This window comes from Sceloporus occidentalis, unplaced genomic scaffold (genome assembly GCF_023333645.1).
Source record: "Sceloporus occidentalis isolate IW3139 unplaced genomic scaffold, rSceOcc1.0.p SCAF_106, whole genome shotgun sequence".
NCBI classification, from domain to species: domain Eukaryota; kingdom Metazoa; phylum Chordata; class Lepidosauria; order Squamata; family Phrynosomatidae; genus Sceloporus; species Sceloporus occidentalis.
Window position 1 is genome coordinate 1,012,875 of NW_028317086.1, and position 72,089 is coordinate 1,084,963.

A 72,089-nucleotide genomic window follows, 5' to 3' on the forward strand; every position below is an offset into this window, starting at 1 on the left:
TACTTCCTTTTAATCGCCTGCCGGGACTGTTTTATTACGCACTTCTAGCATTAAAAAAGAGGTGGCTTTCAAAAAAAGCGAGCTTAGTTTTATGATCCATACGTCTACGGATCAGCAGATGGGATGTGGCGGAGTACAAGAAACAAAATAAACGTAACCAGCAGAATGGTGTTTTGCAGCCATAAAATTAAGAAAACTTACAACCAATATACTGCAGCGGATTTGCTACTTGAATGTTGTCCATTCGGTATTAAGGCTTCAAATCTTTCATTCCATGTTTTGTAATTTGAAAATCATGAGTTTAAGCACCACGATAAAAAATAAAAAAAGGGCCAGCCATAATAACGGCTGCAGTATCTTCTCCCTAGACTACTAAATACATTTAAGCGGTGAACATTAGTTACGTATATGCATAATGTAAACACAAAAAGAAACAGCCTATTGTTGCAAAAAAAGGCTAAGCGATTAGAGATAAACTGAATTAAAACACGAATACTTTGGCTTTGGTTAAAAGTAAAATGAAAAACTAATTTGAGCGTGTCTTGGGTGCCTTGTTTGCCTGCGTAACTGGTTTGTACCCAAAGCCACCCTGCGATACTTCTCACAGATTACTAAAGTTGTTGAGAACACAATTGGTTAAACAAGCTTCAGGCTTACTGCGACTGCATTAAACAATCATGTTGAACACGGTGTAAGCCTTGTTGAGTAGGCAGCAATTATAGAAGTGCTCTGGTGGTGGTAAGGGCTGGTCCTGCCTCTGAAGAGGGGCCGACGATTGCCCTGCCATTTAGAAGGCGGTTACCTGCCTGCTGGAAGGGCAGCCATTGGTCCTGCAGGTAAATGGAATGGGGCACGAGCAGCAGAGGTCTCGGAAAGTCTCTCAAATGCCGTCATACATTTGTGTCCTGTAGAAGAGGCTCCTTGCCATCGCCTGGGGCCGGTGGGCTGTGTGAGTGACTGTGTCCCGTGCCGTGCTTTTTCCAGTTGCTGTTCCGAACGCTCAGATTGGTGTGTTCTGGAATAAACAAAGCTACAAGGAGAGCCAGCAGCACAGAGCAGGCTCCGAACAGGAAAGGAGGTCCAGGGATGATAGAGTTCTGCAAAGAGAGGCAGACAGGCAATAAACGCAGTGATCCATCAGAAAAAGCTTCATGGATCTGTAACCTCTGCAAATCCTACATACTTACACACTAAATTGTGTTTGTATACTCTGACAATCTACATAATCCCTCCTCATATATCCCCCATTGATAATTTGCTGAATGTTATGAAGCAGGCATTAGCTGCTAAATGTGGTCTCCATAACCAGTTACACTGTGCAGGCTACAGGTAGATTTAATAAATGGTGGCTAGTCCACTTAGCATCACTACATATTGATACCTCTTGGGAATGCGGTGTCACCTTCTCCTTTGTTTCTGTAATTGGGATTTCATTCAGTTCCACGTGAAAGATATAAAATATAAATCCATACAGAGCCGGACCCAGCCCATTACACAGGCCACGGATTCCTGTGATCATGCCCTGCCCGACACCTGCAAACACATAAGTTATTAGGATCACACTGTCAGCAAACGGCATAAAACCTCATGAACTGCCTTTGACAACTCTGAATAGCTTCCCATTTATACTTTATTTGTATGCATTGTACGGAAGTCTCTTCAATAACACCATGAATGGAATCATAACACAATGGCTCAAGATTGATTTGCTTCAACTCAATTCTGTTGGGAGCCTCTTTGAAATGGAAACAGAGTGACATTGTGTCATCAAACACATTTATTGCATACCTTGCTGATCAGCGTCTGCCGTCCGAGAAACCAAAGCACTCACGGCAGGGAAGGTGATGCTTGACATGGCAGCAACGGCTCCTGCTGCCCACATCATCCTGTCCACGGGAAGAAAGCAGACGGTCAATAACGACACACAGCGGGACGGCAAGAAAAATAAGAGGGCTATCTCGCTAGGTTAATATTTCAAGGCTAGTAGCATGCCTTGTTTTTTTCTTGGGGGAGTACAGACTGCTAAAATGCAGTCAAGTAGCAAGTAAATACCATGAAATTGCTTTGTTGTAAGGTGTTAGTGTAAGTGTAAGAATAATGGTTAAACATACAAGCTTGAGTCTTTATGGTGTAACAACCCATTGTCATGAAGGGGTTAACTGCAGTAAACATTTAAATGCAGAGCAGGTGGTAATTAATGAACATAAAAACATTATTAGGGAAAAAAAGAAAAAAGAAAGTCTACGTTTTTGGTTGGCTCCTAGATCCAAAGCAAATTTGTTGACCCCAGTCTTAGAAGATCTTTTAAATTGACTCACTGTAGTTATCAGCTATAGCTGACCCAAGAAAAAGCCCCCCATTTTATCCCCAGTGTTTCTGATGCACTAAAAATCCCCTTTTCATTCCAGAATCCATAGACCGGACACTGGAAGCCTGGGAAAGTGTGAAAAAGTACACGTCTGGCAGTTTTTGCCCCCTCTGCTGCTGCGTCTAGTTTCAGGATGCACGTTATGAGCACGGGTGGGAACACAAGGTTAGCATTGCGTGCGGACAGATCATCCAAGCATTCTATGGTAAAGAATAGCAAGACAGGTCAGAAATCAGGAACAGCTACATACCAAGGCTCAGAGCCAAAGCCATACCAGGCCAGTTGCAATATCTGGAAGCCCAGGCCCAGCAGAATAGTGTTCTTGTTCCCAATTGACCTCATCAGTAAACTCAAGACAACGGTCTATACAAAAAACAAAAAATATAGAACATATCACACTTGTTTTAAATTATTATTATTATTAAAGGATGCCTTACTGGCCAAGTGTTGCTACTGGGCCATATATAAAGAACACCCTCTTTGACCACAGACCAAGTACTTGGAGCCACACATCTTAAACCTGGAAAGGCAAGAGTCATTCAAACCGGCAACAGATCCTGATACAACTTGGTATCGGGAAATAGTGATTTTCTGCACAGCAAATATACAACGGCATAGAAAGTCAGCGTGTAAGTGATGAGAGGCTGAAAAGGTGTTGATAGAAGGGAACAGATGTACAGCCAACAAGGTGCGGATAGGAGAAAAAGCGCAGCCGGTCGAGGTGAGGCTGGAAAAGGTCAGCTCTGATAGGGAGGATCTAGAGCGTAACAGAACATGCGCTGATAGACAGCGGGAGGCACAGAATACCAACAGGGTTACAGCCCGATGTGGTGAATGCCTCCATTACTGGCATGTACAGTAAAAAAAAGACAAGCCCTCTGACAGGCTGCTGCTACTTCTTTCATAGTTTTGCCAAATGTTGCCGTTGATATTTACCTGGGCGATAATTGAGAGGATCCCCAACACAGCTATGAAAGCTGCAACACTTTCTGGAGAGAAATCCATAATCTGGAAACGAAAAGTGTTACGCGTCAAATACCGCTCATAAAAGTCAAACGTGACATATACATTTTGATTTGATTTAATTAAAGCATTAAAGCCCATGTATGATTTTCCTAAATAATATACTTTGCCGTTCAGTATGTTAAGTAAAGAAAATGTACATATACAACGTGGGAGCCGTCATCTCAGCCTTCTGTTTAACGGGATTTGTAAAATCATTTCTCCCCATTATTTTTGTCAAATTAAAGCTTCCCATGGGGTAATCTAATCTGATTAGTTATCCTAGTTTTGCAAACTTTGCCTCTAAATTCAGCTTTCAGCGGGTAAAATAATCCTGACTAAATAAATGTGATTTATTGAAACTGTTTTAGTTATGCCAACAGCTTTATATCATCCTCCAAGGATAATGGTCAAGTTATTTAAACAGATCCCATCTAGTCTGCCCATTTTCCCTTCTGCAGACTTTGAGGAGTCATTGGTTGTATTTTAGGTTCAGGATAGCTTTATTCCTATACCATATCACCCTCTCTTCCTTACATTACATCTACACACCTGACCCTCTAGCCCAGGTGCCCTCCAGCTGCTGCAGGACTACATCTCCCATAATGCTCTTTCAGCTAAGGGGCTGGCCGAGGAGTATGGGAGATGCAGTCCTGCAGCAGCTGGAGGGCCGCAGGTTGGACACCCCTGTCTAGCCCTAGACTATGATAACCTCTTGTTCTAACATCTTTCCTCCTTTGAAATAAACTTCCCTCCTGTACTTTGTTAAATCGCATCTCCCTCTCTCTTTATTCTCCCCCTCTGAACTACCTTCAATATGGTAATATCCTGCTGGAGATGGGGGCTCCAGAGCTATACTCAATATTCTGGGTGACCAGAGATCTGTGGCAGGACCACCTCTATCTTTCGGCTACTAATACCTATTACAACCCAGCACGTGGCTTAACATTCAGTCCTTAGGACTCTGACGTTTTGTTAGGTTATGAGTTCTGTCACCTGTCTGAGATACAGAAAGAAGCTGGAATACTGTCCAGCCTCAGGGAGGTAGGAGAGGAAAACCGTGATACAGATAAGCAGCACAATGGAGTCCTGGCCGACCTTCTTCAGAGACTAAAACAGGGAAGACAATGATATTGAAATCAAACACAGCAGAACAGGTCAGTCACAGGAGAGGCCCAGCAAGGCACGGCATTTACAAAGCAGAATATATATAGCGTAAAAGCGGACGGACTCTGCTGTGCTATCACGAATGCTAATGCGCACTTTACAGCAGAGAGCCCAGCAGAACACGGGCCGCTGCAGCCAAACCAGTTAAGAGTTTAAATGGCATATATGATTAAATAAACAAAGCCAGCATAGGCTTAGGCCCGTCGGTGGGGAAAACACCTTGCAGCATCGAGTGGCCTGTCTTGTATGTGGCTTCTTACTAAACCTCTACATTGTACCGCAAGTTACTTCACTACTGAACGATTCATGACATGTATTATTTATATTAAAGGTTCACCTACAGCAAAAGGGTCTGCCTGTTCCCACGATATCGGGGCTCCCCAAGACGCTGGCCTCATCTTCTCTGGGAGAGACTCCGGGACGGCCACCAGTATGAAGCAGATATCCAGCAGAGCAATGGCCGTCGCCAGAAGCACCACAAGGGAATCGCCGTACACGCGGCTGAGGTAAGCACCGATCGCCGGACTGGTGACCAGGCTGGCGGCAAACGTGGCAGAAACCTGACAGGGGAACCAAAGAAACACAGAGCTGTACATCAGAATAAACCATTTGGGCTGTCAATTCTGCCCATCATACAGACTCAACCCTTCAAAGACCTGCCGGACTGTTTTCTACTTCCAGCTTTTCTCTCTCACTCTCCTGATATATTTATAGACAGATTAATGATCCGATGATCGTGCAGATAAACCGTGCAGCGCCAGCCAGCTGTATATCTGTGTAGACAGTATATGGAACGTGTTCCTTTCACAGTCCTTTCTGACTATTTCCAGAAAGACGATATAAGAAAACACGGTATATATATATAGGCGTTTGAATCTCAATCGGTTTCATGCATAAACAATCTCAGCACAAAACCTTACGAAAACATTTCAAATGGAGGAGCTGGCAATCTCTGCCGTCTGGAAGTTAATCCCGAGTCTGTACACACATTGGATGAACCGCAGCGGTTAATAGCATTAAGAATGCTGGGAATGGATCCACATCATCTATAATGCATGAGCCGAGGTGAGGATTAGCCAGACCATAAAAAGGATAGTACATGAGTTATATTGAAATTTACTTAGCCTAATGGTTCTTTATACAACTTGATATTTACCAACACAACTATAGAAGCTCAGGTCAGAACTTATAATAAAACGGATTCTGAGATCCATGGATATTTATCTACAAATTAAACCATTTTATGTGTTACATCTGGATAGTTGCCTCTCTTCATTGTAAACCCTGAAATGTGGTTACATTGAAAAGGACAACAGAACGTGGATTTCCACACAGAAGTGAAGTTCGTAATCCTGCAGGAGACCCGTGCAAAGATCGGAGATTTTGCATACAATAATGCTCAAGTTATCCGGGAACCTGCATTCCGGTAAGGAGGACTCACCAGGCCATATGCCATGCTCCTCTCATGCTCTTGTGTGATATCGGCCACGTACGCAAACACAACAGAGAACGTGACCGCAAATACCCCAGACACGGAGATGACGGCAAAGTACCACCTGCAAAGAAACGACACGTGAGAGCGGTAATCACACGCAACGGACATGAAGGAAATGGTGGTATCAGGGAGTCCCTCACCATGGGCTGATCTTCATCAGGGGGATTGGAGCACACGTGAAGAACACGGTTAGCAGCAGGAAGGATTTTCTTCCCCACACATCTGAGAGCGCCCCTATTAGAGGAGCGCTGAGGAAGGACAATAAACCCTAGGAGAGATAGAGAGAGATTGAGATTAATGCCACCCTGCACACGGTCTCCCTGAAAGCTGCAGGCTCCCACTCGCCCAGATAATTACATGACCTTCAGTTCCTCTCTGACTAAACCAGTTTTGTGAAAACCTTAGTCGAGGTGTCTGTTCCCCTGTCAAGCACTTTGGGCAATCCTCAAACACTGCCTACGCTTTGAAGAGATTACAGGTTAATGGAACTTCAATTTCCCAGAAGAAATAAATACTGCTAAAATAAAAACACACATTTTATGGGAATATTTAAATCCTTTATGATATAATACCCCGGGCAGACTGATGGAACGCATACCGTGGCAGGCAACCTGTGATTTCTAGTGGAGGATCATGGAAGCCGTGTGCCGACGACAGCTGGAAAGTCTCTATTTTCAACTACTGTTCTGCAGTAAAGAACTAACTCTAATTATAGGTATATAATAACGCTTCGAGTCCCATCTGTACAGCCAAAAGGCTACGCTTGGGCCACGTAAATAATGACTACCCATAAAGATCATTAGCACCGCTGGTCAACAGATGTAAAAAGGTACAGTGAGGCGAAGCGGCCCTCGAAGTATAACAAGAACGTCAGCAAATCCATTTCATAACACACACAGTTGCTCATGTGGATTACACTACAGATATATTGAACAGGGTATTTTCACCTTTACTCCTTGTATGAGTCCATTCATGAGAAATGTGTGTTTCGGGAACGTCTCATGTAGAACCTATACAGGAGAACAGAGGAGGATAAGCGCTGAGAACACAGTCATTAGCGGGAGATTCAGATGGCGAGAAGACATGCGCAGGTACAGGAGGCAGCCCTGACTCATTGAATGATCACGGCTCTCAGGCTACACTCCAAAGCAGGTGCCAGTCACAGGTGACAGAGACAGATCACCGTAAGCAAACAGAAACGCCAATATTCCTGGTTCATTTACAAAGAAGCATTCATAAAATGTTATCAAGGTCCATGATGCATAACCTGCGGAATGTGGATGGCCACATAGCACCGAGCAGCACATGCCGGTGGCCAGAAACCCGGGGTTTGGTATTAACTAAACAGATATGAAGTCAGTTACGGCGTTTCAGAGAAGACTTTTGCGCCGTTACGCTGTGTGCACAGTGCGGCTCACGTGAAGAAACGCTCCCCCAGGATCTCACACACACGGACCGTGTCATCCAGCAACGCTGAGCACATTTTACGTTTACATAAAGACTCATGAAACACATAAAACAGTATCTTATAAAAAGGTGAAATCTAGAAAAAAAAAAAAGGCCAGAAATTACAGTTTACAGATTTTAATTTAAAATCTCAATTTTCATCTTTAGAAGGAACTTTTCCTGCAAAATACAGCCATTGTTATCCCAAAAGATCAGCGATACAAACCCATAAAGAAAAAGAAAAAAAAACTAATGAGGGGCTCTATCCTTTGTTATAAAACGGTATGGTTTCAAGTAGATAATTAGTGAATAATCTGGAACCTGGTAATCGTGCAGGAACGTTTATCTACAAACAAAATATACAGCTAAACTGGAACAGGGACACTCGAGTTAAAGACGCACGGGTTGATGGCACACAGATCGCTGCAACGGTCTGGGACGGACAGCAAGAAGATCTCAAGACAGCAGCTTTGAATATAGAAACGCGGCAGAATTGGCAATAGTCGGTCCATATAAGACAAACGGTTACAGCGCTTATCACCCAGCCTAAAGCCGCCTTGCATAGAACCGAGGACCAAAGCACCGATTTTGGCATTCAGCAACAGAACCCAATGTCGTTTGTGCTGCACAATTACTTAGCACCATTAATGAACCCCAAACCGCAAAACCATCGCAGCTGTTTGAGCGGAAGGAAAGACGGCGACAACGCACAGAACTTACCACCAACGTTGGAGCAGTCAGCAGACCCCAGGCAAAAAACTCAAGGAAGATGACGATGACGGCGTGATACACACTGGGAGCGCCGAACCCCTGAGGCTGGAAACAGAGGGAGACATTTAAATATCACAAACACACTAAGAGAAGACTAGAAGAGAACAGACTAGAACACCGAACCAGCATGACGGCTCAGAGGCCAGCGCCTACACTTAAATGGACATTTTTATTTGTAGTATTTTATTACACTTAAAGACAGCTTGGTATACGAAAAGTTTATCATGAAAAAATACAAACCTATATAAAACACAGCAAAAAAATATATAGAGAGAGAGAAAAAAAATTGACTCCGTCACACTATATGCCATATATTTCTTAGCACGCCTTTACGTCAAAGTACCCAAAGCTTGGCAAATCCTATCTAATTTGTCACGGCTACATTGCTTTTCAGGGAGCTGCATCAGTGGGACTGCTTTGCATTTTAACACAGAAACTGTCTAGACAACATTAATGAGGCCCCCGCGTGGCACGTGGAGCTCCTCGACCTTAAGGGTTTTTGTGTTAAAACGCAGCGCAATCTCGCCGATTCAGCTCCTTGGTAAGCCACAAAAAATGAGATAGGACTCGCCAAACTTGGGGTACTTTGACGTCAGATGCAGACTAAGCAAGATATGGCCGTAGAGTGTTACTGAATCGCCAATACTTACGCCTTAGGCGTGAACAGTATCTGCAGGGTATGCACTGATTTTGTGTGTGCGTGTCCATATATACTGTATAACAACCGTTATAAAGCACTAACATATAGAACGTCGCATGTTCTCTAGAGAAAAGGCCAGTTAAAAGGGAGATCTCTGATCTCCACAACTGGCCCATTAACAATAACACTACATATGGGGCGCTGGGATATGACATCATATGGAGACATCCAGGGGGCTACTGACCCCCCCCTGCTATAATCTTGTTGAAAATGTTACACATCGAGGTTAAAGATACAAAAGCCTATCAAGAGGCAGCCTCTGAATTTCTCGCAGCCAATCAGCACACACTCACCGATCCTCCATCTTTGATGATAATCTTCTTGGCCAATAACACACTGCGGTTCACCCTCTTCTTTTTACCCTGAGTCATCTTCACATTACTAAAAACAGGTTTTCGCCTAAAAACAGACAACACGAGGATATCACAACTTTGTAATAAAGTTAAAGTTTTAGCAGAGGGAATGTGGATACAGAGAAGATGACTAAGAAGTGCCAGAGTAACTCCGGCCTCCTGTGATCCACGCTCGAGCTCGACACGCAACCAATAACCGTGTATCCGAGACGCAAGAAACAAAGCCAGCCAAAGCCTGCCGAGAACGTACAAGGGACACAGAAGGCCAAAGCCTGCCGAGAACATACAAGGGACACAGAGGGCCAAAGCCTGCCGAGAACATACAAGGCACACAGAAGGCCAAAGCCTGCCGAGAACATACAAGGGACACAGAAGGCAAAAGCAAGGGACACGCTGGCAAGATACCATGGCCATTTGTCTGCTCTAAGGCTACCCAGAGAAAGGCATAAGGCTTTTCTGAACCTAGGACAAGACCACAGACTTATTAAGGTCTTCTTCTCACTTGAGACTAGATGGGCCGAATGGCTCTTATCTGCCGTTAAAGTCTATGTTCCTCCTTAGAATGCCGCTTTTCCAGCATCTGATGCACTTTTAAAGAGGATCATAAATAAAAAAACAACTGAAAATGCTACACTCAGTAGTCAAGAAAGTGTACAGAATGTACCAAAAGACTTGTTTATTTAAACAGAGACAAGAGGTATGGTGACTTAAAAGCTCATGGGTGCCGTTAAACACAAGCTATCATCATGGTTTGGCTTTACACAGAAGTAGGAAGGCACTTTGGAGCTGTCAGCTGGAAAGACCAAGAGCGGATATCCTTCCTATATCTATACTGTTCTTAATTGAATCCAATACATTTTACTGAATGAGAAAAGTGAAAGGAGTTGGAGTCAGTGGTATCTAGGATTCCCGCTGCTTATGGCTCTTATCACATATACATCGACACGAGACTGATACAGTGATTATTATTATATTTTATTCACATTGCCCCAGCGCAGCGTATCTTACAATACAGACATTTAAAGAGTATGACAAAACTAGAATTAGCAGGCTAAGAGAAACTGCTATCCTAGGTAAACAGGGTCTCACTCACAAGCTAATGATGTCATAAGGAGAACAATGAGTGCATCTTTCCAGGGTTCTGTAACTCTCAGCCAGAACGTACAAGTGCTACCAAGGCATAGTTCATAGCTTTAACCAGCTGAGAGTTTCTTCGCAGCAGTGAATTTATTATCCATGTCTATGAGCCACCGCTGTTGACTGTATGGCTTCCCAGAACAATATGGGCAGAACACTCAAGAGGCTGTCTTCATTCATCTCAGACCTGCCCTTGAAGCTGTTTGCGGGTGTCTTGTTCAAGAAGCGGCGACAAGAAGATGAACCTGATAGCAGCTCCCAGAGAAACACCTCCGATACCGAAAATGTGCCATCTTACTCGGTGGTGGAGCCGGCTTCTGCCAGCCAAGCGCTAATGTGGTTTGGCAAATTTGTCTGCCACAGGTGTTTTAGAATAACAACATTTCTTAAACCCTCGGACCCTGTCCGTTGGCTGCAAAACGTGGACAGAGCCCTCTTTCTCCACAAATGGCAGGACACACCATTCTTGACACTGCCAAACGTGGTCTTCCTCTACTTGGTGTGTAGAGATGTTATATCTTCGGACCTGGTCAGCAAGATGGAGTTAAAGGCAGTGTTGATGACTTGTCTCTACGTCTCCTGTTCCTATGTTGGCCCTGAGGTAACATACCCGGCCAAGTTCTTCCTGGTGGACAGCTGGACGGACGATTTCTGGAACCGCTGCCTTACGGTTATTGGAGCAATGAGTGAGAAAATGCTGCTCATCAACACTGACCCAGAATATTTTGCTCAGACCCTGGAACATCTGAAGGCTGAAGGTGGAAGGTGATGAAAGGAGAATAGGACTGATGGATATATACACTGATGTTGTATATATATATATATATATATATATATTGTTGTTGTTCTCTAATACCGGAGAACAGTATACTGTTTACTTAATTAAAAAATATATAGAAAAACCCCAATGAGTCATTTCTATTATAGCGGAATAGGGAAAATGGGTATGGCTGTATTGGTCTATAGTTATAGGCAATCTTTTGTTACAAACTCACAGATAAAGATGTAGAGACACGTACGCTTCTGGGACCTCAGAGGTCTTCCCTTCAGATGAGTTGAGTTTCCATCAGTGGTTAAGTACATTGACAAACAGCAACACATATTGGCACTAGGCTTCGATGTAACATAAGGAAGTTTTACTTTACTGAGAGGGTGATAGACAAATGGAGGAGCCTCCCTGCAGGTGTGGTACAGATAAGGAAATTTAAATATCAATCGGATAGGCAGATGGTAAAGAGTCTGAGACAAGGCCAGGAACTATTCAGAAAACATCAATTCTGAAGACCGTGACTCAGTAATGCTTCACTATGGAAGCTGTTAAAGAACAGAAAGCGCTGGTTGTCCCCGACAGATCCAAGTACAACAGATTTCAGAATAATACATAATCCTTTACGATCATGATTATTTCAGGTATTAATTGGGAAAGTGAGAGGACCGGGATGGACGCCTTTAATTTAACTTGTTTGTGGTTATTCTTAAAAGAAGATATATTTTTCCATATAAAAATAATCTAAATTAGAGTTTGCATTCAGGCTCATTACATGACATGTCCACCACAATGTATCCGACAGGCCTCTAGGCTAAACTCAACCATTCTATAGGGTGACCTAAAGCCTCTTTAGCTAGAGGTACACATGGTAAATGTATAATAATAATAATATCAATCAACATCCTTTCATGTATTATTATTATTATACTTTATTTATAAAGCGCCGACAGATTCCACAGCGCTGTACAAGGTAAATTTTACAGATAACGACAAGTACAAAACGACAAGCAATTGACATACAGATACAAGAGGAATGGAGGGCCCTGTTCCCACAGGAACTTACATTCTAGGCGGCTAAGGGGTGAGAAAGAGGTGAGGACGGCGTGGTAGTGAATGATGTTAATGCAGGGGGAGTTTATGTCAGTGGTCGGCTTCCCTGAAGAGAAGTTTTTAGGGAGCGTTTGAAGGAGGGTAGAGTTGGTGAGAGTCGGACAGCACGGGGAAGAGAGTTCCAGAGGGATGTATTATGTATTGCCAGTGTATGTCTATGGCCATTTCCAATGATGATGGAGCCCCCATAGTACATCCTCCTCAGCGGCCCACTTGCCCATGCAGCCATACCCGACAAGCCATGAACTGCGGGGTCTTAATATTTTAAGAGTTGTAAGCTGCCGCTCTGCAAGGATTTGTTTGTATTGGACATCGTAGTATTATCCTACCATGGCTGTGACAAAGCAATAGTGAAATAATGCCATGTAGTAATGTCATTTGTATTACATAAAAAATTATGGCGCAGGGGGCTTATCACCATAGCAATGGAATGAGCCAATCAGCTGGAACTTACCCTGTGTAACCTAAGAACCATGGAAATAAGAAGGTCTGATACGAAGATCCATTCTTTAAGATATAAGAACCGCACTGACAGGTGGTTCCAGAGACCCCCAGTGGGCTATAAATAAGATACAATGAAGTGGAATCCAAGCATGCCCAATAACAATGAGCGTATATCACTGAGACATAAACACAGCCGGTGACAGGTGTACTAAAGTATCAGCCGGTACCAACAGGTGTAATACGAAGCGCTGTCAGGTCATTTCATTTAAGTAGGGCCGTCATATTACACAGCACTGTGCGATGGGTACAACAGCCAGGCAATACGTTTAACACAATGTCACACACTGTTGTGATACACAGATGTGGCCAGCGTCATCACACGTAAAACAGTGAATGCCGGATACAGCACAACAGCACCGTACAGACATGACCTGAAGCGGCATAACGAGCGCAAATTACCTGCCACAAATAGGAGATACAATAGAGCTATAAACACCTTGCGTTTGGGAGAGAATTATACACCCCTCCCGCTCTATCCCCAACACATTTACCTTCCCCGCCTTCCTCTCTTCCGCCACCATGAATTCTTCCGCTCGGCGCAGTTTTTTTCTCTTTATCTTTTTTACCCTAATTCGTTATTTAATCGGTGTTTTCGTCGCTAACCGACATGCTTGAGTTTTTCATTATATCTGCCAACGTACCTCTCGCCTCAGCGCTGTACACCTTTCCCTCACTCCTCCGCCATATTGCGCATCCTCCGCCTTCTCACGTCAAATCGCGCGACCCGCCCATTGGCTGTCCCTGTCCCCACGTGTCCTAACATGGGCAGCCGTCCTCGCAGCCGGCGCACGTGAGCACATACAACTAGGAGGAGTGGCTTAAGGCTGCAGCGTCCATGTTTGATAATGGCAAAGTTTGTCACTCTAATGGGAACACTACCAAGAAAGGGAAGTTTATGGTAAACTAATGTAACGATTTATTTCCAGTGCTTCAGACAGTAGATATATTTGGAGAGGTTTAGTGTGATGGGAATGAAGTATAAACAATGTGACATCTCAAAGCAGCTTACATATTGTGGCAGAGGCACTGATGTCCTGGGTTTGATGATAGGAATTGGGTAATGAGGGACTGCGTGATGTCATGTTTACATACACCCAATCATATATCGACATTTCATATCCCCTTGCCCCGGTACACCAGATACAGTGCTGCCAACTGTCCTGTGCTTATTAGGACCATCTTGACAAAGTCATGGATGTTGGCTGTCCAGCGAAATGTCCTGTTAATCAGGACTGTTGGCAGTTTAGTAGACATGTGCAAATGGACCAAAACCAAACTTTTTGATTCATTTTTGAAACATTCAGACAACAAATTTCATTTCTGCCGTTTCAGTTCAGATGAAATTTTGTCGTCCCTCGCCTACTGCTTCTTTTCTGCAGACAGCTTTTGTGAACCTGTCTCCTTTCCTGCAGCTCAACTTTTTTTCTTGTCTTTTCTTGTCTTCTGTTATCCACTACATGGACAATAACGTTATGGATTTCACTGCCAAGGGAGGTGGCGTTATCAAATACATTAGATGGATATTTTTTTTTTTATCAGTGTGCGGTCCCGCCAATGTTGGAGGAGTTCCCGCTTACGTTGGGGGAGTTCCTGCTGACAGCAGCGGTAAACACCCACATTTAATGGTAAAATGGGCAGGGATGGGGCATGTCAAGATCCCGCTCCCGCAACCCGGAGGATTCGGGTCTTGACCCGGAAAACCAGAGGAGCAGCGCTCCCCCGACAATCTCTGGGTCAAACCCAGAGAGTTTCCAGGTATGCATACAGGCAGGGCGGGCCCGACAATGGAGCTGAGTGGGGCAACCGCTCCAGGCGGCACTTTTGAAGGGGCGGCGGCACTTCGCCGCCCCAAGCCCCTTTTTTAATTTTTTTATTTTTTTTTTAAAAGAGATTTCTGGCGCTCAGCATTACAAGCCGGCACCGAGACCGAGGAGGGAGACTCGCCGCAGGACTGCTGAAAGGTAAGTACAAGGGGGGTAGATAAAGGGGGGTAGATAATGGGGGGGGGCGCGGCACATTTTAAAATTCGCCCCAGGCGGCATTTTGCCTTGGGCCGGCCCTGCATACAGGGCTATAAATAGAATTAATATTTTAGAGCTTCTTGATCCAAGGAGAAATTGCCTCTTGGAATCAATAAGGAATATATATATATCCTACCCTTGTTTAAAATAACATGTTTGTTTGTTTTGAAGTACACCCAGGCCAGTTTACAAAAAATATACTAATACTTGTAAGGGGTAATAGTATCCGTGGGGCTCTGTTCTATTAGGCTTCCAAAAACACGAAAGTCCTCACAGGCTGAGGAAACGGAAAGTAGCAGTGTGCGAGTGAATTAGGAAACTGAGAAAAGAGAAAATATACATGCAAAAGTTAGATCTGCTCGTATTTTATAAGAAATACCCTGAAACTCCCAATAAAATACACCGCACTGTAACCAGTAACAGGGGATAACTCATCCTTAATCAGGAGAAATATCAAGAATTTAGGTCAACATGTTCAAAATGTTCCCTAAAGCTGGTAACCTTCAGTCTGTGTAGGAAATATCTGTGCACAGCTTCAGGAAGCCAGTTTGTGAACTATACATATAATTAAAAAACCCCCCACCAAAATCAATAATAAATAAAATCAAAGTGCTGCATCCAAAAGAATGAGATGAGACGAATAAAGAGCCTAAAGGCCAGGATTAGGAGACTACACAATCTAAATTTAAGTATGGGGAAAAAATATACTTTTTGGACCAGCTTAAAAAATAAGAATTACGAAAACCAAAAGAACCCCCAAAGGGTGCCAGGGTCATGTGAGGCATTCTTTCCGTTTCCAGTGAGGGACATGTCTTGACTTTGCTAATGTTATTCTTTTGGAGTACGGCTTTGAGTTTGGGGGATAGAGCTTGTGCCCTATTGTGTTCTTTAACTACGGGAGCCCAGACCAATTAATGCGCAAGTCACTTCAAAAACTGTGTCACTGCCGACTCATCAGAGCAGAGCTCATTCATTCACGTATTTGAGTAATGGTAAAGTAACAAGAATCATAAAAAAAATATATGTAATATAATATTCTCATTGTGTTGTCATTCATAGGTACAATTGCCGCCAAAGTTTATGGAACTCCTTTAAACACAAGTCACTTCACAGCAGTAGACAAAATCATCCATGGCGAAGCCCTCCCTCAGATCACCAGTTTCTTCAATGTTCCACAGTAAAGCAACAGGAATCACTTTTATACATCATTTTGTCATTCATACATAGATACGTCTGACAAAAACATATTTAATTTTTCTTTTCTTAGTTTATATTACATATCATATCCCCGCTTGCGAAGCCTGTTGAGACACTCACTAGCCATTTACAAAACCCATCCCGTGGCTTGGTAAGCAAGTCTTAAAGTTTTTAAAATTTGACAGAAGGTCGGACGAAGACTGGCACGCCAGCCTCGTAACCTTAAAGAAAAATGGAAAGATTTAATATCAGAAGGCGTACAAAAAAATAAAAATTTGATCAGGAAAGTCGCACACCAAATTGTAAAATCGATACCTCCAAGTTCAAGTATTAACAAAAAAATATATATCATTTTTATTTTAAAATAAATTAGCGTCCATTGCACAAGAGAGCGTCCTCATCTCGTGGCTGGGTCACGCTCAGCAGCGTCATCTGGCTTGAGTTTTCCTCTTCACTCTGCCCCGTTCCTCCTACAACATGGAACAGCAGAGAAGGGGCCGTAACTCTCCACTCTCCGGCCCTCATGCTTTGATTGGGTTCACGGACGGTTTGGGGACGTAGCCGTAAAGAAATGTCGCCGAAATCACAAACATCGCTCCAACGAAAAATACACTGCGGAGAAAAGTGAAAAAAAATTAAAAAATAAAATAAAATAAAAAGAAAAGAAAAAAGTGAGCGTAACTTAGTTAAAAAATAAAAATTATGAAATGGACATAGTATGCAGATTATTTTAGCTCTCGAAAGGTCATCTACTTAATGTTGGTAATGAATGGCCGTTATAAGAAATATATTTGTTTAATCTCGAGGTTTATTGATCGTAACACCCAGGGACGGACCAGAATTTAAAACGGGTCCCGGTGCTTTAAGGCCAGCAACCTATAAATCACATATGCACAAACGCCGGTGGCAGCACACTGGAGGACCACATCTGTCGCTATAGCAACTGTAAAAACATTACCAGCTCCACCAAGGCACCTGCACGGATGCACAATCATGGCCCGAAAAAACAACGTGTGGCAGGATTTTGTTTCACTACGTATCTATACCCCCCCTCTATATACGGTGTTCCCATAATGCTTTATGATGGGCACTTCTACTGATAATAAGAAATAAAGAGAGAAATAACACCTGGTTGGAATAAAGTCTTGCAGCCAGAAGTAGGAAATCAGTGTTGAGAGAATGATGGACAAAGACGTAGCAAAACCTTTCAAGATATTATCCGCATATTTAATAACGGCAGCGATGACCAGACCACCCAGAGCCTGCAAAGGGCAGAAAACATATCAGATCAATGTAATCGCTACAAGTACATTTTACACCTCATCCAACGCGGTTTAATTCCATGCAAACATCGAGCTCTGCATGCATCTAAAGGTGGCCTTGGGGCAGAATTCATACCACGGAACGAAGCTCAGAATGAACGGGACGGGTGCATCGGACAGACGTCATCAACAGGTCCGCTTTTAAGAGTGACGTGACTAGTACTCCAGAATCACAATACTAATGCTCATCATCTAGCAGCTTTTGACCTTCTTTGCCAGATAATATATACTCTGTATGGTTTTCGGATTGTTTAACCCTTTAGGGAATTATGGCCGTGATAACAATCTGGACTTTAAACCCAACGTTGGCATGGAAGGTTCGGCTTATATTCTATTATTCTGCCCAGATATTATATGCATTCCCAATATCACAACGTAACAGCACGTCAATGTCAGTGGCCTAGGCATGTCACTTACAAGTTAGATTTATTTTACAATATTTACTTTTAACCTAATAAAATGTTATCTGATCAATGATTAAATCAGTGCTTCTGCGTGTACAGTGTCCTAATCGGCGATCTCCCAACCTTAGTGACTTATTACTCCTCGCATCCAGTTAACAAATGTAATATTCAGAAATAAAATAAGCAGTATCTGCTTACATTCAATTTTATTTTTCATATTTTGAGATGTTTTCTGAAACAATGAACTGAAGATTAGTTACACTAGTAAAAGTTAATTTAAAGGGGGAAATTTAAGTCACTGAAGCAGCAGCCAACCATATGTATGCTACCAAAACATGAGTGTTCAAATAGCTTGCATGTGATTGGCTGCTGCTACTTGGATTTTAATGAAAGTCTAAAAGGCATACCTAGGTATGCTGCGTTCATTCAGCAGAGGCATATAGGAGAGGATATAATTGAGACCAAAGTCTCATTTTCTAACTCAATTAGCTAAAGAATGGCTGCACAGATTTGAATGGAGTAAAAAGGACTATAGACTATGCACATTATGTATAAACATATAACATTATTGATATATTACCTGCAGAGCTACAACCGCCCATGTCAGATTGTTGTAGCCTTGGAAGAATCCGTCCTTGGACACACGTTCCCCATCGTAAATAAACACTCCCATCAGACCGAATATCCCACCAAAGACTCCTGTGAGCGAAAATATCAGCAATTTGTTATAATAAGAGGCAATTAAAAAACAATACGTATATGCAATGAGGATTGCCTGTATTACAATGAACTACGCACCTCTTCCACCCAACCCTATCTGGCACATTACAGAATTAATGTCTATTTAAAATACATTGAACAGGAGTGGCCTCCAGTTTTGAATGAAAACACTTTTTGCATAAAAAAAACTATTACTCCAATAGCTACAATTGTTAAACGTTAGAAAATAATAAAAAATAATAATGAAAAAAACAGAGCGGGATTGGTTTTTAAATCGCTGGATGACAAATTAAAATGATATAAAATTTTATTGCTTTTATCTGCAGTCCATTTTAAAAAATACAGTGGCATACAGAGTTTTATGATATTTTTGTGTTTAGAAGTGGTTTTTTTCCCTCTAATAGAGACTGATGTGGTTAAATCAGAATATTAGTCTTTTATGTTTACAATTACATTTCAGGCAAAAATATTATTTGGCACAAACATGCAGATTTTTTTTATTATTATTATAAATAAAATAAATAAAAATCGTGACTAATTGGGGAAACAGCTTTATGCAAGGAATACCGCAGGAACATTTGGGACACATCAGCAAAATAAAGTGAAGACATGGAATTCTAGAGGGGGGTACTATTACATCTAGACACATTTAAGAAAGGATTGGATAACATTTGAAATGTAAAACTGAATTTAAAAAGTTACACGGGTGAACCATTTGGCTTTTAAAGACGTTTCTGCATTTTTTGCATTATTTTTCCACAAAAGAAGCTAAGGAGATGAGCTGGCTGAACTCGATGAACAAGCCTTCTGCGTTATAATTACTTTTGACCTGTGTGACAACCTACCAAGCTGTATATTCCGTATCCATACAGATTGTTTAGTCTCTTTAAGGATCTTTTCGAAGTAGACGCCAGCAAACCCGCTTGAAAAGCAAGCAGTGAGCACAGACATGAGACCTACGAATCGAGAGCCAACCGATAATTCTTTCGATGGGGAACTGTTGGAGTCACTGGGCCACTGGGGTGAGAAAAGAACACACACAAGTATTAAAAGGCTTAAGCACAGAATTTGACGGCAGGTATAAGCCTTTGGGTCCAGCTACTCCGCCTATTCTTTCTGCTGTAAAGACTCAGATTATGTCTGTGCTCAATCCCAAATTACCAGACAGAGCATGAAACTGAGCAATATCTACTAAACAAAGCTGGAAAAATGAAAGACACTCACATATCACATGCAGCTTTTAAATGATCATTTATTGAATCACCAAAACCTATATCACCCGTGTGAAAAAGTACCGTATTTGCTCGATTATAAGACGAGGTTTTTTTTCCAGCAAATGCTCTGAAAAATACCCCTTGTCTTATAATTGGTCTGACTATGAGACTAAGATCCAGATCCCCCACAGCAATGCAGGGGACCTGGATCCTCCTGTGTTATTGCCCCCCCCCCAAGTTTGGAGGAGGGAGGGAGTGTTAAACGGGGGGCATAAGGCATTTCTGGAGGCAGAGTGCTCTGTGAAATGCCTTTTAACCCCCTTAATGCCACTCTGCCTCCAGAAATGCCTTTTAACCCTCTATACGCCGCTCTGCCTCCTGAAATGCCTTATACCTCCCTATATGCCACTCTGCCCCATAATATGCCTTTTAACCCCCTAAATGCCAGAGTGGCATATAGGGGTATAAGGCAATTCTGGAGGCAGAGTGGCATATAGGGGGTATAAGGCATATCATGGGCACAGTGGCATATAGAGGGTTAAAAGGCATATCATGGGGCACAGTGGCATTTAGAGGGTATAAGGCATTTCTGGGGCAGAGTGGCAAGCCAGGGGGCAGATGTGCATAATGGGGGGGGGCGCAGGTTGAAAAAAATAAAGATATTTTTCTCAATCATAGCATTTATTAACAAACAATTGTTCATGTAGTTTACATGAATTAACATTTACTGGTAAAACTTTTTTCCTATAGGGTCGTCTTATATTCAGGCGTTTTCTTTTTTTCATAAATTAATATTCAGATTTTGGGGGGTCGTCTTATAATTCGAGCAAATACGGTAATTGCCCTCCTAAACCTAATAACTGGTTCTGCCACTCTTGGCCCCCAAACCAAACAGTTGCAATAACTGGCGATGAGTCTTTTCCATCGCTTTGGAGGAATTTTAGCCCATTCATCATGGCAGAATTGTTTTAATTCAGCCACATTGGAGGGTTTCTTCGAGCATTAAATGCCTTCTCGGCATCTTAATCACAGTCTGGACTTTGAGTAGGTCAAAAGACATGTGGGCCATCAAGATCTTTTTGCACAGTTATTTCTTATTGTAGACTTTTGAACACTGACCTTAACCGAGGCAAGTGAGGCCAGCGGTTCCTTACACATTAGTCTGGGTTTTCTTGTTCTAAAGGTTGAACAAGTTCCAAGTTTTCTCCATGTCTAGATAATGGCTCTCATTGTGGTTCACTGGAATCCCAGAGCCTTAGAAATGGCTCTGTAACCCTTTCCAGACTGGTAGATGTCAGTGACTTTGTTTCTGATCTGTTCTTAAGCTTTTAGAGAGCGGCATCATGCGCAGCATTTGGAGACCTTTTTAGCCTACTTCACTTCGCAAGACAGGTTCTATTTAATTGCTGTCCAATCATGTCTGGGTGTGTATAGTGAAATTGAATCCAATCATCAATTAAAAATGGCCAATGGCTTAATTTAGTAACTAAAGAGACAATTCTTCTTTCACACAGGGCCAAGTAGGGTTGGATAGTGTTTTTCCTTCTATACATGAAATAAAAAAACTGCATTTTGTTTTTTTTCACCATTTTATCTTTTGTCTAATGAAATTAGCTTGATGATCTGAAACATTTAAGCGTGACAAATATGCAGAAAGAAATCCAGAAGGGGCACCGTGTAATAGAGCAACAGGAGGCTTTATTATTATTTATTGATTTATAAAGTGCCATCATATTCCAGTGTACAGTGCTGAGGAACACAATGGTGTGATATAAATCAATTCATAATAGCAATAAGACTCGTGTTTATTTAATCTATACATTTGCAGGTATGGTTTTGAACACTGGTGATTTGTTCTTCCTGGTTATATATAAATTTGTAAAAAAGAATTTAAAAACACAACTGTGCAGAGAGAATGGGTACTGGCACCAGTTTAAACAGTTCTGAAAGTGCCAACATACGCAACAGAATAAATGAAGCAACAAGGGCGACAGGACGTACTAAATTCTCTTATGGCTGTTTTTTTTTCTTTAGGATTTCAAACTTTTTTTGCTTCATTGTATACCCCAGTTGCCCCTGACAATGTATCAACCTAGAGGGTCCTTGACAAGAACCCGACAGTCAAACCATCTCTTGTACCAACTAATTGACACTTAAAAGACAAGTACCTGAACCAAAGTCACACCAGCCATCAGTATACACAGTGAAATCCACTGATTCCGTGTAAGTTTCCTCTGAAGCATGGTCACTGAAAACAGCGCGGTTGTGAGGATCTTTAGCTGATATGTGACCTGCAAAATAAAGACCAAAGAACATCTTAAGAGACCAGCACCCTTTTTTTTTTCCTCTAAGCTGTTCACGCGTCAAGGTAATGCATCGGACATCTCAATCCACTGACTTGCGATGCTGATCGTAATGCATGCGATCAGCCAGCAAGGGGAGCATTGTGAGATCCCAGCAGGCTCGACACAGACACTGCCGAGTTCTCTTCTGTCCTCAAGTTACCTTCCAGCAGAGGTCCGCAGTGACGCCTGCTGGAAAGGAACGCCTGATTGGGCATTCCTTATGTAACGGCGCGCCCATGATTGTTCAGCAGGTAGTCAGCAATGGTGGCTTCTGCTGACAGGGGGTAGTCCAGGCTGACAATAGACACCCTGATCTCCTGTGTAGCAGCAAGGAGAAGCGACCTAATGGGCTTCTCACACAAGGACCAACTGGTATGTCCAAAAGGTTACGAAGGGGTTAAGGGGTTCTTTAAAGGGATCAATTGTGCAAATGTTATATTTAATATAAACAAGTTTGCTTAATCGTCCTCAAACGAACACGCCAACATCATATGGTGACCTCCTTGCAAATGCATGTAGAATACTGCAGAATCTAGCCATTCACAGACAGGAAAGCACTTTCTCTACACGCACGCAGGCGATTGTACCCCTTGAAATGTAAACCAGTGCTGGCTGTCGGTGGAGTGTCCCTTTAAAGAGTTATTGTGGAAAGGGTTCAGATATTTAACCCCTTGATGACAATTGCCAGTCCGGGCACGTCACGGAAAAACATGTCGTTAACGACAAATGACGTGCCAGGACCGTCATTTGTTAAAACGGGTAAAAAAAAAACCAAAAACCATGATCGATTTTTTTACCCAAACTCCCCAGGGCGTCAACATCCGCCATACAATGTATGGCGGCGGACGCCCGTTTTAAAAGCGTTTAGGAGGCGATCAACGAGACGCCCCGGAGAGCGGTCACAGCCGCAGCTGCCGGTGATCTTCGCCATCAGCAAGATGGCGGCGGCCCGGGAAAAAATAAAAATAAAGATGAAAAGGTTCGCTAGACGGTCTCCTGACCCTCTAGAGAACTCTGGCTCCACTTGCAGGTTGATTACAGGTACTGCATTCAACCATGCAAGTCAATGGAGCCCAGCTTTCTAATCACAGTGTGATTAGAAAAAATAAATTAAAAATAAAATTAATAATAATTAGAAAAAAAATTGTAAAAAAACAGTAAAATGTAAAAATAATTTCCCTCTGATGTCACTATCAGGGGAACCTTCAAGTTGAAAAAAAAATGCTAAAAATGTTTTAAAAAAGGCAAAAAAAATTAAAATATATATATAAAAAATATATTTTTGTGAGCAAGTCCTAAAATTAGCACATTAGCTTAAAACAATTCTCGCATGGAAAGAGTTAAAATACTGGCATATTAAATGCCCATGGGGTGTCTACTTTTAAAAAATGTATGATTTGATGGGGTAAATTGAGTTGGCCGGATTCAACAATGTCCCAATTAACACGCGGGGGGGGGGGGGGGGGAGGATGGCCACACATCTAATTTCCAATTAGAAAAATGCACACGTCCCAAATGTGGCCTTTTAGTTCCCCCAAAAAATGACAAACCCATGCCTGTGGGGTATCACTGTACTCAGGAGATGTTGCTGAACACATATTGGGGTGTCGTGCGACAGCGGCATATACCAGGAGCTGTAAATTCATACATAAAGTAGGTGTGTGGGGGAAAAATACACACACAAAAATACTACTGCAAACTTTGAAAAAATGTGGGTGGTAAAATGTGTGCATGCAAAGAGTTAAAATACCAGCATTTAAAATACCCTGGGGTGTCTAGTTTTCAAAAATATATGGTTTTGTTGGGCACACTGAAATGGCCAGCTCAAAGATGTACCAAATAGGGCATGGGCAGTGGATCCCCAAATGCCAAAGTTCAACATTGAAAATGCGCATGCCCCAAATGTGGCCCTTTTGCCCCCAAACAGCCAGGCAAAATCATTCATGTGAGGTATCGCTGTACTCAGGATATGTTGCTAAACACATATTGGGGTGTTTTATGATAGTGACATATACCAGAACCTGTTTATTCATACCTAAAGTAAAATGTATGTGAAAAAACAAATGCAAAAAAATGACTACCATAAAGTTTGACAAAGGCTGATGGTAGAATTAGTGCTTGGAAAGGGTTACTAAGCATTTGGAATACCCTGGGCTGTCTAGTTTTCAAAAATATATGACTTGATGGGGTAAATTGCATTGGCCGGCTTCAAAGATACCCGAAATGGCACATGGGGGGAAGAATTACCAGATTTGGAAAAAATGGCTTTGAAATAGCAAAAACGCTACCTGTACTTTTTGCCCCATAATGTGTAGAAAAAAGCAAAAAAACATAAAAACATTGGGTATTTCTAAACTCAGGACAAATAGTAGAATCTATTTAGCATGTTTTTTCATTACCTTTTATAGATGAGTAAAAGATTTTTCAACTAAAAGTTAGAAACAGTCATTTTTTTCTAAATTTTTCACCATATTTTATACTTTTTTTAATAGTAAATAATATGATACAATCAGAACAATGTCATCTAAAGAAAGCCCTTCTTGTCCTGAAAAAAACAATATCTAATGTGTGTGGGTTCAGTAAACGGGAAAGAAGAAAATTACAACTAAACACGAGCAGCGCAGAAATGTTAAAACGGCCATTGTCACGAAGGGTACAAAAAGTAAAATCAGCCTTTGTCACGAAGGGGTTAACAAGGCTAGGCATTATGTATCTAAAACTACATATACTTACAAAAGTGGTAAATTCATCCAAATAAGTGGAACAGTGCCTTTAGTCCTTCTGAAAGCCTTTGTTCTGCCAGCCCTTGAGGACTGAGAATGCTCACATGATATATATGTTTTCTATGTTTCATTGGTTATATTAGTTTTAACATTTTATTTAGAAGTCTTGTTTTTTTTATTAACTAACTTATAACTAATTTGATTTGAAGCTCCAAGAGCCAAACGCACTGGAAATGGATTTAGATGCGCAGGATCGCGGGCATCGGGAGATATCGGGGGCTCTGCACTGACTAATGTTAGTAGGCAGCTGCCGGCTAAGTCACGGAGCAGCCGTTTGCTACCGAAGTGCTGCTCAGATTGTATGGAAACAGTTCGCTCCATTGATCCCTGAAAAACATTGGATCTGTGATTGCCTCTGAAACTTTTTTAGGTGAGAGTTCCTCTTCAGAGTATGTGATATATGAAATAGGACAGCCGGTTGTTTTTGCTGCGGCGGAAACAATCTCTGTACCTGATATGTGGCTGCATCGAGGTTAGACAGGGCGACATAAAGCAGGTTATTCTGCAACGTGTAGATCCCAGAGGGTATTGCGAGCTTTAACGTTTCCATTGGTTTATTGATGATCTCATCCTGAAGTACTCGATTTAACACCCGTATACTGCAATCTGTAAAAATCAAAACAGTTATTCAAGCAGCGCTAGTAAATAGCAAACAGTTCAAAGGAAAAGCAAGGTTTCTGCACAATAGCTAAAATCAAAGTGTATTCTTAAGTGGACTGCAATGTTCCTTAATAGGCATTCAGCGCGCAGCGCTATTAAGCCATTTCATCTCAAACCCAATATAATATGTTATTTTTATTTATTTCCGGGGTGTCGAGGTTAACGACAAAATTACACTTTCCCGCGGAGAGTAAAGAAAGACAATATTCAGTGATTCAGACAGGCTATGCTGCTTCTGTATGTTGGGTTTAATCCTAATTACAAAGAATATCCATGGGGGTGTTTAGCAAACCTGCTAAAGTCACATTGGATTCAAAAGAAAGCCAAAAGATGTGGATGCTTCACATTAGAAAACTCGAGTAAAACTCGGCAGCTCAACAAACTACGTAAACTGAGAAAGTTTGCCCACAGGATTTGTACAGCCGTAATGCCCCCTACTTACTGTTATCTTTATATACCAAGAGGACGCAGGCCACAATCTTCAGTACCTCTGCGGCCACCACAGCAGTAGACGATAAGTATCGAGGACCCTCTTCCTTCAACGTACGGGAGTAGCGCATGGTCAGGACCAAGCTAGTAGTCTGGAAGACCAGAACTCCCAGAGAGATATACTTGAGGTGCGACGCCATGCCGAGATCAGGCTTAGCCTGCTAAATTAAAACAAAGGGAATCAAGTCACCAGATCATATCCAGAGTAGATGTCACCTGAACATTTGTTTTAACTAGAGATTTTGCATAAATTTTGAAGCCATGGAAAAAAGCCCCCCCCCCCAGAAAGAAATTGAAATTTTCCCAGTTTTACAAATTTAAAATGTTTTTGTTACACTGGGAACATGAAATTTAGTGTACATAAAAGTATCATGCTTGAAATAAAAGTACAGCTTATTCAGTAAATAATAAACTAAATCTGGTTTTTAAAACTTTATTTTTTGGTCTGTATATGTTAAGAACATTTCAACTATACATGAGAACAGGTAAGCCCCCCTTTCCCTCAAATACAACAAAATAAATGAAGAAACAAACAAGAGATCTCCTCTAATCCTCCTCCATGGATTGGACAGGGAGAGCAATCACAATCGCCCAAGCACCATTTGCAAATTAAAGAAAGCGAAGTAACTGGCTTTGTGCCGGTCGGACATGGACACATTGCTTCTTTCATAAAAGTTTTCATGTGATATAGTTTGTGATATAGTTTGAATGTCATAAACATATTATTAAAAGAAGATATTCCCCACTCCATTTTGTTTAAATTTTTCGAGACAAAAAATTATGGCTTTGGGGGGGAAAAAAATGGAAAAAACCCTGTTTTTCGCCCCAATTTTTCTGTTTTTTTTTCCCAGACCTTCCCTCTAAATTTAAAAATATTGTTTATTCCTTCCGACACACACGCAACACCCAAGGTGTGATTTTACAAGGGGTATCACTCTGCAATACTCTGAATGTTGACAGTTTAAACAGCAGCTGTATGCGCGAGAGCGTTTAGTTTCATCATCATATAGGAAAAAGCTGTGTACTTTACAAGGTGCTTCCTCGCTTTGATGGAAATCTGGGGCAGAAACTGCCTGTTTAAGGACATCCGGTTTATCCAGAAACCAAAAGGGGAGAAAGTGCCGACAGAAATCGCCCAACCCCGCCAGACACCGGGAATCAGGTAGATCCCCAACGTTCTCCATCTTCCCGACTTGTTATGGTTTTAACTTTGGATCAATAAAATCTACGTTTTAGCACCGAAGACTCCAGGCTCTACTTTTTTTCTGCGTTTGCCAATCAGTTTATTTTATTATTTATACATTTATATGGTGCCGTCACACCACAGACAACAGGACAAAACTAGAAGTATGAGATTTTTCATGGAACTTGGTAAGACCCTGTATGGTGATAGTGACAATCTTAATTTTGATATGTAGAACTGCAGACTCTACGGCAACTTCCACAGGGAGTGGTGTCTGAACAGATCACAAACCAAGCCCTGCTATCTATTTTCATTTGCACGGCAGGCAGAAGAAACCAGTGTTTCCAGTAAAGTATTATTAACACTTTGCGTTTCCTGGTATGCCGTGTAACAGGTGCAAAACGCGCCGTTCTCAAACAAAGACTTGTCAGGTCCTATTAACTGAATGGCGTATAACTGGTATGTTTGAGTGAAGCTGTAAATAAGCCGATTAGTAGGACCGGCGGTTACGGACCCTGCCATAACATGTATACTTGCAAAAACATAATATTCAGGGATATTTTTTAATTATGGGGAAAAAGCTTCTTGATCCAAGGAGAGCCATTCTGGGGTCAAGGGTTTGTGCAAAAAAAAAGGCAGAAACAGCAAGAAATAAACAGATATGGGAAAGGCTGAACTTGATGGACGCATGTCTTTTTTCAGCCTATGTAAATAGTAATACGTAACATGGATGGGGTAAAATCACTTCCGCGCCAGACAGTTTTAGATGCCTAAGGTGTTATAGAGCAGTGGTTCTCAACCCGTGTATCCTCAGGACCCACATTTGTCTTTGGTCATTAAGTCGCGACCCAAAAATAAGCTCAGAAAAGATGAGGGAGTGGAAAGGCTGTCCGCGGGCTGCAGCAGGAAGAGGGGAGGAGCAATCAGAGAAAAACTTTATTCCCCTCCCACTAGGAGCAGACAGCGACCGCAAACCAATCAAGCAACTTGCTTTGCGTTCGGGGAATAATGCTAAAGTACATGGCGGACCGGAGGCTGCCTGATGGCCCTGATTGTTGCGGCCGCGGTCCTGACAGCCTGCTGCTCGCGGATTGCCGCTAGAATGTGTAAGGCAGCCCTGAGAAAGTGAAATTTTCCCGGTATGCCTCCAGTCCGGCCCTGACCCTCCGCGACCCATGAGTTGAGAACCACTGTTATAAAGGATGTATATAAGCACTGGTGTCCCCAACTGCCACAAAGATATTTATAAGGTGCTGTGAAGCAACCCCACACGTCTCACTGTGCGCGCAAGCCAAAGAAACATATAAATAGGTGAATCATGTCACCCTGGTGTTTGCCCACAAAGAAAATGGGGGGGGGGGTTCCTTTGATCAATCAATACAATTATTAACAAATTCTTCCAACTGTTTGGTGTCGCCAATCATAAAAGGTGTATTCAAAAGAAATAAATGCAGTATGTTGTAAAATGCTATATAAATGGAGGTAAGAAAATGAATAAGTCACCTATTTATACGTTTCATCCGTTTTAGAGGTCTATTTCATAATACCAATCAAAACTCATCATTCACAACTGGTGATCTACCAGCAGCAAGTACGAAAAACTTTTGATGAGAGGAAGTTCTCTAGTTCCATAGATCAGGATTTTCAAGTATTGTGGCTGAATAACAAGATTGCATGTGCAAAAAAGCAGAGGCATTAAAAATATTATAAAACATTTCCCCATGGGGACATATCAATACGAAGCATTACTGGCTTACTGTAGCAGTCAATACCAGGTACTTGAGCTTTGAACCTTAAGAAGGATACAGCTCGTAGTCTTGAGCGGTGGTGGCATGGGCTTCACCACGTGCTGCCCATGCTCTCCACCCGTTTAATGTTCTGAAGACAGAAAAAAAGGATTGACTTTGAGGAAGAAAAGCAACTAAAGGTTTACAATTTACCCAATTACCATGGAATCACACAACTAATAATCCTGAGCACCCAATGAACGTCCATGAATGGTTAAAGAGTAAGGTGGCGGCCAACTCCTGAAAGGAGATTCTTTTTATTGCATTTAATGCTTTTAAACTTTGCAAATCCATGATCGAGAACCAAATTAATACCTACAGATTGTGTAGACTCGGGTTCTGCTGCTGTGTCCTTTTGCTCACTGTCAGGCATTCCAATGTTCGAGGTCTCAAGAAGTTAAAAGAAAATGCAGAATTTCCTGAAGTTGCTTGTATAAGACAAGCAGGCAAATAAATCCACTCCGACTAGTAAACATGCCGGATGAGCAGGTTGGACATCACATAGATTGTTCATAGGTTTGTGTATGCGCATGTATAAATGAGGACAAAGTCTGCAGTGTACACGTTTGGATGGAGGCGGTCTGGTTTATGGACTAGCGTAGACTGAACCTTAAAGCTGCTAGCATTAAAGCATTAGTTCCAGGATGCTACAAACCTCATCCGTATGTACTGTGCGCTGGCAGCAAATTCAGTGCAAACAGCAAGTCTTTGTACACACAACACAAAAACCCAAGACAATGGCACAAGGGCAAAGCTACAAAAGCTCTAATTACAGCCAAAACATTTCTGAAGATAAGGCTAGATCCAACTCTCGCATAAGCAAACACTTTCAAACTGATCCCTACCATGATTTCTGAGATAAAGCTACAGTATATCCAACAAATAATAATCATTTTTGATGCAGAAATAAATATCATTGTTATTTAATAAAAGTTACATATTTAAAGGGACACATTTAAAGTCACTATATGCACTTTACCGCTGTGTTTTTTGGCGTGATCTATTTTTCAAATGCATGGGGGGGTCTGCAGAATCCTCTCCAATGCACCCCCCCCCCAGGTAAATGTCATCAATGTATTTGGCTGAACTCACCTCCAGCTGTGCATGTGTGGAAAGTCCTCTAATTGATTTCCATAGGAGCACTCTCCTGCCAGTGATTGACGGATTCAAGCTGCCAATCAGGGGCCAGAAATGCCAGATTATGGAGGAAGAGGGCAGCTTTTGAAAAATACCCCTAGTCTTATAATCAAGGTCATCTTCTAATTAGACCTCATATGAGGTCCGACTACGAGACTAAGATCCAGATCCCCCGCAGCGCTCCAGGGGACCTGGATCATCTTGTCTGGTAACCTCAGCTGCTGCCGGCACTTTCACCAGGCATCTATCACCGAGCGCCGGCGAAAGTGCCGGCAGCAGCAGAGGTTGTCTACGCGCATACCTTCCCCAGCTGGCAGAGAGGAGAATTCCCGCATCGCTGTGGGGAATTCTCTTCTCTGCCAGCAGGCGAACGCCCGCTTGATGAACGCAGACAACCCCCGCTACTGCTTGTACTTCCGCCGTAGCTTCTATGACGCAGCAGCAGCAGCCTCACATGACCTTCCGGTGCTCATAGAACCCCCGCTGCCACCACCAGACACCAGGGAGTCAGAAGCACTGGTACGTCGGGGGGGGGGGGGGGGATGTTGTATGGGTGGCATAAGGCATTTCTGGAGGCAGAGTGGCATACAGGGGGTTAAAAGCCAAATCATCCAGAAATGCCTTATACCCCCTTATATGCCTTTTAACCCCCTATATCCCAGATGGCATATAGTGGTATGAGGCATTTCTGGAGGCAGAGTGGCATATAGGGGATTAAAAGGCATTTCTGGATGCAGAGTGGCATAAAGGGGGTTTAAGGCATTACTGGAGGCAGAGTGGCATATAAGAGGGTATAAGACATATCAGGGAGGCAGAGTGCACGCCTGGAGGCAGATGTGCATAACTGGAGGGCAGATGACAAATAAAAGGAAATAAAAACAAAAAATGTTTTTTTTTCTCAATCACAGCTTTTATTAAATAAATTAATATTCAGATTTTGGGGGGTCGTCTTATAATCAAGCAAATACGGTACTTATTAATAAACATTCCTCTATAGTAGGTGTGTCAAGGACACTAGACTGTCCCCTTTAAAAGGAGTAAACTACACCACATAATGAAGTGTGTCCACTGTGACAAGTAGATAGACTGCATATATATCGAGGAGGGAAACGCGTCAATAATCTATGAAAAAGTAAGTGGCAATGATAATTTTTTAAGTCTTTATCAATAAAATGATGAATCGCTCTACTGCATTGAAAAGGCAGCAGTGGAGAAACATGTCATTATGCGTGCATATCACATATATAGTCACATGTTTCTTATCACAGCGGCATGGTTTTACAATAAATTAAATCACTGTATTTTGAATAGTTTCTCCAAAACTAGGAGCTACTTTTTGGCAATATGAAGACAAAGGATAATTTAAAGGGACACTACAACGTAAACCATTTTTGAACACTTCTGTCCTTAGATCCTTTTGTCCAAACAATTGAGCAATTAAGATGAGAACAACGAGTTGCTCGACAAGAAATTTACATTCACAAACCTTTTAAATGAGTTTTACTTTAAGGCAAAAAAAAAAAAAACAACAACTAACGCAATTGTTAAAGGGCATAATAGAGCTCTATCCAGCTCTTAGAGCTCCTGGTTCATTTAAGTTGTCGGTGTTCGGTTCTTGTATACAGAGTCTGAAAGGACCAGGTTGCATTCTGCACACAAACGTCTTAGTGTGTAGAAGAAAAGCAGGTTGGGCAGTTTCTGATTATCTTCTCTTTCACATTATTAATCCTAATGTAAGATAAGGCTTTGTGGCTTCTGTGTCAGGATTTAACAAATTCCAAGGAAATTAAATCATGACTCCTACAAGGCTTTCTCCATGACATCTCATGGTTCCTATATGTCTGATCATTGGTTGTTTGTAGGTTTTACTGACCTTCTCAGACCATGTACAATAAACTGATATTCAGCTATCTTGAAGTGTATGCAATCTAAAGCTGCTTCCTATATTAAGTGCTGCGTAAATTGTTGGCGCTATATAAATAAAATATAATAATAATAATAAATATATTGGGAGCCGTCTACAAGAAGTGATAAAATTCACAGAAAAACCCGTTCAGCTGCACCAGGCAGGAAAATCAACAACAAGCAGTGCAGAAGACGTTTGTCTGAATGCCCTGTTGTGATAAGTGATAATATTCATGAAGAAGAGATCTAAGTAGTCAAAAAAGCTTGCAATCTAATGCTATTCAGGTAGCCAATAAATCTATCATCTTTACTAATTGTGCGTATTTCCTGTCCACGGCACAACTCCATTATAAGTTCTATAAGCCTCTTATGGAAGCCACACTCAGATTTTTGACTTTTCTTGGCCCAAGTGCTGCTTTGGTAAACATGGGCTTTTATTTCCATGTTATAAGATGTGGTGGGTCATGTCAGGATAGAAACCAGGCGTAACGGTCGTTTGACCCCAAGAACCAAGGGACATCAGTTACGTCACTTTGTCACACAACAAGGCAAGCAATGAAAGAGAAAGCAGTGCAATGCTGAGCAGAATACGGGTTCCTGTAAGAAAATCCCCACCGAATTGTTAAAAAGGCTACACAGGTGATGGATTGTAAAGGCAGGGCTTTCAGCAAACAGATGGGTCTATTCACTAAAGGGATACTTGACAAGGAGAATCGGAAAGAGAGTTGTGGTTTCAATTCCCTTGGCCGCTGTCATTACGAAGGGCTGCCCCAGTGAGCCTTTGCTGTAGAAAGACCTTGCTTGACCCCGTATAATGTATAGTTAATTCAGTCTCCTCACCCGTTGAACTATGCATCATGCAGGGCCAGCCCCGCTGGATGAGAAATTAAGCAAATGGACCCCAAAGTATCACATTAAGTTTACCGGGCTTACCGTATACATGTACACAGGTGGGGGGTACACACCAAACCGCAATCTCGAATAACCTACATTGCAGATCAGAAATTACATTTTGATCTTGTTAGATGGGTTATTATTGCTATTAATTTATAAAGCGTCTAAAGCTCATCAGTTACAATAATGCCCCTTTGTAGTTGGGTTATCTCCAAACCCTCAGCCTCCTCAGTAGGATACTCGCCAGACACTACAGCCAGTCGTAACACATAATTAAAGTCAGGATGTAACACAATTTTAAGGGGATGTATTTTAAATAAGAAACAGTTATCTCCTGTGTACTTGTCACATTGGCTAACCTATGACCTCACACTAACCCCGACCAATCAGACATGGCAATATGGGGGGAGGGGGGACACCCCTTAGCTCCATTCTAGTAAATCATTAAATAAAGCTTGACTGCAGTTCTCCCTATGGGCCCACATGCCAACAAAACGCACATATCACACTGGCTGCATATAGTCTCCCAGCCAGCACCAATAGCGGCTATTTACTGAGATTAAATTGGCGCCAAACTCTCGTGTATTCAGACATATAAACATATTACAGACGCTGGCAATAGACAGGGTATGTACAGGGACTATAAGACACGCATGTCCTTCACAATCAGCCACTATAGGAAGAACACGGAGCTGAACATACATGCACATGATATCTTATTATAAGAGCAGTGTATACGTACCAAGCGGATCCACCACTCAGCTCGCTCGCCCGGCAGCCTGACACATACACACAGCACTTCCGGGATCCGGCCCCGCCCCTAACAAGTACAAGCCATGCCCGCGTGGCCTCCTGCCGCAGCATCCACGCCCATCACGGATGTAGCCACGCCCATCACGGATGTAGCTACGCCCTCTGTGCTTTAGGATCCAAGGGTGGTCAACTCTGGGAGGAGGGATTGTTGATGTGTATTATCCTGCTCATTGAGAAAAAAGGCTTGGTCACGCCTTGCTTATTTACTGGCGGCAAATAAGTAGCTTTCCTGGAGGGGTTACATGGACTGTGCTGACAGAATACGCTACGGGCGGTAAATAAGATATGTACTATGTACTAAGTACGTAAATGAGGACATACCAGACAAACAGGAAGTATTGCTATTATTACAATGTGTGAACATATGGCTAGGTATAATACGCCTAAAGAAGCGCCCTATATAGTCTCAAAAGCTTGCAATCCATTATACGTCATGACCAGTTTTAAAGCATCACAAAACGTTAACCTTTTGAGTGGGGATTTGGACACAGTTTCACCCAGAGGCCGGGCTGGTATCGGCAGAACTGAAACAGTCATGTGAGATGACAAAGCCATGTGTCATGTATGTGACAGCATATTGGGGAGCTGGTACACCTGAAATTGGGTAAATTCCATAACTATACAAACAAAATCTAGGGGGAAGTACACCTTACCCTAATATGACTTTGTCACCGTGCTTGATGTCCCTGCTTGAATACAGGTGGCTCAAATAATTTTATATGGCAAGTCAGCGTTTCTATGAGGACCGGTATTGGAGCCATTTAGTTACAACTAGCTAGTCATTACATTAAATTTTCATCACAGCCAATTAAAAGGGTTAATATGTCATGGGTCTCAGTCAGCCCATTAAGATTGTTCAGCAGCCAATTAGTGGAATAGTATTAGACCCCTGGTTTTCTGCGTTGTATACTTAAGGCACTCAAGGCTATCGGATCATCAAGCAAAACCTAATATTAATGTAGATATAAAGCTGCTTCCGGGAAGATGTATACCTCATAATTTCAATTCTTATGTCATTTATTTTTCAGTTACAAAAAACACGATGTCCCAATGTGTACAAGTAATTGCCCCATAAACTAACCCAGTTACACTACCTTTGGCAGTAATTTCTGTAATCACACACACACACACACACACACATCTCGAGTTTATGGGTAATTCTAGCACAGAGCAGTGGAGGAATTTTGCCTTGCTTCTTCATGCAGGTCTGCTTTAACTCAGTGACGTTTGTGGCGGAGCATGGACTGCTTCTTTCAGATCCTGACGCAACATTTCAAGGGCGTTCCGGCCTTTACTTTGCATAGGCTTCACAAAAACTTTACTTTTCTTTACTATTCTCATGTACACCTTCTTTTGTGTTCAATCAGAGTCAAGGAGTATGAGTCGCTTGGACTTCAGCTGAAGGACAGTAGACCTGACATTGTAGAATTCTCTTATATTACATGGAATTCACGGTTCCTTTAATGGTAGAAAGTTGTACACGTTCTGATGCAGCAAAACATAACCAAAGTCACTCAGAAAGTTCTACTTCTCTCGTATCTATCTGGAGAATGTTGATCCAGAACTCTAGGGAGAATCCATGTTTTTTTTTGCCAGATGAGCATTTATGTTCTTAGTAGACATCATTGGTTTCTGCCTTGCTACTCAGCTGGTAATCACACCTTTGTCCAGTGTCTTTTTGATGGTGATGTCATGATCACAGACCTTAGCTAAGGTGAGATGGGTGTGCAGATCCCTTGATATTGTTCTACGGTACATTGGTCCAGGGCCACTATCAGTGGGGTACATTCGGTACTAGTGTACTGGGCTTTAAGCACCCAGCGAGGTCATGCAACGTGCATTATATGACCCCATGGTAGTAGAGACACAGGCCCCTAGCACCAGCTCCAGCTCCCCCCAAACGTTCTGCTAGATCTACCTTGAGGGAGCACAAGAGCTGGCAATGGCCTAACCCGTCCTGAGGCAACAAAGGATGTGTAGGAGTAAATAAGTGTTAGTATGTTTGTTGCTGTATGTGTGTATGTCATTACGCATGTGTGTAAGGATGTTAGTCTGTGTAAGTGTGATCCTGTATGTGTGTATGTTACAATGTGTGTGTCAGTATGATACTGTGTGTGTAGGTATGTTATTGTGAAAATATGTTACTGTATGTGTGTGTGTGTATGTATATTAGTATGTTACTGTGTTTGTAATTGCATATGTAAGTATGTAGTGTGTATAAGTGTGCTATTGTGTGTGTGGGGGAGGAGTTTGGGGGTTCCAATCACAGGGGCAGCAGTGTCTGCTTGAGGGCAAATATGGCACAGACAAGCTGCTTGGGGTCAAATGTGGCACTCCAACTGTAGAGGGGGCACTGTGGGACATGTTGCTTGTGATGTTGGTGTGAACACTTTAGGTTCCTGGGGTTTTAATAAGAATGTGGTATTCTGTTATTATTAAAGAAGAATTAAATATAATTTTAAAAATAATCATGGATGGCAAATAGTGTTACTCAAGTATATATAGGGGGTGTGGACACAAGAGCTCAGCCACGCAATAAAAAACATGAGGCTGGTTTCATTCCAAGTCCAGCCCTGATTCCTGGTCTGATAAAATAAGCTGGTGAGTATAGTTATCCTGGCTATGGTCCTATTATCTCTGCCACTTTCTGGATATATTTAGAATATTTAGAATGTGTGAAATAAATTAACAGCTCAAATATCCGGCCCAGCTATACCCTTCTCGGCACATCACCTATATAAATGGAACCCCCAAAAAGCCTATAATTTAAATTGTGGATTTTATACTGTAAACTCTCTTGTATAGGAACCTCGCTAACCTTTATTTCATATGATGTGTGCTGTAAATTTGCAGAGGTGGCCATGGCACTTTAAGGCTAGCGGGCAACGTCTGAATATGTGTTTTTATGTTCATATAGCGTGTGGCCACCAGTTGGATATGGCTGGTTGCGCACTCTCTCGCGCTTTGTGGAGTTGTTGGCCCCGAGATGGACTATCCAGGCCTGTGAGTTTGTGTCGCTTAGTGTTTCCTAATGAACATCTTAAAAAGTACCTAAAATGTTAGCATTTAAATTGATAATCACGCCATCACATCTTCTAAGGTAACTGCCCCTTTTAACCTGTGGCAGTTACAGCCCCGTAATATACCGTATTTGCTCGATTATAAGAAAAATACCCCTCGTCTTATAATCGGGGTCGTCTTATAATCAGACCTCAAATAGGTCTGACTATGAGACGACTAAGATCCAGGGGACCTGGATCCTCCTGTCCCCCCCCCCCCCCACTTACCGGTACTTCTGAGTCCCCGGTGTGTAGCTGGGGCAGCATGTAGATGTCTATGCGATTCGCGTAGACAACTTCCGCTGCAGCAGTAAGGAGGTGTGGCTAGCAGCGGGGGTTGTCTGCGTCCATCGTGCAGACCTTTCCCGGCTGTCAGAGATCAGAGTTCCCCGCACCGGTGCCGGGAACTCTGATCTCTGACAGTTGGGGAAGGTCTGCGCGATGGACGCAGACAACCCCCGCTGCTAGCCACGCCTCCTTCCAGCTGCAGCGTAAGTGCGTGGGATCAACACGCTGCCCCGGCTACATGACAGGGAAGTCAGAGGCACCGGTAAGTTGGGGGGGAGGGGCGGGGGGAGTGATAAATGGGGGGCATAAGGCATTTCTGGAGGCAGAGTGCTCCATGAAATGCCTTTTAACCCCCTTAATGTCACTCTGCTTCCAGAAATGCCTTTTTAACCCTCTATACGCCACTCTGCCTCCTGAAATGCCTTCTACCTCCCTATATGCCACTCTTCCCCATAATATGCCTTTTAACCCTCTAAATGCCAGAATGGCATATAGGGGTATAAGGCATTTCTGGAGGCAGAGTGGCACATAGGGGGTCAAAAGGCATATCATGGGGCACAGTGGCATATAGGGTTAAAAGGCATATCATGGGGCACAGTGGCATTTAGAGGGTTAAAAGGCATATCATGGGGCACAGTGGCATATAGGGGGTATAAGGCATTTCTGGGGCAGATGTGCACAACTGGGGGGCAGGTTGGAAAATAGAAGGAAATAAAACCAAAATATTTTTCTCAATCATAGCTTTTATTAAAAAAAAAATAGTTTAGATGAATTAACATTTATTGGTAAAACTTTTTTCCTATAGGGTCGTCTTATATTCAGGCTTTTTCTTTTTTTCCTAAATTAATATTCAGATTTGGTCTTATAATCAGGGTCGTCTTATAATCGAGCAAATGCGGTATGTTATTTATATAGGGCCAACAATTTATGTAGCGCTTAATCAATGAAATGTACCTGTTGACTATCCCATTCTACTTGTTGCTAGGCGATAAGATTATCTTATAAAGGTTGCACCAGGACCATGTTTTTACATTTAATGTTCAGCATCTCCATCTGAAAACGACGCCTCAGATAATTTTTCTCTTTTCTCCAATCTTGTTGGAATCCCACAAGTATATTAAATAACCACATACAAGCAGGAACTTACAATAATAGCCAGGGGCTAGAGGGGTTCTAAATAGAACTATACATTTTGATTAGACATAAATGATTTCTTATAACTGGCACTGGAATATAAGGCAATGTCACAGTGCTATCACAGTATACAAATCCATTGACCCAACAATAAAATGGACAAATAATAACTGTGACCAGCAGATGGGGGTATATACCAGAGCATATGTAATATCCTTAACAATTACAAATAAGTATTTCCCAGATATGGATTTGAAATGTATGATTTTTTTTTGTTCTTTTTATGTAAAGCAAATCAATGCAATGGCTGCGATGCTGAAGAGATGAGGCACACAGTTGTATGATGAAGAAATATTTTAGCTATCTCCCAATCACACAAATATAAATGAATGTCAATTATTGGGAAAGTGTTTTTGCCATTAAGTGACAAGATCATGCCAGCAACGAGTTAACATAATCATTATATGCCTGGGTTTACTAACAGGGTACAATGGCAGATGATTGGGTCCAATTTGATGTAAGCCTATTTTGAGCAAAGTATTTCAATAAAACTGCTGTCTGTGAGAAATCCTCCACCCAAAAAATAATATATTTTTTAGCTATGTCGCATGTGTCCATTATTACCCCAGTTATAACCCCCACGTTTGTATTTAGTAACAGTCTACATTGTTTTCGTATGTAGAGAATGCAAAAAAAAGGCGACGTAATCATGTTCAGTGGTTTGAAGTGCAACACAACAGTGTCCTCTTTTACTTGAAGGTTAAGCCAAGTTTTGTATCAGAAAGTATTTTAATCTAACTTCTCAGGTTTCTACAACTAACAAATATTTTGACCTCCTGTTTCTCCTGTTGATGAATCCTCCACCCAACACATATGGAAAAGGTAATAGAAGTTTCATCTTAATTATGCCAATTTGGGGGTTTTGTGCGTATGGCTACAAAATAGTTTTATTTGCTAGTACAGTGGTGATGTACTGTCTCTTTGGCGGAGTGGCTATGACTCTGTTTAAGTCCTAATGGGGCTTGGAATTGCCCTATATGTTTGGTCAAACCCAAGAACGTATAATGTACAGCATACAATAAGTATAAAATATAGCAAGGGTCTCAGTTATAAGTTAGGCTACTTATCTGACTGCGTATTATATATTATATTAAGAATTTCCAATAATTTTTCTACTGGACTGTCTGTTTTGCAAGTAAATAACTTCTCATGGTCCAAAGAGGGACAAAGAAAGCCATAGGACCGTAATAAGATAATTTATTTCTCTGATAAATTTTGTTTTACACATCTTTGCTTAAATTGGACATCTGGTTGCTATATTTAAAGAGATTTTGGCAATTTAACATATAACCAGCGTTGAAGAAGTAGAGTGAAGGCTGTAAAATCTTCTTGGCTATAAGGGATTTGAGTAATCTAATCTGGTGAGTTTGAGCAACATTAATGTTCATTATGGCACTGAGCGTCCGGAGACATTTCAGAACACTCCCAGGATTCTCTTCCATAAAGAAAACCTGACAAACTGATTCTGAAAAGTCATTCCAGAAATCCCACCGCATTACCATTATCTTATGACCTAATTGGCCTTTCCTTCAACAGGACAATTCATCTAACCCGCAACTAACAATTCAGTGAATAAACCCCTCTAATAGGAGGTTCTGTCGTTGTTAAATCAGGAATAAGGAAATGTCCTTGGCAGGGCTGTTGATCTGTTAAAGCTGTTCAGGGGGGATTATCAAAATAGACCTCCAGTATGGCACAAGACCTTGTGATTTCTGGTTATGATGCCGTAGCTCTGTCACCAGCTGATGAACAGAACCATAGAGGGTGAGGCACCTCCAGCAAAGGTGGGATTTGGGGATCACAGATACTACCTACACCTTCCACTCGCCCTGAGCGCTGGAAATGTGCGGGTTTGCGTAACAAACACTATGCAACATAACATAGCCAGTTACAGTTAATCGAAACAAAGTTAATTACGTCTTTTTATTACGGTATTTTTTAGACTTGTAAGGGAGACTCCCAAAACATGTTTTAACAACTGCTTTCATGTGCAAGAATATGACTCAGAATATGTCTAGGTGTGTGTCTACTTTGCAGACGGGAGTCCTGTGAACTATCCTGATGTTATAAACTAGAGGATTACTTAATATACATCCAAATCCTATTTGGGAGTGCGACACACTATATACTGGAAAGTGCTAGGTTTCTGTCTGGCAATGAAAAAGTTTAAACTATAATGAATGGTAAGTAGTTTACACTATAGGAGATCATTATTCTAATTAATTAGGGTTTTTCCCTCTGTAGATGGTTATGACAGGACTCTGTGAAAGCTTCTCTGCCATTTGGAATGGTGGGTCGCCATACATACCAACTTTCCTGGGTGTGATAAGCACCACCCACCTAATGCACCATCAAGTGGGTTTTTTCTGAATGCATGGCATCCAATTTGGGTATAATGCATGGAAATTCTGCTGACAGTCCCAGTAATCAGGCTATTTTGCAAGGTAGCTGACAGTAAGGACAAAAGCGTGGTTGTTAGAATTGTCCTTTAGAATTAAGGACAGTTGGTATATATGGGTTGGTACGTATAATGAAAGAAAACCTGGCCCTATCCTACGGGCCAGTATAGGGCTCTATATTTTATAGTTTAAAAATATGTAAATTTTTTGCTGCATTTGACTATGTTCACGATGCACATTCTGATTGCTAGCCAACGTATCATTGTCTTGGATATATGACCTTGCTCAATAAAAAATGTATTAAGTGTAAAATAATTTAACATAATGTATCAACTGAAGTGATTCATTGTTTACAGAAGGTATTATTACAGGCATGAGTTTTGTCATACTGAAATATATTACTACGCAGTAATGACAAATGGGTAATTGAAATGATCCATTTATTATAGTTCCATAGTTTATTGGTGTGTTTCACTGCAAGCTCCAGTTAATTATGATGATTATTATGGTATGCCTAGGAGGATAATTTCTCAACACTTACTAGTTACAAATATGAAAATATGAAAGTCATATAAATTTCCATTTTAAGCAAATCAGTTAACCAAATCACATTTGCTTTACTGCCCCTGGCCAGCCAAGGTCCTAGCAGCCTTTCCAAGAAACTAAACCTGTTCAGTGAGGAGTGCCAAGTTCTGGCTCAGCAGTAAGGTGAGGAGCACAAGCTGGAGCTGTGCCACCTCAAATGCCTTCTCCCTTCTCTAGAATGATCACTTGGAGTTGTGCCTCTTTTGATGAGTTGGTATGACTGGTATCACAGCTCCCCAATGTACACTGGCCTCTAGTGTCCGGTAAACACGGGCGTAAATGCTTACGCATGCTTTAGTTCAGTATTTAGCTTGAGCCAAGAAGGCTTATGGGAAATGTGGTTCAACAACGGCTGGAGTGCTACCAATTAACCACCAATGGTTTGATAGAGCAGATTTCCATCTGACCACCTCTTCCTGGATGATTGGTCATATTTGGTAAGTTTGAACATTTTTAAATGGTGTAAAAGGATGATCCATAACAAAGCAGCTACATGTGTTAGTAATTCCCACTCCTCTGTTTTGTATGCTTAATTCTCTTTTTCTTCATAAGTCATGCAATTCAAAAGTTGTAGGTTCTGAATTCGGGTATAACTGATTTGAGGACTTCATCCTACGATTGTCCGATTCCCACAAGCAGTGCTATCAAGAATGCGAGATTCCCACATAGGTAAATAGGCAGCAGATAAAACTCATATTTTACCTAGGGGGAAAAAATGGATATGAATCAAAGAGCAAACTGGGAATGTGTTGAGTGTTTTCTCTTTTTAGTATATATTCCCCTTCACCTAACAGGTTAACTGCAATAAGCACATAAAACAGTCCAATATTGGAGACTTACTTCCTATGTACTTAAAGTGAGATTTGCAGGAGAGTTAAAGTTCCAACCCACAGACACCACATTCGACCCAACATTTCAGGTGTCCAAATAGGGACACCTGTGTTGTTCGGTTTGGCTAGGTATAACGATAGATAGGACTGGAAGGTGGATACAGAGGCATGACCCCCCCACCTAACTGAAGAGCCACCTCAGCTGCAGAGCATTATGAGGTGGCCAAGTGGGAACTGCAATGCATACATCTATATTGGTTTTACAGCTCCCTGGGCAGTCAGGTGTAGGTCTCTCCATCTGGCCCATGATCCCCACTGCCTGCAAAGGTGGGGCAGTGCAGCAACTACACTAGAGTCCGAATAATGGGAGAGTCCCACAAGCAGATAAATTATGGGTATAGCGACATTTACAACAAAAGTAAGAGGTTTATGTCCGGTAGAAAACACCTCTTTAGTTTTGCAACTATTAAGTACAGTTAAGCATACAGGAAATAAATAATTTTACCAAGCCTTCCGAGTCTTCATTAGCATTCCAGGTTTTCTTCTTTTCTGAAAAGAAGAAACACAAAGAAGTTAGGTCATCTGGTCCAGATCGAAGGACCATAAATAAGTCAACAGGTCAACATGGCTACCAAACTGCTCTCTTGACCACGTATCCTATGTCAGTGTGAGCTTCATTTTCTCCATTTATACCTTAAAGTAATTCCTTTATATTGTGGATGAAGTCCAACACTTGTTAATCCCAGCAAGTTTAAAAATCATTATATTATTATACATAAGGATGTTAACGTTGTTGCCAAATGATAATCATAATGAATTATGACACTGACATTAAGCGCCCTTCCATCGGCAAAATTTCTTTTATTTAGGTGTTAAGTCATTAAAACAGAATCAATGTGGCAGCATTGGCTATGTTTTAGGAGATTTTCATATTCACACTTTTTTTGTAATTTAATGATTTAGGCGATTACGTTTTTTTCCCAATTCTGAATTGGAATTATGAATTTATAATGCAATGTTTCCTAAATGCAAATAACTTGCATCAAAGCATTGGTTAGGGTGTAATTAACCATTACAAGATTTAAACTTAATGAGGAAACAGCTGCCAGTTGCCAGCCTCACAAAATATGGCATGGATCTATAGATATGTCAGTTTATGTGAAAATTATTAATAACTGATGCTTTTTTTTAAAATTCCTTGCTTATTGACAATTTATTTTGAGGTTACCTTTCCTTGCCAGGAATGCGTTGATCTCGAAGAGAATTAAGTTTAGAGCTCCCCAGCCCAAAAAGCCTCCCATCACCTTGACCATCCAGCCAGATGTGCCGTTTATTAACTGAAACCCCAGGAACAGGTTGGCCACTGCAAGAGACAATAATTTGGTGCAATATAACAAATAATGAACTTAATCAAGGGCAGAGTTACTGTACATATCAGATGTCCCCATAATGTAAATAATTTCTTGCTGGGCATGGCTAAAAGTAGCTTTACTTTACAGAGAAGGTAGAAGATAAATGGAGCAGCTACAATGAGAGAATTTAAATATGAATGGGATACTGTTCAAGCTATGCTGAATCAATGACGAGACCAAAGACTGATTAAGTGTCTACATTAGGGCAGACTAGATGAGCTGAACAGTTCTTATTTGCTCTCAACTTCTATGTCTCTATGTTTAGGTGGGTTATGCTAAGATTTTAGTGGGGTGGGCCTTGATAAGGATCTTGGTTGTCTATGAGGACCATATTTAATTCACAATCTAATGTTCTGCTTTTGGAAATATGGTCCTAGACAGGGTCCCAGTTAGGCTGAATCTGTATCAACCCGAGCCCATAAAAAAGTGCTATTTCTGATTTCTTCTGTGCTTGGAAGTAGTTTTAGACCATGTTCCTATATTAACTTCATTGCTGTATTGGAAATGGAAGTTTTATGTGCTCTAGTCCCAAATATGCAGACATTACATAGTTCAGGACTCCTATTGTAAATCATTAAAGGGGATTAGCCACTCACCTGCCAAAACTTTCATCACAAGGGCATTGAGGACATGGAACCAATTAAAGATGACTCTCCTGTGGGTTGTGTAAGCAATAAGCCAGAATGAGTACCATGGTAAAGAAATAAATGGGGAATACATCTTTTTAGTTCTGTAAGATGAGTCAATAACAATTACCGGCTGTCTTTAGTTGCAACAATAATGAATCTTTGCATCACGTGAAATGCTATATGTAGTAATCCTTTTTCTGAGGGCCTTGTAGCATAGTTGTACCTTGCAACATTACTATTTATCTAGAGAACGATTAACTTAGGTTGAGAAACATTGACATAATTTAATCAGGAGATTGAAATTTGGGAAGAAGTAGTCCAGTTCTGCTCTACTTTCCTTAGCTATTCATGTCTCACCTTCATTCTGCCTAAGCTCCATTGATAATGCTCTCACTTATAGTTCATGAGAACTGTAGTACTTGTGCCTCAGGTGTAAATTTGTCCCTGCAATCAAACGACTGCAGTTTTTGTTGACTACTAACCGGCTGCTCTCAGGTGAAGGTCGAAAGACAGCTATGATGGGCTGAAAGAACGCTAGACCCATGACGATGCACCCAATGATAGCATGGTTGTTGGCATACTATATTGGATGGGAATAAGAAGGTCAGGTAGACAGCAGCAGCAACAACATATAACATGCAATTTTTTTTTTTATTATTGTACAATACAATGTAGGACTAGTATATGGTTCTAAACATAAACATATTCTGGGAAATTCCACTCTGCTTTGAATCTGAAGAGGTGTTGCACAGAACTTAAAAATGTTAGAAACAGAGGTGATTGAAATATTTTTCTGCTTGAAAATGAAAAGGGGGTCCACAAGATCAAAGTGATTTCACCCTCCTTCCCCACTCTACGTGTGATAGGTGAATAGTAATTCATCAACCTCAGGGACCCATTTAGTTAAATGGAGGATGTAATTCATCCCCAAATCACCTGGGGCCAGTCAACACAACCAGCAGCCATTCCACTGCCATTAGGTATGGAATTGTTATTTATTTTGATGTTTAGTTTTTATACAGGACTCCAAAATGTTATGTTTTAACCCTTCCATTCCAATGGGTAGGTGATGACTGGATTGTTTAATTACTTTAAACCCGCCCATCCCACTAAGCACGGTAAAGATAGGAAGGGACACTATACCCCTCAAGGTTGATTTATTACCCTAACCTACTGCAGACAGGGAAGATGGGGACAGTAGTTCACCCACTTTTATTGTTTTATATTGGACATGGGGTCTCGATTGTTTTATTAAAGGTACTTTCCTGTATTAGTGGTGGCTTGTATAGGTCTATAGCTCTGCCTGCATGCATCATTTGTATAGGCTTCAATTATAGCATATAATTAAGTATAGAGTCCAGGGAGAAGTTTAACATAGTAATAGATTTATTTTGATATTCATGCGTAACAAGAGGAAATATTTCATTGGTTGATAAACTTACATTGCTCCACCCGTTTGCCTGTACAAACGCCATAACAAAGGATGCTATTGTTGCAGCCACCGTAAGAACCATGAGAACGACATGAGACTGTCGAAAAAGAATAAAAGGTTGCGGTTGTTATAGTATAGTAGTCAAGCCTATTCTTTAGTGTGTACTCTTAATAAGTTGTTTCAGAAGGGTATGCAAATTTGGCATATGGAGAACAACCCCACTCTGCTCATGTATAGTAATCTTTTTTGCTCCATCAAGAGATGGCTTGTAGATTACAATGTGGGCAAGAGCAGATAGACCACTATCCAAGGGCGTGCCATACTCTTGCAACAAGTTCCAAAGGAAGACTACCAAGGCAGCCAGTGGTAGGCAACACACAGAGGTTGAGTGTTTTTTAACTTCTTACTAGTAGTGGTTTTGTGCTGTAATCTTCAGGAAAGGGAGCCACTATTAAAACACCCGCACCCATTAGGAATTTAAAGCAGCCCTGGCTGCAGCAGTTGTGGGGATTCATCTATGAATCATTAAGTGGTAATTTTATTAAATATGTTTAGAGTTAGTAGCAAAATCTGTGTAGAATATCTCGAAAATGTTCAGAGCATGTCCTATAGTACACAATAGCTGTGGAAGGGGGCATAAGGTAGATTCCAGGAGCTCCATACCAAGCCAGGCATGAATATAACAAATTGTCCATATACAAAAATCTAGGAACCTTCTGACACATACCTGGAACCAGATAGCTTTGCCTAACACCAGCTGCTTGGCAGAGACCTTCATGTACCGTGCAAAGATCATCCCCAAACTACCAGTAGTCATCCAAGCAATAAGCATCAGGGATCCTGCAGTCATTAGAGAACACAGAGCCCAGCTAAAAAGTTAGTTCATAGAGTGTGAATTTAATCTACATTTTCTTTAGGGTGGGTTTAACACACCAGGCCAGTATCTCTAGCAATATATTTTATTAAAAAGAAAAAAAGTATACCATGCAGACACAGCTGGTATCTCTTATTGGCTCCCAAGTTAAATGGGTTTCTGTGAAGTTCATGAAGAATGATCAGTGGGTCTGAGAAACTCATGAGTTTTCAACTAGGAATTTGGTGCAATTGAATTGTTTCATAACCTTTTTCCAACTTGTAGTTTTGTATTATAGTCAAATTTTGTGTATTCTATTTGTTTGTATAGGTGCTTGTATAAGAATAAGAAGATGATACTAACCATGAGCCTTGACCAAAGGGCTAACACCAAATGAAGCAGTTGTCACATTAGATGCCACAGAAAGATCTACTTTGGTGTCACTGATGAAGGTCCCAGTTGTGCCATGATACTGTATCTGCCCTTGAGAACAAAAATCCCAAACCAAAGGTTAGCCACTGAAGACTTAACATGAAGATCAACTCAATTCTCTACTGTCTATTCAGTTTGTGTGCCCTTATGCTCAAAAAAGCCATTGCCATTGAGCATCTTAAAACTTCTAACCCAAGTAAACAATGGTCATGGAGCTGAGGCAGGACTCTCAGGATTGAAGGGGGAGCATTGCTTAGATGGAAATGGAGCACTGCACTAACTTGTGGATTCCTACAATACAATCTAGTAACACATAAGTAATTTACAGTAACCAAGAAATGTCATTACATTTTCTGTTGTCATTGTAATTATTATTCTTGACCACAGGATACACCTTATTAAAAGTTTTCTGCTGTGACTTGTATTAGGGTAAGTTGTTTTCTTCCCTACAATAGTAGGGAGGTTCCCATCAAAATAGGAAATACCTATGCCATCCAATGGAACAGTGAGCATTTACCTCTGTAAACTGTAATAGATTGGATAATAAGACTCAAATGCAGGAGAACTACCACAGAGAGTGTTTAGGATTTATGTATTTAGTTAATTATAAAAATCCTCTATCCATTAATTCATTATGAAATGATCAATATAACTCACCATTGTTTGAGGCCCCATATGCCATGAGTATATAATATGAACTGTTGAGGGACCTGGTTTGTTGAGAAGGTTGTTGTGTTGAGATGTTGTTTCTTGAAACAAATGAACACTGCATCAACCCACTACTATACGATGCCAGATTAACTTGCACGTCACCCTAGTGAGTAAGGACAAAGGGCATGTAAGTCTGTGTGGAAATGTGGAAATGTATTGGTTGTTTGTATCTTGTGGCACAGGCATTAGTCCATTTATAAGTATGCCTGTATTAGCGATCATCTAATGAATAGAAGATACAAGTAGGAGTTGTATTATTACAACATTTGTAGCTAAATAAGAGTTGTCAAGCATGTGGGGATAAATATGAAATGTTCTGCCACATCTCACATACTGTCCACCTACAACCATATATATAATGACACAGGGTGCATCTCTAGGATGTGTACCCAGGATGTAATTTTAGGCTTATGAGTACATTTCCTGTCCAGTCATTTGTTGCTGTTGTTTAGATCTAGGGTAGAGTGCAGTCACAGTCTCATTTAACAAAAAAAGAAAGAAAAAAATCTCACTAGGCTTAGAGTTTGAGGTCGGGATCTCCCTTCTGAATATGCATGTTGAATCCCAACCCCTCCAGCTGAATTCATACCACAGATATAAATGTCATCATTACCCTGAAATACAAAATAATAGCTATTAAGTAAATTGTACTTTGTTACATAATATTAAACCAATAATAATTGCTTTCAAAAAGAAAATGCTGCTTGAATTATGTTTTCTCAAAACAACCAGTATTTACTGAATTTTTTCATTTATATCCAAGTCCTATCTTACTGATTTGCCACAAACACAAGTCCTTGCCCAAAAAAGGCCCCCTTTTTGGGTTATGCTGACATATGCATGAATAAATTGTACAATGCCCTCAGAAAAATAATGTATACCCCACGACAAATCTAAGCGTTGTTTTATGGTTTATGACATCCCTTTAACAAAAATGTCAAGATAATAAATATATACATCCTAAAGGTCTTACCATCATTTTGTCATCTGAAAACCCAATGGCCACATATCCATCCGATGGCCCACTGATCTCCAACTGATATCCACCACCATTGACTGGAGAAGAGGACATGAAGAAGCAGTTAATACTTTTGGAAGGGTCACAATCTGATGGGCTACTGAAACAAACCTTCTGTGTGCCACATAACGAACTAGAGATGTGAGTGGGAGGAAGGCTGGTAGCAACACGAAGAGTCGTTTGGGACATAGTTGGTGCATCTGAAGTGAAATTGAAAGTGGTGATGTTCGATGGGCTGGAGCTGTTGGTAACATAATACGTTGACGGTGACAATGTTGGCAAGGTTGAAGTAGAGACGTTTGAAGGACTTGAGCTGCTGGTAGCATAATGGTTTGTTGGTGACAATGATGGCAAAGCTGAGGTGGAGTTAGTAGGTGGGCTGGAACTAGATACCACCTACAGTTAGAAAATGAAGCACATAATATTATTTTTCCAAGTTGTGCGGTTCTCCATCTACATACATAAATAATCTATCACATATGTCCTGCATTCCCCTTAATTTTAAGGATAATATCATGATTGGGGAAATTATATGTGTTTCTCTTGTAGTTTGTCACTAAGACAACAATAGTGAACCAAACAGTTATCAGGGCTAAACTAAGACACAGCGACCCCTGTGTTTCATGGCTGGATGCCTCCACAACAGCACTTGGATTTTCACACTGTCATTGGCTTTTAAATTAGAGTTGCAGTAAAGTAACATGTCTTGTCTACCAGCAGTCCCACAATAGCAAATGAGGACTAAGAGTCACCCAACAGTTGAAACTAAAATGTTCCCCTTCACTATATGCTAATATGTAATAAAGCAAGAAACACAATCTAAAAGTTTTAGGAATCTGGTTTTCAAACCAATACTTTGAATACAGAAGCTTTAGATGAATTTTAAAAATACTTACTGTAAGAAGAGGACTTTCAACTCCAACCCAGAACATAGGTCCTGACTGGACAAACGTGACTCTACACCAAAGAGCAATAACATGTTAGTCATCACACTACCGCCACCAGAAAAGACATGAAAGACATCCACAATCAACCATAAGTAAAAATACGGGGAAAAATGTATCTTATTGTAAGTTCATGGAATATCATAACACTTTTATAGTACTGTTAGCTTTACTTTCAAATACTTTAGGGCAGGATAAGATAAGTGAGGTATTCATGAGAATGAAGGCATGTAATGCCTATATTAGTGGTTATATTATATAAGATAAGATTAGATACACGTGAACAAAGCATTTAAGGAAGAAACTTTGTAATTCACTGATATAATTTGAGTGTTGTGAAGTATTGTATGTTCTTGTATGCAATATGCAGGTGTGTTGCTGCATGTGTGTATAATATGCACAAACTCCTTTTGGGAAAATTGCTTTAAGAGAATCAAAATCATACAGTATATACCTGAGTCTCTGTATATCTTCTGCGACTCAGTTGTCCAAAAGCTAATATTTATAATGTAAGCATTCATTAAGTGAAATAAACAAAGTTACAAAATTACTATCTGTGCATAAATAGAAAATAATTATGCCCTGTGGTAATAACCAGTGTTACAAAGTGATAACAAATAATTCACACATTCACATCATTTTTGCAGTCTGTGTGAGGAAAAAATGCTGTTTAAAATTAACCCATTCTCTGTTTTTACAAGTTACCATATCTTTGTAAAGAATAGGGTACAAATTGTTCCATAACTCTACCAATATTGTGACACATTTTAATAAAAATACTTGAGACATGTTTTTGTACATCTATTTGTACTATTAAGAAATGAAGCAAAGGGCCAGACAGGGGATAATGAGGCAGCTCTGGCACTTTAAGGCCAGTGGCCACCTAATGATGTTAAGTGCGGCTCACAAAGCATTTGACAGGGCATATCTAGCCACTGGCCACACACTACTGAACCTGATCGGCCCAATGTGCCAGATGTCCGGTCCTCGCCAAGTGATTGTGTTTAGTAATTAAGTAAATGAAGTGTCTTATTTATCTCTGTTAATTATTTGCTGGCTACAGCAAATGGAGCAGACAAAGGCTGTAACTATCTTAAGACTATAGGAATGGGAAAGCTAACACGTCATCTGCAAATGCTAGATTTTACTAGATGACCAAAGGTATGTATACATCCCCAAAGTCAGATTAAGTGATGGTGGTGCAACTGCATGCTTTGGAATGGGATGTCCAAGAAGCTAATATGGACGTGATGGCAGGTGTCCACATACTTTTGGACATATGATATATGCCGGAGATAAAATGTACTTTTGTACAATGTGCTAGCCAAATCATGCTAAATTGATGCATGTTTTTGAAATGTGCAATGTCACTAGATTATCTGTGTGTGTGTGTGTGTGTGTGATTTTTCTGGTTCTTTAAATAGTCTCAAGCACCAGATGTTTTATAAGTCAAGCAGCTCCCCAGCTTAATGCCACCTAAATATAGGAATAAAAAGTTAATATACAGTATATATATATATATATATATATATATATATATATATATATACCCCAACTTATATTCGGGTGTCTTTTTAGAGACTTCAGAAAGGGCAAGAGACCAAAATGTGACATTGTACCCAGGCAACTGTGAAAAAAAACATATCAAAAAGCAAACAGGCAAGCCTGTGTATGTTAATGACTGGCAGAAATACCTGAAGGACGTGACTGAAAGAAATATCTATTGAATACGAATAAGTCTTTAGATACTTAGTTATTGATTAACTATGGTAATATATTTTAGCAGGAAAAGTAATTGATAAATCTAGGTCGGTTTTAACTTTGAGCAATACAGGGTTACTGCTCATACAGTTTGTGCATGGCATTGCTGACTTTAGCAAAGTCACTCATGGGTGTTAAAGCAATGCCCTTTAAGGATTTGGTTTTTTGGAACAGTGACCTACACAATATTCAAGGACAGCCCAGTTGACCTGGCATTTTGTATCACTGATGTTAATACTTTAGCATTTGTAGATGAGTATCATACGCACTCAACAGAGATATATGGGCTCAAGCTTTATGTAGATGCTCAGAAACCCAGACTTACAAATGACCTTCCAATGAATGCATAGACAAACTCGATTGGCTACAGAACATTGCAAAGTGTCTTCTAAATATAACACTTGTAGCACCTATGTACACGTGTAATCAGTTTATCCCAATGGGACCTGTTCCAAAAAAGCTACCGTTCTTATTTCAACAAATTATTGGACAACTGGTCAGATAATCATCTTGTTGTCCATGTCACCCCATCCCTTTGTAAACCTTAATGGTGGAATAACTCACACACATCACCAGCAAGTTTTCCTGTGTTTGTTCAAATCATTGAACATACGGTATTCAAATCAATAATGACAGGACATAATAGCAATATTTGAATAGTAACAATGTAAAAATATGCGATTTAACAGTTACAGCTCACTTACCTAAAGTTTACATCCCCAGAAGCCATTGGTGCTGTCCACAGTGCTGAAATATTGGCCTTGTTGATGGCACTGGTGTGACTGACAGCTGAGGCCTGATAAAAAGACCACATGCTCAGCGGTACAAAAAAACCCTTTATTTGTACAAGAATAAACATGGCCTAGGTCTACATCACTTGATTAAATTCTTCTGTATGCATTTATGCTTCATCACTAATAAACTATGAAATGAAGGCTGTCTTTTACTACCTCACTTATTGAATGGTACCAACCTCCCTTATGAGGTTACACAATAGAAATTATTTTTATCAAGCTAAAAACAAATATTGGGGTAAAACTTCGCTAATTTAAAGGGAAAATTAAATTTTACTCATAATCTAAAATCTAGCTAAAACTTTGACTGCTAAACCATTAATGATTTGTGTATTATACACGCCATTGCCATTGGTTATGTCTCCTTTTGCCGACTGTTTATGCCACAATAGATATATCATGTTATTTTGCAAACTCACAAAACACACATACCTAAGGTTATGTATAAAGAACGGCCCTGGTGTAAATTGGTCACAGTAGAGCAACCATTACATTGGTTGCTATGTAAATAATGTGAATTTGCATCGCGTGATGGATAACCCCAATGTATTGTTAGGCCGTGACTGCACGCCTCAGGAATTACAGCTGAGGTTTGCTACGCAGTAAATAGCTGCTCAATTCTGATTTAGCATGTTGAGTGTAAATATTGGTAACATACAAAAAGAAAGTTACCAAGAATAGGGTGTGTTAGGGCTTAGGGTGAGGGATACACTCACAATACTACTCACTTCTGTGTTACTACAGCTAAGGGTCTGAGCATTGGAGTCCGTCACATTAAAATACCCAACAATATTATTTCCTGGCACAGAGCGTGCCTGAAGAAGGAATCCTTTGAAGAATACATCTGGGTTTGCTTGAAGGGTAACTGCAGAAGGGGCAAATATAAAAACATTATTAGAAAACTAATAAACTTCCAGAAACCTCAAATTATATAAAAAAAATCCCTTACAAAAAAATCACTTATCAATCAGATCGTCTATTACGTGCAGGTACAACAAGGAATTACTGACTTAACAAGCAGATGCTGGATATTCAGTATTATACTCTGACCCGCCTCTGCGGCGATGAAATGATTTAATCTAGTACCGCTAGACGCTAGTTATATCATCGAGTGAAGTGGCTGTCATTTGTAGTAGGATCACTCAATCTTTTTATTTTTGGGCCACATTCCTCAAAGGGACTTCCAGAAGGTTTCCTCGAGGGGGGCCGCAGCTAACAATGATGGGGTACCTCAGGCCTTGGTGAGATGTGAGGTACATAAATGGTTGCCATGGATTTTTCTGAAACTCCGGGAAACTCACTGCCATGATATAAGCCAATAGAATAAGTTGCGGAAACAAGGGAAATCTCTAACCTACTGTCCATAAAGTCTAACACAGTACCAATGTAAACACATATGGAGTGACTAATGTACTTACCTGTGATGTGGTCTCCAGGGCTGAATGAGTAGTTAGATGCAAACACTGTGTATGGCGGCTCACTTGTTTGAGGAGAGTTGCTGGCATGTCTTGGTGTCATAGTTTCACATGCTACATTGACAAGTCCTGAACTATAGCAGGTGACATGGGTAATGTGGAGTCCAAAGAAAAGAACAACAAAGCCACTAAACCTCATCTGAAAAAAAGTGAAAGCCTGACAAAATATATTTTTTTTTCCCAGAGGCAGACCATTGATAAAATTGTTGGGTTCTGACATTAGCTGCCTCTAGCACTAGTCAGTATTAAGTAACGCTAGACCATATTTACCTGGGCACACATGGTGCCACATGTGAATCAGCCAACAAGTAAAGCCAATGGAGTGTTTTTTTTTCTTCTGAGAAATGCTGCTCTTATCCAACTATTGCATTATTTATCATTAAAAACAAACAAAAAAAAAGTTGGCGGAAGCCCTCTCCGTTCTCTTATATATTATGAGGAACCCAGAAGATTTTCAGGAAATGTGGGTTTGCTGAAGTTCACCCAATCCAATGCAGTTGACTTCCTTCAATAGAGTCTGGTGATTATTGAAAGAATACTAATAAAAGACAGAGGCTGTGTGAGATTTGGCTGGTCTGGTGACTTTTGCTCTTCCTTTGAACTTTTGAATAAGGTAGAATCAGACATTAGGTTTGGGCCTGCCTGGAACCCACAGCAGCCCATCCAGTCAACTGCAGACTACCACTTGGATAATACTCTTCCAGGGGGATGCACAGTACATTAGAAAGCTCCCAAGATTTATGTTGAGTTATACTGCTTCTGAGCAAAGCCATTTTTTTGACAATGGGTAACTAAAGAGGCTTCTATGAAGAATATCAGGCATTTTTCATTTCTGAAGTATGTCTTATGAGCCATGATATGATCATACTCCTGGCTTATTCAATACTAACTTTACCATAGTGGCTCCTAAGCAAACATGTGCAAACTTTATTGTCTTGTAAACTAATGGAGTTTTTATAGTTTTACAACATTTCCACACTCCTTTGATTGCATCCTTTTTTGTTGTAACGCACAATCTGTACTTGCTAAAGCTCAGGATAACTACAGTTGTGGTATGCTATTTGCAAAAATATGTTTGCTGTCTTACAACATCTTTCTGTGTACAATATTGCATTATATTTGCAAATCTATCATTTTCAAAATAATCAACAAGCTGAGAAACAGCTTGACAATATCGCTTTAAAAAATATTTTCTTGTCTGATCAAAAATGGAATATAAATTAAAGTTCAAGTGCAACTAAACATAGAATCAGCTTTCCTTACCAAAGCACTCAGTAGATTTACAGAGTAATACAAATCTATAAAATGTTGTATAGTGTATAGAAAAAACTCTATAAAAGGTAACTGTTTTTTTATTTCTTATGAGGATGAAGACGTAAGGCCATTTTCCAATGAGTAGACAGTAGAGGCAGGGAATCCCTTTGATGCCAGGGTAGTATCTCAGAATCTTCAAGGTTGTACAGTGTGATGAATAATGGTTACATCAAAAAAGTGGATTGAACATAATCAATTCTTTTTTAAACATAAAGACTAGGAAATAGTGATTTTACTTTCAATTTTCTCAACTGAATCCCCAAAATGGTTTGTTTTACTGTGAAAAAGAGATGCACTCAGTTAATAAAGGTAGAGCTACGTATAGTGCTCATTAAGGGTTGAGTCATGAAAGATAATATTATGTCCAAGTGAAAATTAGATCATCCAAGGACTGCAAAGAGCTGGATTAATCGCAAGAAGCTGATGACAATGGCTCTTGGATTTTACATTGTGACATATCATATTATTTTCTATTAATGTACTTCTGTCTGCCTCCTAAAAGAACACGCTGGCTCATAGCTTTTGTCATAGAACTGGAGGACTAAGGGAAAATTTTAGGTATGTACTCTCGCCATCTGGTTTTCTGGTGCTCTAAGAAGGTATATATATTTTCTCACGTTACCATTGCAAGTATACACTTGGCTACCAACAAGCTTGGATGCTTAATTTAAAAGACTTTTAATGGTATTATGACATTGTAGAGTGACCACAAGGTCAAGGTCACAGAAATATATTCTTACTCACTTTGTCACTGTATGTTTGCCTCTGAAGTCTGGAATGAAGACTTTTACATCGGCCAGAGTAACGATATGATCCTGAGGATCAAAAAGAGTAACACCTTGTTTGGTAAAATGACAGAATGATCAACTAGATCACGGGACACACAAATATAACGTTTTGCATGTTTTTCTATCAGTGCTTGTTTTTTTCTTTAACATTAATTCTTCACCAAGTTTATATATGGAGCCGAATGTTTCTCCTGAAATTTGTATCTTCTAATTGATTTTCATCTGAGGTTCTGATCATTCTGTGGTGAGGATCCTGTGCTATTTGGGTACAAATTAAATAATGGAATAATCATTTTACAAAAGTCAGTATGTTTTGTGTTTTCAACCTTTATTTTTTTAATTGGGTTGGTGTGACCTTGCACAGGGTTGGAAGACAACATTTGGAGTAGACTGAATCTGTGCACATTTAAATCACTGCCTTGAGGTATTAAAGAGACTGGCTAAAAATGATTAACATTTTGATGATTAAACTTCCCGGCTGTGTTCAATAACCATACCGAAAGAGTTATTACGTGCACCTTATTCCTAGTAGCATAAAGTTCCATTTTATTTTTTACTGATGTTCATTAACAAATATTGGCAACTGTATGTGGCAACCTTATCTCTGCTGCTGATTTTATATAACAAGCAGAAATTGAAATCTTCTAGAAGGACAAATGAAGCAGATATTCCACAGCTGTCATTGAGTGTACTTTGTGAGTATCAGCGTTGATGACTTAAGAACAACTGTTCCCTAATATCCAGGGGGTCCGCACTGTACCCCTACTCTGGTGGATCCCTACTACCTACACTCATATATGCATAAACTCATATATCCAAAAACTGATCAACCAAAAGCATTATGTTACAACTTTCTGCTGTTTGCTACTAAATTGACATGGTTCAGCTTACCGGTCCCAGTTCTCGCTCACCTCAGTGTTTAAGTAGCAATTTCAAACATAACTTTCTTCTGTTGGAAATTTTAATGGCAATGCAGATAATTCCGTACTAATAAGCAAGACACATATTATCATTTATGTCCTAGATGGAGAAAAAGCTAAACCTGCTGCACTCATTGACTGTAGCCAATTAATGGATGCACATAGTGAGCAAACCAAAAAGGGGGCACTTGCTTCTCCCCTTCAAAAGTCCCTACACATACACTGTTTGCCCTGCCACTTGGATATGGCTCATATTTTGCCCCCTTCCCAAAAATACTGTGGATTCCTGTTATGATTAATAATATGTAACAACTAGAATGTGCAACTTTGGCCAAGTCTGCTTGTCGGTTTTATGTTTTACCTTTTACCAGCCATTTCTGCGTATGTCTCATCAAATAAATGCCTGTGTGGTTGGCTTAGTTTACTTTTAATTATTAATGGGTGCTTCTGATTCCATATATAACAACATCTTATCATTTATTAGTCTCATTGTGATTCTGTTTTGTCCCCTGGGCCTCTGTATACGGTGTTGAGATTTTGCTGCATTCAGAGTCCTTTGGCTTGTCTTGGCTTCTGTTTGGCTAGTAGTCCCGCGTTCATATAAAGAGGAACAGCTACACGAACCGGGAAATCCAACCAAAATTATGTTAGCTGAACCTCATAATGGTGTTCTGTTTATTGCTCAACCAAACTTAGAATATACTGTTTAGGCAAGAAGAAATTTTTTAGAATCAAAAGTTTATTAAATTTCATTAAAAAAGTTAAAATTGTACTTAAATCGCTGCCAAACTAGGAGTCTATAGGGCTTAATAGTATAGATCCTCCTAAGTAGCGTCTAGTTGATACATGTAGCATCTAGTTGTAATTGATGATGAAATAACTACACTGCTATCATAACTATCTGCAAATTAAATTTGCCCAAGCAAGGACATAAGGGGTAGGGTAACCTAAGACAAGCATCGTTTTAAAATATCCATGTGTCTATACAGCTTGGAACGACTAAGAGATGGACCTGGGGCTTTATGATTATATGTAAAATGTGTGAATTATTCACGTTTTATGGGCTTAAAACAAGAATGGAAATTTTGCATATGAAGTTTACACATTTTAACTATCCACTTGCTTTTTTAAAGCCACATAATTGCCTATAAAACATAAACAGGTCAGCATCTTTTAACTTGTAAAACAGGAAAACATTACAACTTCATATAAAGCATGGAATAAGGAATTCACATTAAGTCTTCAGTTCTGGACAAACACACTTACTTCATTTTAAAGAATTTTCACAATCCATGCATGGATATAAAAACCTAAATTTAATATGTTTCACGTATTCTATCTATTTAAACAACTACTTCTATTACTTGTTAAATGGACACGCTTAACATTGTTAGGGATATTATTGAGACAAAATAGGCAAAACCAATATTTTATCACACACGCAAAATAACGACGCTACCAAATATTGTAGAACCACATCCACAAGGTTAATTTAAGGAGATACCCTATATTTTTTCTCCGATCCTAAATTCTTTCAGATCGCCGAAAATTATAATTCAAATTAGATATATATGATCACGATAGTCAATCAAAAATATATTTATTGTAAACACAATTTATAAAAAAATCTATGAGTCACGCAGTGCATGATATAAAACACAAAATTCTTAAAACATGTCAAATTGCAGCATATCCAAATACAGTATATTATCAAAAGTTATCAATATGAATTACTACTTGTATAGTAACACACACAATTAATTTCCAGTCCACTCAGCAACCAAAATTGATAATAATCAGGGCAGTATTAAAAAAAAATCAGTAACTCTCTTTATATATTAGTTCAACTAATATGACAATTAAAAGTAATTTAATAATGTCTAAGAGTATTAGTGAAGTTCCTAATAGATGCAAATGATGTCAAACTTCATCTACAGGTAAAAATACCTTTTCATTATTGTCATTATCACGGGTTATAAGCTGCAGTCTCACAAGCCGTCATATACAATAATGTCAAATACTTGCTATTTCCCAGAAACAGGGAATTCTATATGAAGAAGACAAAATTCACCTCTATTCAGAATAATAAAACAATTATATTTACCACCACTTGCTGTGGTCCAACTGGTCCTTGTAGAAGTTAATCCAGGTTCAGTGGCAAGAAATTAAGTGGGACGAAATATAACTTTCTAAAAGTTATATATGTTAGGACTCAAAGTAACTCTAAGAGTAAAATTATGGTGCCAGGATCTTAAGATTCCAATTCTCTGGGGTACATTTGGTGAATGAGTCCGTCAGGGTCCAATTTGTTTCAGGGTGCCTTTGTTTCAGGGTGAGTCCAGGTGGGTTTTTAGGGTGCGTTCTAGGGTGAGTTCTTTAATTATTAAAGACATAAGCTTTTAAAGACAAGGCTTATTATCATAGCTTCCACCTCTTGATTGGAATTATCCAATCATAACGGTGGGTTTTACCCATTATAATTAGGACTTCTACTCATATTTACACCGTTGTAATTTCTTAATTTACCTCCGAGAGACGCTCTGGTCTAAGAAATAACTTAAGACCATTACATATGCGTTTGGAATTCATCCATGGTCACCCTTATCTTTAGATGTTACCTCCTAGATATTAAATCAGGTCTTTGTAGTCACCCATATCTCCAGACGTTGCCTCCTAGGTAGTAAATTTAGGTTTTGGTGGTCTTACGACGTATCCCCCATTCCAATTTACATTCCTAACTTTCTCATGGAAGTTAACTTTCTCATGGAAGATAACGTTAATTGGATCATATATACTGAAACATCTATATACATGAATACTTCTTTGTTCTCAATTATAGAGGGAACAAAGACAGAAAGAAATAATCATTATATGATTATGTAAAATAAAATGGTTCATGTATAATAGATATATAGAATACATGTTTTTGATCATAAAATATCTGACAACATATGCAAAATGCCATATAAATGTATATACAATATAACGTATGTTGTAAATTGCAGTAGTATATACCACTTGATTGAGTTGCATAGTCCATCAGTTGTGTGTTGTACTTTTTGGTGGCAAGACGCAAGTCTTTGTTTTTTTGTAAATACTCTATTTTTCACTTTGTATCAAAGAATATGAGTTATACATGTTAATAAATACAATTGTTTGTCATTATCTACCTATCACCAGGTGACACAGTACAAATTGAACAACATCTGAAAGGCATGTAAATCTACAAACTGAATAACTAGGTGAAAAGTAACCGGCCAAACCCACTATGTGCAGTTAATTAAGCATTATGAAACCATTAATTCTCACACATTACAGTGACCTGTCTTATTTAAAAAAAACTGTTTTCCTGGAACTTGTGAAAGGTGTTAATCCCAAATCACTCGAGAATCACGTAAGAATTCTGAGATTTGGATCCTGAAGCAAAGGTTCTAATTTGTTGGCCTCCTAATGGTTCCCACTAGGACCACAAACTCTTGTGATGGGCTGTCAACTGCACGCTGTTTTGTTCTTACAAAGCTACAGTATTCTTTTGTTGTATAATACACCTTGGAACTGATAAGTGTTGAACCACTTGGGTTATTAAGTCCTAAGAAGGCTCCATGTATGGCATACAAAACCTGGAAGGAAACCAGCAGCTGTCAAGAATACAAAAGGAAGAGCCAAAAAATAACAAAAAGGAGAAACAATAGCCGTATTGGCCAAGTGAAAATGAATTATTTAGAAGAATGTTGGGATAAAATAGACAAATATTGAATACTGTAAAATAAAACAGACATATGTAAATACGTGTCTTGCATAGACCATATATTAAGCCAAGGGTATTCATGCAGGAGGACTACTATAACTGTCAGCTTCTTTTATGACACATAGGGTTTTATAGGGTATAATAGCCCCTTTAAATGTCCATTATGTACCCCTTGCAAATGTGTTTGCCCTTTTCCCTATCCCCACTTAAACTTGGATTAGTGAACACAACATGCCATTGGAACATCTACACTACATTTATTATCCATTTCATGTAATTTTAGTAGGCAAAAATTGGTTTTCTTTAAAAAACAAGGACATTTACACGCAACCGCAAACTTTTGAATGGTAGTAATATATATATATATATATGTGCACATGTATATTTATAATATCTAATTATATATATAAATATACATGTGAATTCCTGTGTGTGTGTATATATATATATATATATATATATTATATATATATATATATATATACACATTCCCCTTTTTTGTGTGTTTCTCTTCGGACTTTCATTTATTTTCTTAGAAAACGTTTATTCAAATATTTTATTTACATCTCACCTCTAGGCAGAAAAAATTCTCGTTATTGTATTACATATTAATTGTACAGTATATGGATAAAGGAGCGCTGTGTAACTCACCTCCAATTCACAGCAAAGATTCAGTTTGTTCTCTAGTAAATCAGAAACACATCCAAAAAAAGGATCATGATTTATAGGGGAAAAAAGTAATTACGTCACCGAGATAACATAAGGAGCTTGTGAACTCCGTGCCTCTTATACTGCATGAGTGGGGTGGGGTGTACAATCTCATAAAGGAATTCAGATCTACTGAACAAAGTTTAACAGGCTCAAGCAGTGGGAATGATGTAGTAGAAGCAGATAAAGTTTAATAAGATAAGTGTCTGAACCATGCTTTGTTTGCTTTTCTATAATATATCATTAAAAAACATAGAAGGCACCCATATTCCCTTTAGTTCCTGGGACTGACCCGTAACGCAAGAACGTTATGTTTTACCACATATAATACGGTTAATATATAAGGTTTGCAAAAACATCTAATGTCACTTTTTTTGTTGGAAAAAACCCCCATTATTAACACATAGTCTAACTTATGTTTACTAACCTTATAAAGACTCCTTTCCCCATCATCCATACTTTTTCCCCAATCGTCACCACCTAAGTTACAGTTTAATAGTTTCATATGCTTACACTGCCATGTTTTATTTATATGTACAGCGCTACGGAATTTGATGGGGCTATATAAAACAATAATAATAATATGTAATTAATTGATGTCAAATAATACGTCGTTCTTTTAGAAAAGAAATTGAATTACTTGCAGGTCAGTACTTTCAGGAAATGTTATACAAAGAATATTGTGTATACTACTATACATCAAAGAGTAAATGATAATTTAGTGATAAGAATCTGATAGTAAATGGAATCTAAAATAATTGTGATTGACTTAAAGGGAAATAACGCTAACTGAGATTAGTGTTGCATAAAAGCGGTATTTCCCTAATTCATGATATGACTGCAGCTGTATACCGACGTTTGCGTTGTTTGTCTAACTGTTTAGTTATGGAACCCAGCACTGTTAATTCAGGGTGAAGAACTCCTGCGGTGAGCGCTCCTGGGTCACAGTAGTCGTGACAATGGTGCAGGCTGTCCTTGAAACTTCCTGCAAGGTAAGTGAGTGTTTGTGTAAGTGTAGGGTATTAGAGTGTCTGTCTGTGTGTGTGTCTTTTAGTGTGTGGAATTAGCCTGGGTATTGGGTTATGCTGTTAGAGTTTGTGTGTCTGTTAGTTTATGGTGTTTGGGTATGTGTGTTTTAGTGTACAGTGCTAGTAAGTGTGTAAGTTGGCATATGGTGTTAGAGTCTAGAGTGTTAGAGTGTATGGTTGTTGGAGCAAGTCTGGGTATTAGTATGTGTGTTAGTTTGTATTTAGGTATGTGTGTTAGTTACAGGGAAGGCACTAAAGAAATCCTGCACCTAGGCGCCAATAACCCTGGGCTCACCCATCTTCCAATCCATAAGCCATTTTAGGCCGGTAAAATGAATCTATAGCTAAAGTTAAGTTGTAGTTTGTAGGAAATTAGAAAAATAAAAGCAAGGGGGTTTATAGAGGAATTTATCATATTATAACATGTTGAGCAAACACTGCTGGTAGGTTGTTATTAGATTACCATGTGAACATTACCTTGAAATGTCCATATTGCCATTGAATGGCTTTTTTCCCCCAAATAGTGTTTATTGAAACTATGTTTAAAACATAGTGACAAGGTCGAGATATACATTCCACCGATGTCCAATACACAAGATACCAGCAAAGTTTCACAACAAAAGTAGTCTGTACCATTTCTTACTAGGGAGTATCAAGTGGCAGGGCAGACCGAAGCCTCAAAGCTGAATTGCATGCAGGAAATAACTGCAAAAATTGTCACATTTTTCTAATATACTGAAAAAATAACAAATAGTAATCAAAAACAGAATTAAAATAAAACGTTGAAAACCAAGTCAAAGTCACCTAACACGTCGCCCTCCGTCAAATGCTCATTTCATGATCAAGAGAGAGTGTGTGTGCTAACTATGACTTTTTGGCAGTACCAGCTCGTATGATAAAATGCATCTTGGATTTCAATCTGGGTTCCAACTGGAAGAAGGCCTATAAACCGGGTCCACAATCAAAGAAATTTGGGGGTTCTCTTCTTTTTATCAAGAGGGGACCATCATGCAAATCAAGTCATGCACAAAAGTCAGATAATTGAGAGTCCACACGTAACCAAGTATATATATATATATATATATATATATATATATATATATATATATATATATATATATCATACACGTACACTATATGAAGAAAAGTATGTAGACACTCTCCTAATTATTGAGTTAGGTGTTTCGGCAACACCCATTGCTAACGTGTATAAAATCAAGGACATGCCACCTCCATAGACAAACATTGTCAGTAATAATCACATAGTAGAGACAAAATTGGAGCAGCCTAATATAGAAGTTAAGTCACCAAAATCAGGAATCTGCACACACTCCCCACAGGAACTCAGGTGCTTAGCTGTGCCAGGAAGGGCCAGCTCCCCAGTAAATCAAAATAGAAAAAGGCTCCAGGCACTCAAGGGTTCCATCAGGCAGATTTATTGAAGGAGAAAGACAACAACGTTTCGACCTCATGATGAGGTCTTTATCAAGTTGTTAATATAGAAGTTAAAACTTTACATTTATTATAATGCCATAAAATGTAATGGGAACTAACGAGGCACTTAAAAATTGTGGATTTGGCTGTCCTGGCTGAAGCACGCTAGTTTCCTAATATATGATCTACAGTGCTTTTGGCAAGTATTTGGCCCCTTCCCGATGTCTGCTTTTTTTTGTTACATATTTGTCACACTTAAATGTTTTAGATCATCAAATTAATTTTTGATATTAGACAATGAAAACCCATGAAACACAAAATGCCTTTAAATTATGGTTTCATGTATACAAGGAAAAAAGCTATCCAACCATACATGAAAAAGTAATTGCCCCATAGTTACTAAATAAACCAATTAACCAAATGTAATTGATAATTAGATGAAATTTAATTAAACACAACCATGCATTATTACTGCCAGTCCCATTGAGTCTAAACATCAATGAAAAAGAACCTGTTTTGCCAAGTGAAGTAGGCTAAAAAATCTAAAAAAGAGAGATCTGCGATTCAGGGACAGATGAAAAACAAGTCATTGGCATCTATCAGTCTGGAAAGGGTTACAAAGCCATTTCTAAGGCTCTGTGACTCCAGCAAACCATGTCCCCATAGGCAAGAAGCAAGAAGAAATTGCTTTCTCATATCTGATTTAAAAAAAAAAGGCAGACCTAACATGCACTCTAAAAGGTAGCATATAGTAGAACCATAGCAATGATGACCGCTTACTAGATAGAAAAAGTAAAAAACACACAGATGATGAAATATTGGGACGTCAATCAGTTTTACAATACTGGCCATTATTCCTCACTGACCAATGACAGGAGAGACCCAGCAGGAGTCTATGGAGTCTTGCTTGCTGATCACAGTGTGATCAGTTCATGAATTTGTATGAATGAATGAATAAATGAATGAATGAATGAAAAAGCAAAAAAGTGTTATTTTTTAATGAAATATAAATAAAAATGGGAAATAAATAAACAATACAGTCAGCACAGTTGACACCACTGGTGTACATGATGTATGTGAGATCCCAAGGGCATCTCTATCCACATTGCACATTGCAAAAGAAAGTAAGTAAATATTTTTTAAGAAAAGCTCTTACATCTCATTGCCCTAGCATTACATGTAAAAATCAAAAACCTGCCCCATTCGCTACAATAAAAATCCCTTAAACCACAAGTATCCAAACTACTACCCTATATATATATATATATATATATATATATATATATATATGGTACTACGAAAGGGATGGATGTGGCCCTCTAGAACATAAAAAATATGCACTGGTATGTGTGTAGCCGAACATAAATTGGGTCATTGTTTATTGGTGGCCTCTACTGTGTACTGTGAAGACACTTGCAAAAAATCAATTTTTAAAAATGTTTTTAGTGTAGGTTTTTTACATATTTACACAAAAAACAACCGTACGGTACTTCTGATACCGAAAAGCCTTGGTTAAAACGTGGGTAATATCAAACATGCCCTACCCAGTTCCCTTTTATTTTGTTTATGTATTCCCTTTTATAAATGGGGTCTGCATGTAATGTAAATCTGGCATGTTTGCTTATCTTAAATACGTATTGTGATGAAATCAATCACTGGGGTTATGTAACAGCTGTGAATTTATGGCAATTAAGGCGTATAAGGATCATAAAGATAAATATTGAAAAATATATCAAAGGCAATATAATATTACACCATTTAACTTCCACATAAAGAGTACATTTACAACGGTAAAATCAATACTGTATTTTATTATTATTAATTATTAATTATTATGTTAACTGAAGGTGCAGCTACTTTGATCACCAATAACCTGCTAAAGAATTATTATTTAACCATATCTATAATTGTCCTATGCAGCTTTTTATAGGAATCCTATTTTGTCATGGGCCCCAAAGACAAAGTCAGATATTCTTAAATACGTTCCTGACATAGTGCCAAGAAAAGCTTGTTTATTTAATTTTATCAAACACTTTGAGGAAAGTGTTTGAGTCTTTGTAAGTATTTCAAATATTTCATATGGATTGTTAAAGGCTGGAAAGAGAAAAACATGTACTTACCTTATGGAGAAGCTGGAGCTCTATAGGTGCATCTCCCCTCTCATGGTGCCAGTGCTTGAAGCTACTGTTCAGTGGCAGGAAAGTGCTGCCATTGAGATCATAGGGAGCACTTTCTATGCATGCGCATGGGGTCTCGTTAGACCCCGGCCTGGAGCGTTCGCAGAGCCAACACTGGAGTTGATGTGTAGGGATACCACTTGCCAGGAGATGTACTCAACTGAACACATCTCCTGCTAGCTGTGGGATGGGGAAACGGCCAAATGCATACCAGGGGATGCTGCTTTAGCAAGAGCAAAACCACGACAATGTAAAGAGATCTCTAAGCTATCATATGCATTAAAAGTGCATATGATGGTTGGAGTGTCCCTTTCACTAAATAGAACTGAATAGGCCGTGTTTTCATTGTTGTGTATATAGTACATCAAATATTTCTACTATAACACCTGTCCAATGTGAAGGCCTTTTGTTTTTCAACTGAGCGTGTCTGAAGCGTAGTTGCCTCAGAGGACCTGGCCATCACAAATGCCAAGGACACTTGCTAGATTAAATAATATAAATGCATTTGTAACAAAGTCTTTGCTTTCTTCCAGTATGTGATTGTAGTAATATGTACGGGCCTTACAAATAGTAAATTAGCAGCAGTTACATGTTGGAACTTTCATGTGATCCAAGAATGGGCCTGAAAATGGAAACTCTTGTGGGAAAAAAATATTTCTCCTGTTTGGGTTTCAGGCAAATACATCACAAATCCACTTATGTCATCAAAAGGTACACAATGTTTCAGGAGACGTCACATGTGGCACAATGTTTTTGGGCGCTTTTGTATTCATCAGTGCTTTTTGGGACTTCACTTGTAATTCCTTGGGGTGTTAAGATAAAAACCAGTCAAAACATCCAATAAAAATGTGTTTTAAAAATGTTGTATTTTTTGTTAATAGTTTCTTGATGATTTTAGATAAGAATTCCAACTGAAGTTCTTTGAATCTTCAGCGGATTGTATTTCTAGTGGTATTTTAAATATTTTTTGCTTTGCCGGGGAACTATTCATTATGAACATTTCTGCTTCTATAACACAATTACATTCTCTGGATTTTTGGGGGGAAGAAAATATGGCTAGATCAAAACTGATTAAGGAGAAGAAATCTACTTGTGACTTTATACTTTCATTGTATTAACTGGTCAAACTCTAGTCTTTCTTGACACTAGATGGCATCACAGCGGCTCTGCATGTGTCAATTCTATGTGACGTTAACGGTCAGCAACAAAAATTACAGATATGGGGTATTAGTATCACGCCTACTATTATTATATGATAATTTAGGTGACCAAATAATGGTCTGGAAATCCAGGTCAGCTGTGAAAGCAGGCGTCTGCTTGTATAATGGAAAAGGGAACTTCTAGCGAGACTGCACTAATAAAAAAAATGCTAATCTCCTAATTCAACAGCGCTACGAAACCTGCTAGTGCTAGTTAAAGAAATGTAATTAACGATTACTCAAGAAAATCCTGATAGGAGGAAGAAAAGATAACTATTAAGGAGGATTTACATAATGTTTTTTTTTAAATCCGATTTACCATCATCCAGAGTAGTGTTACCCATTATGTAGATATATTAAGTATGAAATAAAAATTGTTGGAGTTTAGGGAAAGTGGCTCCAACAGTGCCGTGGTGATATTGTGTATGTACAACATTTTGTGTATTATAATATACATCTGGGAAGGAAGATTATGCTTTATTAAATTCAGAAACACAGTGGCCCATGAAGGTTTAGAACAGGGGGGTCTCAGTAATTTGGGGGATTTTATTCTTGAAACAAACCTGTCAAGTTAAAGGCAGAAGGACCAGGTCAGAGACGCGTTTTACTGTTATGAAAAACATTACAATAAAAAATTAAAAGTAAGTAGGTATTTGGTTAAATCACATACATGTTCATAAATACGTTTCTGAGATATGTAATTTTAGTGTAAATATTCAACATAATAATAATCAACATAATGCTGAATCATTTTAAACCATGTTAACATTCTTTCAAGGTTGTGAAAATCCCAACCTATTTAAATGTGTTGTAAATTGGCCAACAATTCGGATAAATAAGAATGCGAGTTGTTTAGACATTTTCACTGCATCCGTTTGATTGCATCATAACTTCCTTCACTTGTGACCCATATCAGTTGGTGGTTTCAACATGATGTATAAGAACAATAGAAAATCCCCGATTAAATTGTAAATGAATTAAGTTCCTCATTCCATGATATTGATCAATAACCAGATAGCATCCTTGTCATTGGGAAGTACAGGTGCAAACATCTGTTTTTAGTAATGTATAGTTAAGAGTTACTGTGAGCAGAATTTGCATCACTCTTGCCAAAGGTACAATTTTGTGGTAAGCATTGACTTCAGGAACCTGAAGAGAGTTAACCATAGTGGCTGAGTTGTGCAACATGGAAGCCTTTTGCCCGCATCTCATACTCAATTCTAACCAATATTTACAGAGTGTGCCATTGGCTGACAACATTGGCTGATATTCTAATGGTTTTCACTTATACTGTACTGTATATTGCTGCATGTACCAGGTGATCTTCTCTTAAGAGTTCTTCTAGTGCTCCAGGTTTATCTTGCTTACTTGTTTGTATAGTAGGCAAAAGCTGGATTCATACTAAAGCTACTGTTTGATGGCATTTTGCTGCTGCATTCCCCAGTCCGCCCTTACGCTATCCAAAGCCAAATAAAATAATCTGATGACAAATTAATTTCAACTGTTTCTTTTTGACATTGGGAGTCAAATAAGTATCAAATAAGAATCAAAATATACTTTCTAATCAACACAAATGAAAAATAAAGTCAGTTGGGTTGCTGATCATGTTTATGTGTCTTGGTATAATAGTCTCAATTGATTGAGTGCCCCTGGGAAAGGAAAGCATTAACGAGTGCCTCTTGATAAACTAGAACTTTTCAAATGTGATCTAGGGTAGACTTAAAAATTATTATAACTGCAACAGAAAATAAAATGTGTATTATAATGTCTACTTACATTTATAGTGAAGACCTTCAGCTACAGCGTGCATTGTCCGGATAAACAGTTTTTCCTTAAAACCTGAGTTTAATTCTCAGCAGAATTTACAGATGATCAGCTTCTAAAGCCCTTTTAGATTGGTAGGAGCTCAAACAAGTATACCCAAATCGCTGAAAGCTTTTTGTTTTTATAGCCCACATACTGTTTTAATAGATATCTCTTAATGGGTATAATATTACCCCTTGAGAGACAATCAGGGAAGTAGCACAGTACTTGTGCCACGGCTGCTCCCACACACTATATCAGGTATGACTAGGACTAAAGATGTGTACTGACCCCCAGAAAGCCCTATTTTTGTAAAGTGGAATGTTGGTGTATATATACTTGTTAAATACATCTCTTTTTATTCACGATAACGAATATGCTCATAGTTTTCTTTATTTATTATTATGCAAAGATACTTTGGAAATAAAACAATTTATATTAAACTATGTACAGGCTTTCTTATAGCATCACAGGCTTCCCCAATTTGTAGCAAGCTTAATTGACTCTGTAGGGAATAATTGTTTTTTTCTTCTATGGTTTAAGGATTTACTTTCGGTATTTTACATTATTTATTCAAGCTTAATATTAATACTACTGTAAGCTAATTCATTTGTATAATTTGTTCCATCTAAGTACAAAGTATGGACATTTCTCTGCTCTGATTGCTTTGTTTTATTAGCAATTTTCATGGCCAACTCTATCTTAATGTACACTAGGCACTTGGCCAGCAAACTAGTGTGCGTAAAATGCAAGCTGACTGTCAGTACTAGACATGTGCAAATGGGCCAAAAAATTATTCCGACAAGTTTTTTGGTTTGTTTTTGGCCCATTTGTTGCTTTTTTTTGGCAACAAATTACGTTTCCTACCCATTTGGTTCAAACGAGAATCTTGCTTATTCTCTCTCACTCACCCTCTCATTCTTGTTCTCTCTCTCATACTCTCTAAATATTTCCCTACCTTCTCTACCAACCACTTCCACTTATGCATCTTCTTGTTTTTCATCTTCTATCTTCTCTCTTTTATCTTCTATCTTCGTCCGCATCTCCGCGGAAATAAGATGGAGCGAACTTCCACAAAAAGAGTGGTGCTTCCGGTGATGTCTTCTCCCTAGTTCCTACAATGGGGGGTGAGAAGGTCACCAAAAGTGCCGTCATTTTGGTGGAAATTCATCTTCTGCTAAATGGTGGTGCTTTTGGTGACGACCTCTCATCCGGTTTGAGGATGGGACGTAACCTGGTGTGAACTTCCTCCAAAATGGTGGCACTCTAAGGTGAACTGCTTCAAAATGGCTTTCGGTAATGTCCTCTCAGAAGATTGAAGGAGATTGAAGGATCTGTCAACTTTGGACAAAAATTCTAAGCTTTTTTCTTTGTTTTCGGACGATTCATGGGGGGTCTGGCCTTGGTTTCGTGGCTTTGTAAGAGTTGCCGAATTTGCCAAAATTCTGTAAATTTGCAATTCCTACGACTCTGAATGCACAAGTATAATACCAACCAAGGTGTCACACACTGGGTAAGCAGGTTAGCGAGGGGCCTCGGTGCAGGGATAGGGTTGTCTGTTTGTACACTGCGATTCATGGTGCAAGGTAGACAGGCACACGGCAGACAGAAGTGCGGGACTGGAACTGGCAAGGCTGATGCTGAAATAGAAGCCCACCGGCAGGGCACACGACTGGAAGCTCACTGGCAGAGCACAGGACTGGACATGCTGCTGGAAGCCCTCAGGCTGGGCACACGACCGGAAGCCCACTCGCAGGGCACACGACAAGAAGCCCACTTGCAGGGCACACGACAAGAAGCCCACTCGCAGGTCTGAAGGCAGGAGCAATACAGAATCAGGTACAAAAGGAAGCCAGGAATAATTCAGGAACAGGACCAGGGCAAAACAGTCCTATTACTACAATGCCAAGGCCCAGTTTGCAGGAAGCTACAGCCCTTTATACTGCAGGGCAGCAGGTAACGAGGCCAGGTGACAACAAAAGGAGGAGAGCAGAAACATAGGCAGAGCGGCCACTAGAGGCTGAACAAGGAACAGTCTAAAAACCTAAATGCACAATACAGGAGCCAGGAAACCAGGGCAGAATGTCACACAAGGTCTGCTTCAACCAAGCCTCACACACAATGACTTGAGTAATATATATCTAGTCTTGCCAGTTTAGTAACTTTATCCAAATAGATATTATGGCCTTTATTTCATATAAAGGCCATAATATCTATTTGTATATATTATTGTCTAATAATAGATGGCAGCCAAATGCATTATACCTTTTTTACAGAAACAGTAACATATAAATATTGTATCAGTTTTGTTGTTATTTTTTCCATAATTATGGGTTCACCAATTTCATAATGTTAACTACAAAAACAGGTTTGGCTACTACATTAACTAGAAATATTTTGGCAGGATAATAAAGGCTTTTTAGTTTGCATTTATGTAAATTAACCTGTTGATTCATAAGGGGAAATCACCAATCTATTCAATTACAGAAATTATAATATGAGATTTACATAAAAAGGTCCTTACAGCAATGCCAGTTATTGACTGATCTAATACTTAAACATCTTTACATCGAAGGCATATTTGTTCATTCGGTTATAAATAATTGCAGTTTATAAGGAGGGGGATGTAAACCGGCATGAATGTAGAATAATTAAGAGCCATTTTTAGATCTGTGACCTTTAGAATTAGACTGTTCGGCCTGAGATTTGTGTTAAACCCCAAAAGAGTTCCCAGGTGTGGATGTGAGTTCTGCACACAGTGCAAAGAAAAATAAAATGGATTTTATCTCAGGGCAATTATTGGCTTTAGAGTTAATCACTTCCATAAGCCATTTGTATATGCTAACCAGAGCTCTGGGGCATTGCAGCATGGTCAACATGTACAGAATCAGATTATAAGGCTGTTGCCATTACAGCCCAAGCCTTGGGCTGCCATTATAAAAATAGGACAGGACGATAATGTGTGCATTTACCAGCACCACCACTGTCCACACAGTGTGTACCCATCACCCAAAGACCTTCACTGGCATGAACCCAGATTAGACCATTCTTCCAAGCTCTTCCCCTATCTCAGACGTTCTGCCATCTAGGGCTAAACAACTTGATTGAGTTTATTCAATAACATAACCTATTACCTATACCTATTATACACAAGGTAGCCTGCGACCGACAGCCAAATCAAACATATACAGGCACAAGATATGTGTACGGTTAATAATTGAACAAGTACACCTAAGACAAATAATCGTGCATTGACATGAGGTAACTCATAGTGCAAAGGGGTAACTACAATCATGAAAAAGTAAAATCATGAAACAGTTCCTGGGCTAAAAAAAAGTGGTGTTGTGATGGGAATGACACCCATGAGAATGGGAATGTGGAGAGGGGAAAAGGTGGAAAGAGATATGGCAAAAGTCCAAAAGTTGAGGGAGACAGGAGGCTGAAGGCTGCGGATGAAT

The 72,089-nt window shown here is 39.7% G+C and overlaps 4 protein-coding genes across 5 annotated transcripts; 1 reads left to right on the forward strand and 3 right to left on the reverse strand.

The window, feature by feature from the left end:
* Positions 1-890: 890 nt before the first annotated feature.
* On the reverse strand, positions 891-9,320 carry LOC149283311 (solute carrier family 71 member 1-like). Its single transcript, XM_089497677.1, has 12 exons — positions 9,243-9,320; positions 8,199-8,294; positions 6,980-7,042; positions 6,173-6,300; positions 5,979-6,093; positions 4,879-5,097; positions 4,367-4,480; positions 3,305-3,376; positions 2,619-2,731; positions 1,789-1,886; positions 1,382-1,533; positions 891-1,097 (listed from the first exon to the last, which is right to left on the reverse strand). The coding sequence occupies exons 1-12, from the start codon at positions 9,318-9,320 to the stop codon at positions 891-893; spliced, it is 1,455 nt and encodes a 484-aa protein (XP_089353803.1).
* Positions 9,321-10,566: 1,246 nt separating this feature from the next.
* On the forward strand, positions 10,567-11,208 carry LOC149283312 (cyclin-dependent kinase 5 activator 1-like). The gene has a single exon (XM_089497701.1). It carries the CDS (start codon positions 10,567-10,569, stop codon positions 11,206-11,208), a length of 642 nt encoding a protein of 213 aa, XP_089353827.1.
* Positions 11,209-16,561: 5,353 nt separating this feature from the next.
* LOC149283313 (UDP-N-acetylglucosamine transporter-like) lies at positions 16,562-26,117 on the reverse strand. Of its 2 annotated transcripts, XM_089497674.1 has the most exons (7): positions 25,931-26,117; positions 25,280-25,434; positions 21,869-21,991; positions 19,332-19,503; positions 18,347-18,465; positions 17,169-17,302; positions 16,562-16,652 (listed from the first exon to the last, which is right to left on the reverse strand). In XM_089497674.1, exons 1-7 carry the CDS (start codon positions 26,115-26,117, stop codon positions 16,562-16,564), a joined length of 981 nt encoding a protein of 326 aa, XP_089353800.1. The 2 variants fall into 2 exon arrangements, with proteins under 2 accessions (XP_089353800.1, XP_089353801.1); XM_089497675.1 differs by lacking the exon at positions 21,869-21,991.
* Positions 26,118-41,833: 15,716 nt separating this feature from the next.
* On the reverse strand, positions 41,834-56,909 carry LOC149283314 (ferric reductase 1-like). Its single transcript, XM_089497702.1, has 16 exons — positions 56,903-56,909; positions 55,571-55,641; positions 53,456-53,651; positions 52,766-52,902; positions 51,948-52,039; positions 49,435-49,495; positions 48,494-48,934; positions 48,110-48,134; positions 46,741-46,860; positions 46,252-46,364; positions 45,535-45,621; positions 44,575-44,672; positions 44,060-44,118; positions 43,280-43,414; positions 42,557-42,600; positions 41,834-41,923 (listed from the first exon to the last, which is right to left on the reverse strand). The coding sequence occupies exons 1-16, from the start codon at positions 56,907-56,909 to the stop codon at positions 41,834-41,836; spliced, it is 1,776 nt and encodes a 591-aa protein (XP_089353828.1).
* Between the last annotated feature and the right edge of the window lie 15,180 nt (positions 56,910-72,089).

Coding starts and splice junctions, on each gene's coding strand:
- LOC149283314 (XM_089497702.1), bottom strand. Junction 48,135..48,493: donor TTTCAGATGACAAAATGATG/GTAAGACCTTTA, acceptor TTTGTATTTCAG/GGTAATGATGACATTTATAT. Junction 42,601..43,279: donor CGCATTCCTGGCAAGGAAAG/GTAACCTCAAAA, acceptor TCTTCTTTTCAG/AAAAGAAGAAAACCTGGAAT.
- LOC149283311 (XM_089497677.1), bottom strand. CDS start 9,320: ATGACTCAGGGTAAAAAGAAGAGGGTGAACCGCAGTGTGTTATTGGCC. Junction 8,295..9,242: donor TCATCAAAGATGGAGGATCG/GTGAGTGTGTGC, acceptor CTCTGTTTCCAG/CCTCAGGGGTTCGGCGCTCC. Junction 3,377..4,366: donor TCTTTCTGTATCTCAGACAG/GTGACAGAACTC, acceptor TTTCGTTTCCAG/ATTATGGATTTCTCTCCAGA.
- LOC149283313 (XM_089497674.1), bottom strand. CDS start 26,117: ATGGCGTCGCACCTCAAGTATATCTCTCTGGGAGTTCTGGTCTTCCAG. Junction 18,466..19,331: donor GATACGGAATATACAGCTTG/GTAGGTTGTCAC, acceptor TTTCGCTCACAG/GAGTCTTTGGTGGGATATTC. Junction 17,303..18,346: donor GGGCGGTTGTAGCTCTGCAG/GTAATATATCAA, acceptor TGCCCTTTGCAG/GCTCTGGGTGGTCTGGTCAT.
- LOC149283312 (XM_089497701.1), top strand. CDS start 10,567: ATGGCTTCCCAGAACAATATGGGCAGAACACTCAAGAGGCTGTCTTCA.